The sequence below is a fragment of the Strix uralensis genome, chromosome 3 (assembly GCF_047716275.1).
Source record: "Strix uralensis isolate ZFMK-TIS-50842 chromosome 3, bStrUra1, whole genome shotgun sequence".
Lineage (NCBI taxonomy): Eukaryota > Metazoa > Chordata > Aves > Strigiformes > Strigidae > Strix > Strix uralensis.
This window is the reverse complement of record NC_133974.1, coordinates 98,133,254-98,205,342: the sequence shown is the minus strand read 5'-3', so window position 1 is coordinate 98,205,342 and position 72,089 is coordinate 98,133,254. Positions and strand designations below refer to the sequence as shown.

The 72,089-nt window shown below is 40.7% G+C and overlaps 1 protein-coding gene and 1 long non-coding RNA gene across 4 annotated transcripts; both read left to right on the top strand.

The window, feature by feature from the left end:
- The first annotated feature begins 8,155 nt into the window (after nt 1-8,155).
- On the top strand, nt 8,156-11,390 carry LOC141941857 (uncharacterized). Its single transcript, XR_012628448.1, has 2 exons — nt 8,156-10,285; nt 10,946-11,390. It is a non-coding gene; the product is annotated as an uncharacterized LOC141941857 (long non-coding RNA).
- A 17,367-nt stretch (nt 11,391-28,757) lies between these two features.
- Nucleotides 28,758-64,998, top strand: SOCS5 (suppressor of cytokine signaling 5). Of its 3 annotated transcripts, none has more exons than XM_074863538.1 (3): nt 28,758-28,893; nt 54,286-54,377; nt 56,823-64,998. In XM_074863538.1, the coding sequence occupies exon 3, from the start codon at nt 56,835-56,837 to the stop codon at nt 58,443-58,445; it is 1,611 nt and encodes a 536-aa protein (XP_074719639.1). In that variant the 5' UTR covers nt 28,758-28,893; nt 54,286-54,377; nt 56,823-56,834; the 3' UTR covers nt 58,446-64,998. The 3 variants fall into 3 exon arrangements, with proteins under 3 accessions (XP_074719639.1, XP_074719641.1, XP_074719640.1); XM_074863539.1 differs by lacking the exon at nt 28,758-28,893 and adding an exon at nt 39,779-39,901; XM_074863540.1 differs by lacking the exon at nt 54,286-54,377 and having other exon boundaries at nt 28,770-28,893.
- Nucleotides 64,999-72,089: the final 7,091 nt, after the last annotated feature.

The following is a 72,089-nucleotide window of genomic DNA, read 5'->3' as shown; positions in this document are numbered from 1 at the left end:
CATATTGTGTCTTGAAGGTTGTATGTGCCTATACTCTTTAAATAATGACCTTGTCAGATAAGAGCTGGACAAAGGAGGATAACATAGTAGTTAAGTGTGTAGTTCTTCCAGTCCTGCTGTATGGTATTTTAAATAGTAAGCTGTAATACTTAATAAACCAAATAAACAGGCTTCCAAATTGGCAGGAGAGATAAATAATGGAAGAGCTAAAAGTACATCTGGTAGGATACTTTCTTCTCTTTCTGTCATCTGAAAAGAATGTTCCCAAGACAATAAATTCAGAATTCAGTAGGAAAAATTGTAGTTGTTTGCCACTCCTGTCATCAGAAAACTGAAGTCAGAGCAAAGTACTTAACTCCTGTTATCACAACCACAGATGTCTGTAGCATTCCCTTCACCCCTTATACCACCAGATTGTTTGGAAAGTGTTTGCATTCAGTGAATTTAGAACTTTAGGGTAGCTGTGTGGACTGTACAGGCAACCTGAATGTTCCTGAGTGAAAAAGATTAATACAGAAGTATTACAAAGGGTTGATTGTAGCTGCATGTTACCTTCTATGTGCTTTATTTCAAGTTGTCCACTCAACAAGATCATAGCTACTAAAAATTAATTAGGACAGAGAGGGATGTATTCAAAGTTCAGGAGTAGCTTTCCAGCTTTAATAGGTCAGATTCTGGCCAATTCCATCAATAATTTCAAGAGCACCCACTGCTGAACCACTGAGGTACTGGAGTGTTTTCCAGTTCCTTGGGATAAGAGTTACTCAGGCTGGATATGCAAAGCTGCTCCTTGGTTTCTGCAAGGATGAAACTTTTGTTCTGCTAAGTCAAAAGGAGTGTTACTACTGTTTTGAATAAAGACAGGAATTATTCTCAGCAGGGAGTGACATGGGTAGGAGGCAGTGTTCCCCCCAGCAGTCCCAGAGGAGGAACAGAGCCTGCCTTGTTGGGGAGTGGGGACTACAAGGACTCCTCCTCCATCCTGGATCTGGATGGAGGTGCTTGTAACTCTCAGCTTGGTCTCAAATGCAAGAAATGGAGAGGCTGCAGGTCATCCTGCATGTAACCTTCTCAGTGCTTTCACCCTGAGTATTAGGTTTAAGAAAGATCTTTAAGAAGTTCCAGCTGCTTCTGCAGGGGTAAAGAGGTTCCTCTGTGGTGGATTCTTTAGCTGTTATCCTATAACATCCTGCCATGGTATCCGGACTGGGAAAAGAAGCCTTCTTTGGAGGCATGTGGTAGCTTGATGCAGGAGCCTGACAAAGACTGGCTGAGCAGCTACTTCTCTTTCATCTTCATGACCATACTAAGCACCAGGCCCACTGGCATGGGACATCACAGGGAAGAAATGAGAATCTCATCTAAGGACTTACTACTCCTACATTGCTGCTTGTGTCTCCTAAGTAATCCTGTTCAGCTACATACCAGTTCTGGTGTCTGCTCAGTGGTATGGTATGTGAGTTACCTCAGTCTCTGGCTCCTGTTTGTGCCTTCTATCATCTTTGCAAGATTTCATGAACGATTAATGGGAAAAATGTAAAGGACAGAGAGGCAACTAATCAACACTGGCTCCTGAACAAGGCACAGTCCCTGAAATGTGCATGTGCAAAATCAACAACTCTTCTAAAAACGATTGCTTGCATATACAGAGACAGGAGTTGTTGGGCACCACAGTGTATGGATTTCATCAACTATCCTGTTTAGGTGCAGCTTTGAATGTTAGACATTACGTGATTCAGTTGCCTAATCAGAAGCATCTACTGTCTTCTTAGATCCTGACCAGCCTCCAGCTGCTGTTGCAAAAGGGCTTAGATCTCCTGCAAGTCCTTATCATACCTGCCAGCCCAGTGCAGATGTCTTGGACAACCTAGGCCATCTAAAACGGCATAGATTCCTAGCTCAGATCTGTTCTGAGCACTCCCAAGATGTCTGTGTACCTGGAAAAATGGGATACCTTTGAAGTTTGAAGCTCGTATAGAATAAAAGGGTTTCCTTTGTCTTAGTTAAATGGATCATTAGGAGAACTATAAGCCCTTCATGTTTTTGCACATGAAAGGAAACCCAGAAGGTCATGAGCTGTCACATGCAATGAAAAACTGTAAGTATATAATGTGTCTGTAATCTGTATGTAAACCACAGTGAAAAGTGCCAGTTTTGATGTCCCCTGATTGTTTTCATGCAATCAAAGGCCGTGGGGTCCTTTGATTAAGAATTTGTGAGATTTCAGCGGCATCAAAGACTGTCACTATTTAAACATGAGTAGACTCTTTTGAGAACTCAAGCCATTGTGTGATAAGAAGAATGCACTGGTTATATGACTTGCATACTTCATCGCAGTTTTCTACATTTATGGCTTTCTTTACAGAAATGATTTAAATATGCTTCATGCCATGTGACTCAAGCAATTTCATTAAAGAAGTGAAATGAAATAAAATGGAAATAACCTGAAATCTTAATCATTGCTCTAGAAGCACATAATTTTATTATGTATCTTACACTAGTAGGATGATGGGGAGTTCTTAAACCTAAGGCCTGGAATCATGTCAGGTGTAATGGCAAAGAAAAATGATGAATTCTAAAACCCTGAAAATGTTAGCAAAAAGCCCCCCAACTTAGGATTTTGGGGTGCTGCCTCATGAATTTTGAATACTTGTCATTAGCAATACCAAAATAAGATGTTGGGCTTTCACTTGTCAGGGTCTTCAGGTTGTTACAGCTGTTCAAGCACAGCACACCCCGTGTCTTGCTCCACTGGTCTACACCGGAAACCTCAGTTTTTCCAGTAGCTCAAGGCTGAAGTGAACCTGGTGCACCAGCAATCCCACACACCTCTCTTACTTTGTACTCCAAAACTTCTGTGAGCTCGACAGGAATCCCTTACACCAAGAGTGGATCTGTAAAGGCAAGGCATTGCAAGATTTACTCACCCAGACATCCAGACTGAAGGAAAAGCAGCTGTAGGGAAAGGTTTGTGGATTAGGAGAGGGTGACTGCAGTGCCATGCTCCCACGGGCATGCCCCATGGGCAGCTTGTAGCATTTTGGCAAACAAGTGGGTTTGAGAACAAGCTTCGAAGCGCCATGGATGTATCCAGGAAAAGCTAATTCTGCAACCTTCACTTCTCTGAAAACTTACTCAGTGATCTTAACTGACTTTCACATCCTTATTCACTGATTCATGCAGCAATGCACAGAGGAAAGATAACAGAAGCAGCAAGTCTAGGATCTGTTTACTTCTGCCTCAAGTCACACATGCTACATCAAACTAGTGGGGTTCTCCTCTAACTTGGATTTTGAATCTACGATTAAATTTTGTACATAAATAAGGTATTGAATGGCTTCCTTATGACCAGGCTTGTCTTTTTTAAACACATGTATGCATTTTTTCCCTCTCAAAAAGCTCCTTCTCTTCTGCAGGGAAAGAGGTAAACAGGCCTAGAGAGAGGAGGACCTGTGCAAAATTGCAGGATCTAATGAAGGAACAGAGCGGGAGCAGGAGGAGTGAGGGAACAACAGGTCATGCAGGGCAGGACAATAGGGAAGAGATTTGTAGACAGGCAGAATTGTTTACTTCAGAGGTAGGCAGACTTCTCCAAACTCAGAGCTTTTTTTTGGTCCCTCCTGAATCAGTATGAAAGACTGACTTTGCTGGAATCTATGGAATAAATTTCAAGAAAGTGAGAGCTAGGCCTCTAGTCTCCTTTTTTTCTGGGGCCTTCCTAATGTATCCGTAGCTTTGCTGTAAATCCATATCTCTCCAAGGTGGAATTTGCTCTATGTGACCATAAAGGCCAGATGCTCAAAGAACGCAAATGCACCTGCCGATGTGGGTGCACGCAAAAACTGCCTCCGTGGTTGCTGTTACTGCATGACCAAGAGCCTTCTGTTCATTGTGTGGACAGGCAAGGAGAGGAGGGAAGGAGCACACACTGAATCAGCACATTGCACAAACGGATTGAACAATACATGGGAGGCAAACTTCGGGCATGTGCAACAACAGTGCACTTGAAATGTTGCCACTAAGTCATTCTCAAGGATTTGTACATCTAAAAAGAACTATTAAATTTCATGTCAGTTAAGCAGACATCGTTAGTTCAAACAATGTTTTGGATTTTTTTTTAAATGAAAGGGAAATGATTAAGAACAGACAAGGTAAACAATTATCTAAACAATGAGCTTTATTGCAAAAATATACAGTGGGCTGAGAGACAATTCCATATGATGCCGTTCTAAATCCTAAAAATCATGTTAGAACACTGAAAAGCTGACTGACATTTAACTGTAATGGAACTGTAACACTAAGACAAATCTATTTGAAGAAATATTAAAAGTGCCAGGATAATTAATGTACTTATAATGCTCTCTACTCTCTTGCAAAGCCCCATATTCTTCCCTGCTGATTTTTCCTCTAAAGCAAAATAAATGTTAGCAATAATAGTGGCTCATATCACCTTACAAAGCTGTAAAATCATATATCATAAGAAATGGAAATTCTTTGCCAGTGAAAATAGAAAAAAATTTTCGCGTTCTCAAATGTCTTAGCTTTTGGCATTTGGAGTAAAACCAACTCTTTTTGAAAAATAAAGCATTATTTTATGGAAAACTTATGTTCCTTAAGAGCCTTGAAGCTATAAAAAGAGGCTTTCTTGAAATGATTACAATTTTAAAAAACAGTAATGCAACTCATATGTTTTCTAAAACAGATTTAATTAGTTTTAATAAATATCTCACAAAAAAGAGTAAATCTTTCTAGCAAGCCAACATATCAGACCAGAATCTGCAGTTGTTTTTCAGTGTATCTCTGTTGTAGCATATTGATGAGATCAGTCGATAAGAGTTGAAGAAAATTTCTAAGGTAGAAAAACGTGTTGCAACAGAATGAATGGCACATGGGAATCCCAGAGCCACAGTGTCAGTTCTGTTACAGTACTGTGTCAGTACTACTTGGTCAGGAGCAGAAAGGAATTACTACACAAAAATAATAAAACTTTTCACATTTCTTAAATGTAGCAATAGAGGTGTCAGATGTGTTCAAATTACAGATGAATTCTATGGAAAACCTTTACCTTAAAGAAAGTAGAATGCAAGGTTTGTGGATCTTGGGAAATAATAATTTGAAGGTAATTTAGGCCTCTCTAACTTTGCTTCTTGTGCACATGAACATATTTACTGTTCCTCATGTGCGAGGGGACTCCCCAGGAACACAGACTCTTTCTCTATACTTCTTCACCTCTTCATTTATTCATAAGCCCTGCAGCCAGAAAGTGTCATCGCAGATCATCTTGTCTTACTCGGACATAATAGAGGCAGTTGAATTTCACAAATCAAGCCCACCACTTCCAGTAGAAAGATACCCAGCCTGGATTTTGAAATGGCAAATGCCAAGAGGTCCACAAGCCAGCCTTCTCCAATTTCCCTGCAGCCCTCAAGATAAGCCCAAGAGCTCTGGCCCCACAAAAGAAGGGAGCTTACCTGCGTGGAGTGAGTGACTTGCAAAAACATAGGAAAGTAGAAGGATTCCCTTGGAGTCCTCTTGCTGAAGGAAAGCTCCATTTATTGGGACAGAATTTCCTTAAGTTATGCAGAAGCCCAGAATGAAATCTACAGTGTTGGAAGGGTAGACTATTAAAAATTCAAGGAGAACCAAAACTCCTTTACAAACTTTTCAATTTTGACAATATCTACTGAAGATCACAGATGTCACATCAGCAAACTGAGTATTTTTTTCTGCCAGAGAATCTCAAATCACACAGCAGTGCTAAATGAATAGAAAACAATAATTTCTAAGTCCCTTTCTTGGCTTCCTTCATCATAAACCACATTTCAGTCATATTACAGAAAGCCCTCTGAGCAGACTATGAATATGCCAAAGGAAGGGGAAAAATTTTGAGAGAGATCTACAGATAATCCCTCAGATCAGAGCAAGCCGTATTGCTGCACCAGTAGGTATCAACCTGCTGCAATAGCATCATAATTCTATACTGTGTGAAGGGATGTCCAAGAAAGTCAAAAGATTTTTCAGATGTATTCAAATTTGAAGGGAAAGTGAAAAAATCAGTTATCTTTATTCATAGTGTAATGAATTTCTGCAGTACTTTGTAAAATGCCTTTAATTATCAATTATCAATTGATAGGTATCAAATTATCAATTTCAGAGCATGCTGAAAAAAGATATGACCTTCTTTGTAACCATTCTGAAAACATAGTTTAAACACTAAAAGGAATTAGCATTTTCCTGACAATGAGAGAACTGCACTGCTGCCTACACATTAAAGCAGTAATTTTGGTCTCATTTGAACTGAGATACCTCAACCACAACTCCAGAGCAGAGATCTTTGGTTTTACTCCTCTGAAAAAGAGGACAGAGCCTGGTCCTGAATTAGTTTATTGCTTTGTGCTCTGCATGCCCAGAAATCATAAAGAGAACAAGGATTTAGCTGATTTTAATTGATCACTTTAGTATAAAGAGGCAAGTCTGTTCTAACACACTTCCTGTGTTTGTAGGGATAAAAGGGAAAAGAATAATAGAATTAAACCAATCTTACAGAAAGACAAGTAATGTTATATAGAAGTCCACATTATTGCTATTAAGTAAAAATCATTTTTAGAATTACTGAGACACAAAACTACATAATCATGGGACGGGGTGAAAAAGGCATTCCACTACCAGGAAGGAGTTACAGAGATTTGGGAATGCAACTGAACAGCTATGAAAGCTCATATCTTGATGGTGTCCATCACAAGTATACTGCAAGCTTTAGGAGGACAAAAAAGAAGTTCATTATAAGCATTATTCCTGGTTGCTGAAAAAACTGAAGTCTCTGCTGTGATACAACCTGTTAACTTTTAGCATTTGGTACCTTTAAATTAGAATGAGAAGCTAATGCAATCCACCCAGAAACTCAGCTAACAATCTTTCAGCAACTCACCACCAAAATTTAAAAAAAAATAAAAATTGAAGGCAGAGTTAAACTGAAACTCTGACAGAACTAAATGAGTTCCCAGTAATATGAAAAAAAGAGAGCCAAAGTGATATTCCAGATGGAGATTATTTGAAGTTACAGCAGTGAACTGTGTAAAGCTAAAGGAATGGTAATAAAGAATGAAAATGAATCTGACTATGGAATGGAGGGGATAGGAAATGGTGCCACTGAGAGATGGGTGTGTTAGTCAGCAACGTGAAATGGGATACTCTTTGCAAGAGATTGGCTCCAGAGCTGACAATCCTGCAACACGTCAATTCTTTTCAAAGCAAACCCAGTAACTTATTAAAGATCAGATCACCCGTAGTGAGTTATGAAAGCCGACTTGCCCATGCACTATTACTTGACAACAGGGAACAGAGAAGGGGTAAAATAACTCCATCCATCCTTCCCTTGCTCCATAGGCTGGCCAGCAGAGCTGCTTTGCAGTACTGACTCTGGGAGCCTCCTGCTGTAGTAGTGAAAGCTGATAGAGCACCCCATGCCTCAGGGAAACGGGTGCTGGAGCCCTAAGTCCCTGAAACTTAGTGACACTATCTAGTGAGCATTCATCGATTCCCTCTTCCACTGTTAAAGCTGCTGGGATAAGGGATAAAGATCTCTGGGGTGAGAGAGAGAGCTTGACAGGGGCTGTCTGCTGCCATCAAAACTAGCCATAGTCAAGGTCTCAGGTGCTTAGTAGGGTTTCTGAACTTCTGTGCCCCAGCTGGCTCGACAGTGCAGGTCAGACAGATTCCTTCCCACTGGGGGAGCAGCAGCAGCAGTTGGGGAGAGGATCCCAGGCGCTGATCTGCCATGCTGTAGGTCATCAAAGCAGCTGAATATTTCTTAAGGCTGGAAAAGTTAATTATAAATGTATTTTATTTCAATGTGATGTTAGGCTATAGATGACATTCACACCTACAGGCTTCTGCACAGCTCAGTTTCCAGTTTGCCTTCACCTCTCTTTATCAGACACCACCTCAAACCCACTCTGCTCCAGCTGCATCCTCCACTGCACTCACAGACAGCCTGTGGCCATATTAAATATTGAACCTGAGGAGTGGCAAAATCTTTTCCCTGCTAGGGACTGAAAGCCTTCTAAACACCTTTAACAGGTCACAACTTGACACATGTCTTTATATTACCCAATAGGAACCAGAAAAATAAATAAAATACGTGTTGGCAAGCAGCCTGAAATAAAATCATGTCACATTGAGGCTCAACTCTTATCGCCCTCTCCCTTGTTGTTCCTTTCTCTCTCCCTCAGCAATTTAAAGTCTTATTCTTCCTCAAAGCAGCCATTTAAGGCTGACATCAGGGAGTAAAAGCCATAGCCTTCAAACACCTTCCTTTCTCCCATTGTTTAAAGAGATGAAGAGCGGCAGCTGGGAAGGACCTCGTCCTCCTGGACACAACAATGCCCTGAACTCCAAAATCTGTGTGTCTGCTACTTCTGTACCATTCTCCATTTGTCAGGCCCATTGCTGTTGTTTGCTGCTTCTCCTTCAGTTTATTCACCCACTTTTCACTCTCCCTGCTTGTGGGAGAAAGGCAAGAAAGAAGAACACTCTGACTCGTTATTTTGGTGACCCCGACGTGCAAATCCCAACTCGATTTGGGACAGAGCGAGGACCGTGGAAACTGAGCGGTGGTAGTGGAGCCCAGCTGAACTTTACAATTGGTGGAGGTGAGCCGACTAGTCCAGACAAGTAACTGAAGGCACCTGGAGAGAAGGTGAACAGCTGGGAACTAAGATGGGGGTGAAAATTTCTGCAGAGAAAAAGTCTATTCTACATATTTTGATAAGAATTCTGGAGAAGATGGGAATCAAATATGAGGAAAAGGTGATATGCACTTTCCTAATTTGGTGCGAAAGGAATGGGGTCCCTGCTGCATCATCTTTAACTACATGGCAACTGGTAAATGATTCCCTGAAACAGTTAAAAAGTGATCGGACTGCTGCAGAAGCTGCAGCCGATGCCATGTCATCTAGTGGATCCGATTCTCGGACGGATCCTACAGTTGTGGCTGAGACACCCCCAGAAAAGCTGCAAGCCCCTTCCACATGTCCACTACCTGCCGATGAGGAGTCTGATGGGGACTCTCCCAAGTCGCTGGCATGCCCCAGAGCATTGAGACGTTTACTAATGGATTTATCTGAGGACACAGAGGGCGAGGACACATGTTCTGAACCCCTGCAGCAAGCTTTACAGGCTGGGCCTTTTGACTGTGATAATCCTTTAGACCCGGACCCTGTAAATCCTAAAAGAGAATCTGGCCTGTGTCCCCCCTTACTTGGGGATGATCCGTGGGTAAAAGTGAGGCAAGAAGCCTTGGTGTAAGGGGATATGGACATGGCAAGAAAGATTGTTGCTCCTGTAATTTATGAACTGGGATATCAGCCACGTTGGGAAGGACTGCATTTTTCTGTTACTAAAGAACTACAGAAAAGCATTAATGAGGATGGACTTAAAAACTCATTTACAACAGGTATACTGGAGGCAATTGCTCATGGCTGTACTCAGCATTTGCAACCCCCCCACCTGCAAGTGCAGAGTTGGTGGTGGCGGCCCTGGGCCACCCCGAACCCCCCCCTCCCCACGGAGCAACTGCACCGTGCCCCCAGCGTGTGCTCGTCCATCCCACCTCCCCCGAACACCAAAAGCAGCAGTTTTTACAGAAGGTGCTGACACTGATGTGGTGTCCCTTGTCCATTCTAAAAGGACTAACTTGTACACTAAAGGCCTTGATTTAAAAACAAAGAAGGGGAATTTTCTGGGCACACCACATAATCAACAAGCAATGGCTTTATATAATCTTAATGGTGTTTTGATGTTTGTAGTATTTGTCATTTTATGTTGTGTGAGTAATAAGTGTAAGGAGCCCCTTTGTGTGATTGTTCTGCGTGTGTGAGACGCAGCCCAGCTGCAGCTGCGGTGTGCAGAGTTCTCTATAATTTAGTCGATATCGATCAAGTGTGGATCTGTGGTAAATGATAAACGGCAAATGGTTTATGGTACAGGATTTATGCTTTTGCCTTTGATTTATTAGAAACTCCCTTGGTTTTCCCCCTTGAGTGGTGGCCAGGCTCTGAGTGGAACCCAACAGGAGGATGAAATCAGATGTTCCCGCTCAAAGAAAATTGGCAGTTATTTCAGCCTGTTGATTTAGAGGCTGGACCTGCTTGCAGCGATGTTGGATGCCTCACCTGCAGATGGACGCATTGCATAGATTTACGGTTTGCGAGGAAGGGTACTCTAAATCCTCACTGCAACCAGGGTTCCCCAGCAATTGCAGATCTGAATATTAGTACCCCATTAAGTAAGTGTGCTATTCTGTATCCTCCTTATTTTTGTAGCACTTAGTCGTATGCTTTATGGCAGTGATGAGAGTGCTTGTGTGAAGAAGATGTGTGCTGAATCTGATTTTGTGTGCATCAGTGGTCAGTGTGTGCCTAACAGATGGCAGTGTGATGGAGGTGCAATGCAGCACAGGTGAATGTATCCACAAAAAATGGTGCTGTGATGGAGATCCTGACTGCAAGGATGGAAATGATGAAGTCAACTGCCTTTCTCAGACTTGCAGACCAGACCAGTTCAGATGTGAATATGGGAACTGCATCCATGGGAGTAGGCAGTGTAATGGTGTGAGAGACTGTCTGGGTGACTCTGATGAGGTGAGTTGTGGCAGTGTTGTTCGGTGCTCTGGACCTGGCAAATTCAAATGCAGAAGTGGAGAATGCATAGATGTCCATAAAGTGTGTAACCAGCAGAGAGACTGCAAGGACTGGAGTGATGAGCCCCTCAAGGAGTTATCTTCCTTATTTTGTAATGCTTAGTCATATGCTTTAATTATTAGCAGTGAAGCCAGCTTACTCTTTTCAACTAGGAACTGTAACTGCTGTATTATTTTTAGCCTTTTGCAGAATTATTTTATGTATATTGTGTTTTCTGAAGTTTGTCTAAACCTTAATTGATAAAGCTTTGCAGGTGCAACTGTAAAACAAAGAAGGGGGAGATGTGGGAGAAAGGCAAGTCAACACTGGCCTGTCAGCCCTGCACAGCCTCTGAGAAGCAGCAAGGCTTTGATGAGAAACAGGCCTTGGGAGAAAGATAAGAAACTGCCAAGTTGTGCCAAGGTGGCAGGGGAAAACAATGGACAGCTGCAACACTGAACTGTGGAAAAGTACTGGACTGTGAGAAGTTACCGCCGCGTGAACAGCGCGTGAACAAGAAGCTGATTGGTCTGCACAGCGTGTGTTAGAGTGGTCTTATGCTGGTAGGAGAAAAGGTTGATAGCTGTCTAATTGCTGATTTGCTAATTATGAAGTAAGAGCTTTAGCGAGAGCATATGTGTGTACTATTGTACGAAGAGAAAAAAGAATAAAAAAAAAAGATGGCCCCTGCCCTGCAGAAAGAAAGAAGAACAGTCTGACTCATTATTTTGGCTGCCACACCTGCCCATCCTGGTTTTCACTCTCACTGTCCTCTCTCCAGCCTCCTTCCTACACATTTGCTCCTTCCTTTCTTCAGTTTCTTAAACCTCAGGGCCTCCTTGCATCACCCTCTAACATCCAGCACCAATATCTTCTGTAACAGTATGTTTTGATCTCTCCTTTCACGCACATGCACACACACATTATGTGGCTCTTACATATAAAAAGACATACTTAATACAGAAGTCAACAGTTAGTTATCTTCATTCCTCAGGTTGAGTGGAGAGATGATTTATTCACACAGGTACCTGCTCTGGAAAGGACTCTCATCGGAGCAGTGGTTGGTTCCCTACTCTGTTGCTTGATACCATGTTCAGGATCATCCGGGAAGGAAGGGACAGATTAGGCCAGTTCTGTCCTGAAGGTAAAAGCAGCAAAGAGAAAAAAAAAAAAGAAAATATGCAATAGAAAGCAGAAAAGCAGATGAGACCAAAGCCCTTCTGACAGAAATCAGGCCAGGTCAAAGATTTAGCGGTAGGAACAGTATCACAGAGGAGAACTTTATATGCCAAATATCACATCATATGTGGTAAAAATGTGAAGCCAGATGTCACTGAATCTTCTGAAGTCACATGTGTTGACATCCTCTGTACAGCTCCTAGGGGAAGGAAATAATTATATTTAAAGCCTTCTGTTTCTATATTGTTTCTTAAGTTATATTTATTGCTTGACAGTGAAAAATTCATCTACACCTGTTATATCTAAGTATCTTAACCAGTTTGAAGTATACCAGAGCAAAACATCTATTTGACATTTAAAAGGAGACAGTTGTGTACTGTCTTTATCTGTGACACTGTCACTCAGCTCATTTTTAATACATTGTGCTCATGAAATGTGTGAAATGTTTTCTAGATACGATGGCAATGTAATCCTGACCTTTAAAAAAGAGTAAAATCTAGATAGTTCACTTGCACATTTGGTATATTTTACTGCTAAGACATATTTAGCACAGTCCTAAAATTGAGACTCTTATCAGAGCTAATGTAGAGTGGAAAGTAAAATTCAGTAAGAATGTCCCTAAATTAAAATGTATCAGTCTTTCCCACAGTTCCTGTGATATGTTCCAAATGGGTGGCAGTCAGATGGCAATTATAAATCATTGCTTTCAGTTCTCTAACTTGAGCACTACCCAAGATAGACAGTGAACACCTCTGAAATAGCTTATACAGTCACCTCAAAGACTTCAGGAATACGTTAGGTTTGCTGTCGTTCTGTAGGACTCACATGGCAAAATCTGAAAAGTATCTTCTCACATCAAATTTTTTCACTCCTTTGCAATTTGAGAAGGCGTTGGGCAGCAGCAGAGACTGGAATTATCTTCTGCAGACTCAGGAAGATGGTACTATACTGTGTCATTCTCAAATCACATTTGGATTTTTTTTTTCAGGAGCAACACTAGAAACTTTTTTTTTTAAAATGAAACTTATTGGCATCATTCGTGGGGGGACATCCTTACTCCTGCTGAGTGGATTTTAGACAGTTTGTATTAGACCAAATTCTTCTATCTGTCACTAACTCACATAGATCTATAAATATTGTTCCAAGGATCACGTATTGGACTCTTGATCTGTGAAAAGTATAGACTAGGTAGGTTTCCTACTTGCAGTTTCCTCTTGCACAGTTTACAGGATCTTGTGAAATGTTCCAGCAAATTCAGGCTGGAGTACTACTAGAACAGCTACAGAAATTGTTGGATACACAAAAACTGAACACTGGGCAGTAGGGGCCCTTTCAAAATGAAGGTTAAGAACACATAAATGTATTTCACCTGGAACTCCTAAACCTGGAGAAATTTGTGCAGATGCTTAACATTTTACTTTGTGAGTAGCTCTATTTAAATCAATGAGGCTCTTCACAGCATGCAAAACTTGACACATACACAAGCCTTTGCAGGATGAGGGCCAAATTTTTTTTTAAGAGTGTGACTTGCTTGGAGACATTCCAGAGGAAAAAAAACGTGTGGGGCTTTCTATAAAATTGTTGGCACCATTCTGCTTATTAAACAGACATGAATTCACTCAAATAAGATAAGGTCTAGACATTTATATCAAGTATATGGAAGTTTGTGTCTATTCCTAAGTTTAAAAATAAATAGCAATAACGCTTCTAGATTTGTATGGTAGGTTAAATTCTTGATATATATTTATTTAAAGTTTTATAACATTACCTCTCTTACCTATTTTACTATCTTACCTATAGTTCTTCTCCCAGGGAAAGTTTGCTCTGATAGCTAATAAATTGCTGTAACTTTCAAGCAGACCACATGGAAAACAGTTTCTTTTATTTACCTTATGACCTTAGATGTGACAAAAAGTAATCGTTCCTACCTTACCTCAAGCTTATTCAACACTAAGCATATAAGACAAGAATTTATCATTCAATTTGCTGCTTGCTTATTGAAGAGCAATATATTCATTTCAGGAACAGAGTCTAATTTTAGGTCAGTATTTGAAGGTGTGATGAAAATGTGAATGCTGAGGGTGACAGTAGGACTCTTCAAGAGCAAGCCCAGTATAGTTCTTGAACTACAATGACTGTGAAATCAATGAAAGAAATCATAGAATAGACTTTACTGGTCTAAGTGGAACCTGTTAAGTACCTGAAATTATTCACTCTCCCAGTTGTTACCATGGGCATGGCCTCAAACTACTTCAGATAAATGCTTCGACATTATAGCTCTTCAAGAAAACAGAAATAGTCATTTGGCCCACTGAGAGCTGGACTGCTTGGTGGTACATGTTGCCAGCACTTTAAATAAGCGCCCTAGGGAGACACGTGGAACATCTGGCGATAGCAGCTACTTTTAATCACACAGGTCACATTGTACCACAGCACACAAAATCAGTGTCACATTTAGCAAAGCAAGTTTACTTGAACACAAGGTGTCTTGAGGTCAGATTTAAAAGCTTCTGTAGCTGTAGACAGGAACCCAGCAGGATTTTCACAAGCCCCTAAGTGCTTATTTCCTATAGGTTTCTCACTAGGACTGTCTTTGTAGTAATACTTTAAAAATACTTCCAACATAAGGCGTTAGGTGTCTCAAGGCACACTGCCTTGCTTCAGGCTGCAGAAAGCCAGAAGCTGCCAGCTGGGTAACTGGTTTTCAACTACAGTTACTTTAGGGCAGCTGTCCCATGTCTGTACCAAAATTCTTTAGGGCTCCTAGTATGGGAACGCAGGAGACCTGGGTGAGTTATCAGGGACAATTGCTACATGAACCGGGTACATTTTAGTTAACAGAATTGCATAGAAAGTTTTGGAAGTCTTTTTCATCTCCTGGGGTGTGGTAATAATCCCTATGGAATTTTCAACAGAGATAGCACCCCATATATACAAGGAAAAGAATAGTTTCTTCACCATTTGGGCTAGGCTTGGTGCTTCAAAATCATCTTTGCAAGGATACCTCCCTTCTCCTTGCTGGTGCTCTCCAGCCCTACACACAGACTGGCCATACTGGAAGGCATCAGGCCCTTTCTTTAGGCATACTTTCCTGAGCAACTTCTGCATTCCTATTTTTAAAAGTTGTAGATTTTGAAGATACAGGAACACATGATCTTTGTAAAATAATCTCCAGCTCCTTCCCCATTCCACATAGTCACACTGCTCAGAGCCAATTTTAATGCATTGCTGAAAGGTCTGTTATACAAATGTATATAATCTATATCATGACTTGCCTGAGAAAAAAAAAAAAGGGGGGGGGGGGGTGTGTGGAATGTTCCTGAAGAATTTAATTGCATTTTCAAGATTTCAGAGTGATTAGAGCTAGAAGTAATGAATCCAGAGCAATGGCCTTGGAAATGCTATATAGCGAATGCAAGGATCAGCGGGGTAGCACTAGATGGCACTACAGTAATTTTCACTCAAAAAGCATAGGCCAAGCCCAGGGAAAGATGGACTCGGGTCCAGCTTTGAATGGGCAGCTCAGATTTACCATCTAAAATTTACCTGGGTGGCCTGGGGAGATTCTGAGGAATATGAGACATATCAGTCTTTCCAAGGATTATAATATACAGCCTTGAGGAGGTTGATAAGTGATATAATATATATGATGAAGAAGAGTGTGGAAAGCTACCTGAATGTTTTAATTTCCCAAAGTGAGACCATAAAGACCTGAAAACCTGTTATGTTCTACTGAACCCAAAATAAGGATATCCAGATTCAATACATCTAAAAGCATCTTGCTCAAAAGCACACCACAAATGTTATGTGTCATCTAGGCAACTGGATAGTTCAATGTCTGTCTGCAGGTATAAACTGGCTGTTTATAACTACAGTTTTGTGCCTAAAAACGAAAATCTGACCTAGCGGACCAAAATCAGCTAGATTTTGTGACTAGCCTCACAGCTTGCATTTCCTGTCATACAGAGTTAAATGCTGACTATTGCCAATTTCTTTTAATGTTTCCCACAGGTGGTAGCTAACATCAAAGCTTGATACATATCTTGTTCCTAATAACAGACAATATAGCTTGTTGTCTCTAACAGGTACTGCAATAAGCTGATTTGAGAGACTGCTCTTAGAACTTTGCAGAAGTATAGTCTTTTATAGAAACAACTGAGTGATTCTGTATCTTATATTATCAAATACATACAGGAGAAAATAGAGCCTGTTGAAAAAATCATACTCATTCTTGTAAGTTGAACTGATTTAAAGTAAATTCAGATGGTTGTTGCAATTTAAAGAACATGATCTATCTCAGATTTGAGTTCTAAAACATTGTAGAACCAGCTGTATAAATCTTGTAAATCCTTTTAAAGAAAACATCCAAGTGCAGAATATTCACTACAAAAGCACTACAAGTTATTTTTATAATACCATAATTATTTTTCTATTATGCATTTCTGTGAGTTATATTTTGCCTTCTACTATGCTCCAGGTTCAAATCCTCAAAGGGTAATTAGTATCTATTTCACTGGAATCAGTGGGAGACAGATATTTCAGACATAGGGAACTCTGACATTTAAGTTTTAAGGAGGGATCAGCATGAATGTTTAAGTTTCTTCAAGTAAATCTTTTTCTAGTCATATAGCTGCATACAGTTTAGAGATATTGCCAGTTAAAAGGCCATCTACTTGTCAGTTACAAATAAAAAAAGACTAATAGTATATTCCTTTACTACAAGAATGATCTTTATCAATGGAAATAGCCTGACCGGAGACACTAGGATTGTTTAGAAAAATAAGCACTGGAACTGGTAGTATTATTTGACCATATTGTGCTCCTACCGAGCCAATACATACAGGTTAATCTCAGTGGGCTGTCAACACAAAAAAGAGTGGAGAAGAGGGGTCATAAGAGTCAGAGAATAAAAATCTAGCATTGCACCATTGCTTCAAACTGCCAACGTTTAAACAACATCATTTAATAAGAAATTAAACACCCCTTGTGCTGGAATTGAACTGTTTGCCCATGCAAGGCTAAACCTGTGGTAAAGATGAGAGACATATGATGTCCAAAAGCACTTTAAACTGTCTCTTTTAGTCATAAGCCACTGCTCTTTGAAACAATTCCTGTGTGGTTCTGAGCACATCCTGAGAAAATGTTCTAGCTGTCCTACTTCTTCTAATGTGTACTCTAATAAGGGCTCCTTTAATCTGTGCTTTAAATCTCCTTTAATCTGGTCACCATTTTACACTTTGAGATGTACCCCTGAGGCCTCCTCTTGCCTCAGAAGAGGCTTGAAAACAACCATAACTTGCTGCTTGCTTTCTCAGACATGTCTATGTCTACATTCTTGGAGTCAATGTTGGTCCTGGTAGACATGTCCTAAAAGCAGACTCCATCCTAGATACAAAAGTGGTCTGTGTAGTTGGCAGAGAAGCACGGCACTCACAGAAATACTCACTGGTGAAGTGAACGTCTGATGAAACATGCAGTTTGTTGTTCAGCCCATTTTGCAACCTGAGTGACTTAATCAAAGCTGATCCCAACAACCTGTTTGAAGTCCAGAAGAGCAACTGGAAAAGTTTCCTGAACAGTGTGTTATGCCTGTGGGAAACAACGACAGTGCCCCAAAGCGCACTGTTTTCACCGTCACCCCAACAGTACAGGGTGGCACAGAAGTAAATGAAGCAGTGCCTAGCCTTACCTTGAGCAAGTACAGCCACAGCACTGGTGTACTGCTGCCCAGCTGTGCGGGCTTGGGAAGAGGAATGTGCTTGACAAATGTTCTTGGTTCAGTGCTGATTACATTGCCAAATCACTGCCTCTATGTGTGTGTGTGTGTGTCTGTGAGTATGCGTATGTGGGTGTGTGAGGTAGGAGATCAGGGAGTTGTCTTACCTGGCTCTATTACCTTGAGCACTGGGTATCTTGCCTAAGCTAGTCACCTATGCTCCCTTTGTGTCAATGGCAAGGTAGGTAGGGTAATACATCCTGTTCTAATCTAGGAGATAAAACTTAGAAAACTAATTTAGAAAAAGATTAGCTACTATTTAGTTAGCTGAACATGTGATAAAAGTCCCCCCTCATTTAAAAAATAAGTCAAACTATCATTAAAAATATTCAAAATATAGCACATTTAAGACAACTTAATTCCCTTCTAGGTTTAAAATTCACATCTAAAACTTTCTCAGTTTCTTTAATTTCTCTATTGCAATGAACATTGACTCCTTCTGCTTCCAATCTAGCCTGGTTCACTCCTCCTTAGGCAGCCTGGTGACCCTGAGCTCCCTGGGGATCACCATACTGATGCTGGCCTTGGTGCGGACACCTGCTCGGCATAGCACACTGCAGCCCACCACTCCTGGGCTCAAGCGATCTGGCAAACTCAGCCTCCCAGGTAGCTGGGACTGCAGGCGTGCACCTGACCTCTGAGCCCAGAGGGCAACTGAGCACCACGCAGCCACTCACTCCCCCCTCCCCCCCAGTGCTGAGAAGGAGAAAATAAAGCAAAAGGCTCAGGAATCAAGATAAGGACAGAGAGGGACGACTCACCCATTACAGTCAAAAGACAGACTCATTAGGGGAAGTAAAATAGAACAGAAATTTAATACAGACACTAACAACACCACCACTTAACAGAGTAGGACAGTGAGAAGCGTTACCACATCTTAAGAACACCTTCCCCTCACCCCTCCCTTCTTCCCAGGCTCAGCTTTGCTCCCGATATCACTACCTGCCCCCCACCAGTGGCACAGGGAATGGGGGGTGCTGTCAGTCCTGCTGCTTCTTCCACCTCGGGGCTGGGGGGCAACTTCTGGCATTCTTCCCCTGCTCCAGTGTGGTTCCCCTCTCATGGGAGACAGTCCTTCACAAACCAACTCTGACATGAGTCCCTCCCATGGGCCACAGCGTTTCCCAGGCTGCTCTGGCGTGGGTCACACCGGCATGTTGCAGTCCTTCCAGCACCAAACTACAACAGCGGGGGCTTCTTCCCACAGAGTCCTGGACTTCTTTGGGTGCAGTCACCTGCTCTGGTGTGGGGTCCTCCACAGACTGCAAGTGAGCATCTGCTCCACCATAGACCCCCATAGGTGGCAGGGGGGGCAGCCCTGCCATCTCACCATGGGATACAGGGGGGCTATGATCTAATGTACCTCCTCCCCCTTCTCCTTCCTTCCACTGATCTCAGTGTTCACACAGATGTTCTCCTCGCAACTCCTCCTCACAAACCCAACTCCTCCTCGCAGGTCCCCTTTCTTAAACATATTATCACAGAGGCACAGCTAATTGGCCCAGCCTTGGTGCAGAGGCAGGTCTGACTTGGAGCCGGGGGAGCTTTCGAGAAGCTTCTCACAGGGGGTCACCACTGTAGCCCCCTTCCCTGCTACCAAAAACCCCACCACTCAAACCCAGGACAGCACCACTGCACCCAGAAAACAGCATGTCAACAGCATCCTGGGCTGCATTAGGAGGAACATTGGTCACGGGAGGTGATCCTTCTCCTTTACTCAGCCCTGGTGAGGCCACATCTGGAGTAGTGTCCAGTTCTGGGCTTCCCAGTACAAGAGACACTTCCTGGAGACACTTCAGCCAGCACAGGGCCACAAAGGTGATTAAGGGACTGGAGCCTCTTTTGCAGTAGGAGATGCTGGGAGAGGTGGGACTATTCAGGCTACAGAAAAGGAGGTGCAGGGGGATTTTATCCATGTGTACAAATACCTGATGTGAGGGAATGAAGAAGAGGGAGGCTGACTCTTCTCAGAAGTTCCTAGAGACAGGACAAGAGGCAATGGGCACAAATTGAAACACATAAAATTCCATCTGAACACAAGAAAACACTTTTTTACTGTGAGGGTGATCAAACACTGGCGCAGGTTGTCCAGAGAGGTTGAATATCTCCATCCTTGGAGATATTAAAAACTCAGCTGGATGGAGTCCTGGGCAACCCACACTAGCTGACCCTACTTGAGCAGGGGCTTGGACATGATGACCTCCAGAGCTCCCTCTTCCAACGTCACCCATTCTGTGACTTTCTGATTCTGTGAATTTGCTTCAAGAAAAGAAAGCTTCAAGTTTTTATTGAGTTGGTATTATAAGGACAACATCTTTTAATGTCCAATCTGTAATAAACGCAGACAGCCCTGATACAGGAAATAGGCACTAATTTCAACATAAACCTGGTTTACCCTTATGTAAATGACACTGGATTCACATGAATTGTATGTTTATTAGTATTCCATCCCTTTCACTCTCATTTGCCTATAATTTTCATTTGTGTAGCTCTCTTCAATTATGGCTTTAGTTGTATTTCCCAGTTTGTATTCTCCCCTCAACAAAAAAAACCCTAACCCAAATCCACAGAAATAAATAAACACACTGTGTATTTTCTATGTTTCTTGATGAAGAATTAAGAAAATCTGAGATGTGTTCTCTCTTTTTTTAGTACCTTGTTATCGATTACTAATCTGTATGTATATTTATACATATACACATGTACATACTCAGACACAAGATCATTTAAGTTAAATCATTCAGGTGTTTTGACATTGTATGGACTCCTTCAACACTTTTTTCATTCTTTAAGTTTAGCTGTCAGCCTTCAGAAATCACATTAGTAACAACTACCACTGAACATTAATAATTTATAACCAGATTTTTATGAGAGTAAGAGATCTAAATCCCCAATCCTACATCACTGATCTTCACTGCTCTGAAAACACAGAACAAGTTCAAAACTTCTTTGCTGCAAGTGTGGAAATCTCCAAGTGGAGTGAAGCCACCAACCAGAATGTCTCCCAAACCAACTCCTGGTAGGCACTGCCCCAGAAGAATATAGCCTGCACAGATATTCTTGGGGACTGTTCAGCTGCTTCAATTTATACTCAAATTATGCTGACAGTCAAGTGACCTGGGGAACAAAGAGATGTTTTAAAGCAACTTTGTAGGTTGCTTATACCTATATTCAAAAACCTTGGCCCATGTCTCTTGCAATGATTCCTTAACTGTTTGCACCTAAATTTCATTCTAAAACTCAGAAAGATGAAATAATGCAACCTTGTTCATGCTGGTGTCAAGCATGTAAGTCACACATCGTTTTGCTTTGCCTCTTTCTAACTGTGACTTCTGCAGATGAAAAGTGCTATATCAATGCTGATTGATTGGTCTTCCTTGTTGAATTGCGGAAGGCACGGCCTGCCAGTCTTGCAGCACAGTGCGCAGTCATAGGGACTGAGCACTGAAAATACAAATCTGGAATGTATTTGGGTGGCATTAACTAGGTTTCAACCCAATCTTTTCCTACTGTTGCTGTAGACTGAAGAATTATGCAAATACATTGCTGCTGAAGAAAGGAGGGAAAACTAAACAAGTCCAGACAACAGAACCGTCAGCTCACATTAGTATTCTGCCATGCTGAAGTAAACCAGATTTTTCAGACAAAATAGGCACAAATGAAGGTCTCATCGGGAATATAGCTGCTTGAATAGCAGTGGCTCTAATCTCAGCAGTGCCACAAATCCCCTTTGAGAAAACGAGTTTTGGAACACTCTAAATTTTTAACTGTTTTTCAGTTTCCATGGAATAGCACCATGCCTCAGGCCACTCTAATAACATTCCTGGCCTGCCCTGCTGTAACAATCTGTAAAAACTCATCCAGTCAGATGCTTTGGGTTTTAATATCAAGTTGCTTTGGAGAACATTCATGGTTGGAAGTGCATAATAATATGTTTTATTATTGCTATAAAAAAAAAAGAAGCTAGAAGTGGTTTGCTTTTGCCCATTGGGGAGCTCTGGTTTGTTATTGCATTCTATGCAATGATAATTAATGACTCCACAACCAGCACTAAAAAAGTGTTCCCTGGCTAAAATTTTCAAAAGTAACTAATGATCTGGGGTTTCTTTGCTTTTATGTGTTCAGTCTGCAATACCTTAAAGAGGGACCTGGTTTTCAGAAAATGCTAAGCACTGACTTTCTGCAAATCGTCTACCTTCCTCTTAAAGCCTTCAGTCCCTGTCATTTTAAGGTCATGGTATATGATGTTTACTGGAAACAAAAAAAACAGTATGTCAATTCACAAATTAGTAATAGAGCACCAGAGTAGATCACAAATAAATCCATTTCAAAGGAAAATATTTTAAAATGATACCTTCCTTGCACCTGCAAGAACAGACTTCTAGACTCTTAGGATGATTGGAAGCTACTTAATGAACAAGCATGTAAGCAAAAGAGGGTAGGCTAGGGACCGGTTCTAGCAGTTGTTTTGTATTACTCAGTAAAAGAAAGATCAAGACCAAATCCCACAGTCTTGGGTGCTGCTTGGACATGTCAGAGTTCTTTTGAATGTCACTGTATGTATTGCACCTGCCTGAAGCTGTTCTGGAGCTTGGCTGTCCTTTGCCTGCAAGGAGGAATCACTATTAACACCTGTGCAAAGTGGGGAACTCGCAACTGAATCAGAAAGCTGACATTTCAGCCTTGGTGTCAATGCTCATTCAAGGTATGCAGCAACGGAGAAAGGAGTATCACAGATGTTCTTATTTCATCCATCCAGATGACCCAGCTTCAGAAAAATCCAGAAAGGCTTCTAGGTCTTTTCCCCAGCTCAGCTGCACTGGAGCAGGCAGAAGAAAGCAAAGGACTGAAAGAGAAAGCAAGTAACTGCTTCTGAGCTCTTCCTCCACCACAGTGATTACACCAGGGTATCCTTATTTCACACCTCTCTACTTCTAGTCATGTTCAGTTAGCCCAGATTAAAAACCTTTGGAACCATGTCTCCCCAGTTTAGTAACAGTCATTTAAGCAGCCTTGCCTTTTCTTCAAAGGGCAGTCCCTGGCCAGGGCAGATATGCTGGGTATTCAGGTCAACATTTCAAAAATATTTCTCTTCTGGTACCTGAGGTTCTCACATTTTTAAGTGCAAATTTGCGTTCTATTCATTTGGGCAAGATGCAACTTTTGGTCCTGTAAAATGAACAATGAGAGTGCTTGCAAATAACCAGATCACCGTGCTGCAGCTGATTTAACATGCAAGCAAAACTATCAGAGGTCAGAGAAGGCAAAGCAGGGTAGCACTTGGTAGCTCAAGGTGCCCACATGCATGGAACTGGCTGGCCTTCTGAGGGGGTTCCTCAGTTCTTAATCCTAAAACTGTCCCATGTTGGGATTATTTTTGTTGGATTAGATACCAGGCAAGGCTCCGCACTTGTGTGAACTTGCTGTACCTTCCCCAGGATTGTCCACTTCTGCTTTGTAGAGGTCTCTGTCCCTATTGCAAGTCACTCTTCCCAAATCTTGTGGCTTATCTAGTACATGCTCATCATCCTTTTGCTTCAAGGTGTCCTTTGCTGACAGGATTTATCCACAGACACCAAGACTGCCTCAGCAGGATAATGGAAGTGGTTATTGTTTTACTCCAGCTCTCTTTCATTACTTTATCTTAGATTTTCCATCACTATTTGTTCTCCTCTGCCTGGCTGAACAAGAGAGAGGTGTTCATCTAGTTCTAGTCTGAAGGGAAAGAGCCTGGAAGTAAGGAGGCAGCATCAAATGATCGTGCTGTTGATGACTGCTCTGGCTTTCATGGTCAATCCTCTGGCTGTGTGTCACTATGGCCTAGAAGAAGCACCCTAACACAGGAAAGTCCTACCACTACAGCTGCACCATAGTTGTCACAGACACACAGACATCTGGGCACAGGGCAGGGATGCTGGGTCTGCAGAGAAGGCTGCTTGCTACGCCAGCCAGAATTGAAAGGGGGCTATTTTGCTTTGCTGAATTACAATTCAATTTTACAACTCCTGACACACTAACTGAGGTTTAGTATGTGACTGATGATGCTGCTAGGAGTGAAGGTAGAACATGTGCCTTGACTAACTTCATCAAACTTTATGAAGTTCCATTTGGAATTAGAAAATTTTATTTAAGGTCTGTGCCTGCATTTGCTTTCTCAGAATTGCTGTAGATTGCAGAGAGGATAAACCCTGGAGAAGGGAGCAGGAGAAAGTGCTTGGAGCCAGAGCTGCAGAGCTAGGGTCAGGCAATTTTTCATGTAGAACCAGGATCAGTCAGGGACACATTGAGAAGCAACGATCTGGCAGAGCTGGGCTAGGGTTAGTGTGGCAGCTCAGGGCTAGTGAAGCAACCACAGTGGTTGATAGCACAGAATGTGGGCAGCATCACCCCGGAGTGGCAGGCTGAGGGCACTGTGCACGGCATGCCCAGCAGTGCTGCGCTGCATTGTTGGCAGCACACACGGGAGCCGGCGATATGCCTGGGAAATAAACATCGAAAGATGAAAGCAGGCCAATGTGGGAGGTAGCAGCCTGCTCAGTTTCCAGCCTCTGATCACCTTCTTCCAAGCCCTGTTTCCTCACAGTGTCCCCTTGTCCTCCCACAATGAATGGATCATTGCCCTCCGTCGGGAAAATTAATTGCCTTATGAAAAAAGAGATTGCACAGATGTTTCCCAAGAGAACTGCTTTGCATTCAAGGGTGTGTGCACATCCTGAGAAAGGAGGTGATCTGATTTCTTTTAATAAACTCATTGCAGCCTCATAGTCTGGAGCATCCACAGTTGCCCATGGCTTTCTCATGTCCTTCTCAGAGCCTTACTGATACAGGTCTTTAAGATGACCACACCAACACATTAGTATAGAAACACCACAGCAAGTAACATCATGCTTTGAGGTCTCTCTGTTGGTCCCTTGTACCAATGCTTTCTCCCAAAATCTAAGTAGATCCCACAGCTGTGCGGATCAGGCTGGTGATAACCACCAGTTGCAGAGTTTCCATCCTGCTGGGCTCTGGCTACAGTCTAGCTCTTCTGGTGTTAGGAAATTTTCTTCTTGTTTATAGCAAGTAGCAGCCTATTTTCTTTCTTTTCCTCCATCCTATCATCAGATCCCCAAGATGAAACATATGGTAGTAAGAACAAAGCAGATGATTATCTCCCTCTATTCGGTTACTAGTTCTTTGCCCAAGTAGCAGACCAGAATGGCAGGTGTTTTCATTAGATGGAGACAACCGTTGCTGAACCTTAATCCTGAGAAAAATGGTAACATCAAGAGGATTTGCTCTATAAATAAGAAGAGATACAGCAAATCTGGGGTATTAGGTTACTAAAATTTTATACTTCTGAGAAGTTTGTAAGTATCTAGCATAAAAATATTTACTACATACTAGAAATGAAAATGAATGCTAGTTTGCTGCAGAAGTAATTATAAAGGGAAACAGCCTACAAGTTGAAGTTAAAACTGACTTATGAAACTTTTATACAAGTGGAGTCAGTACTGGGTAACTGCAGAAAAGATTGTTGTGGTTTAACCCCAGCCATCAACTAAGCCCCACATAGCCGCTCACTCATTCCCCACCCCGGTGAGATGGGGGAGAGAATTGGAAGAGTAAAAGTGAGAAAATGCACAGGATGAGATAAAGACAATTTAATAGCTAATGCAAAAGCCACACACACAAGCAAAGCAAAACAAGAAATTAATTCACCACTTCCCATCGGCAGGCAGGTGTTCAGCCATCTCCAGGAAAGCAGGGCTCCATCATGTGTAATGGTTACCTGGGAAGACAAACGTCAGCTGGGGTCAGCTGTCCCAGCTGTGTCCCCTCCCAGCTTCTTGTGCACCCCCAGCCTACCCGCTGGCGGGGTGGTGTGAGAAGCAGAAAAGGCCTTCACTCTGTGTAAGCACTGCTCAGCAGTAACAAAAACATCCCTGTGTTATCAACATTGTTTCCAGCACAAATCCAAAACACAGCCCCATACTAGCTACTGTGAAGAAAATTAACTCTATCTCAGCCAAAACCAGCATAAGTGATAAATGATGCTTTTGAAGCAAAAGCTTTCAGGGGATGTGGTGATACTAAAGGTTACAGAATCACACAATGGTACAGGTTGGAAGGGACCTCTGGCGATCATCTCATCCAACCTCCCTTGATGATGCAGGATCAGCAGGAGCTGGCTGCCCAGGACCATGCCCAGACAGCTTTTGAATATCTCTAAGGATATTCAAGACTCCACAATCTCCCCAGGCAACTTGTTCCAGTGCTTGGTCACTGTCACTGTGAAAAAGTGTTTCCTAATGTACAGGCAGAACATCCGGTGTTTCAGTTTGTGCCCATTGCCTCTGGTCCTGTCACTGGGCACCACTGTAAAGAGTCTGGCCCTGACCTCTTTACATCCTCCCTTCAGATATTTATATACATTGGTGAGATCCCCTGAGCCTTCTCTTCTCCAGCCTAAACAGTCTCAGCTCTTCCAGCCCCTCTTCATAGGAGAGATGCTCCAATCCCCTACTCATTTTAGCGGCCCTCTGTTGGATTCTGTCCAGTAGCTCCATATGTCTCCTGTACTGGGGAGCCCAAAACTGCACAGTACTCCAGGTGTGGCCTCACCAGTGCAGAGGGAAAGCATCACCTCCCTCAACCTGCTGGCAACACTGCTCCTAATGCAGCCCAGGATACTACTACGCTTCTCTGTGGCAAGGGCACATCACTGGCTCACGTTCAACTTGGTGTCCACCAGGACCCTCGTGTCCTTCGCTGCAAGCTGCTTTCTAGCCAGTTGTCCCCCAGCACATATGGGCACCAGGGGCTGTTGCTCCCCTGGTGCAGGACTTTGCATTTCCCCTTGTGAACTGTTAGACTAACTAGATCCTGGCTATCCTAGCTCTATATTTATTTTGTCTGTTGTTACTATTTGTTGGCTCATTCTTTCTCGCACCGTTTACGTAGAACTGCCAAGTGGCAATTTAGCTGCATCTGTGCTGGGTGCACATGAATCCTTCATGAGTGCTACCCTGTTCTAGAAATGTAAATTCACACATTGGCCTCATCAGTATCATTCTGAATGCAACTAACATCAATTATGTATGTTTCATTATATTTTTCATCCTCTTCCGAGGTGCAGAATTGCTTATACAGTGTATTATTTCATCTTTGGGGGTTTTTGCTGGTAATGTATATGCTAGGCTGTGATCTGTATGCAGAAGTATTCCAAAGCTGCCTCTTCTCCAAGCTGAATGAGGCCTGTTACCTCAGCCTCTCCTCACAGTGTAAGTGCTGTAGCTTCCCCTGGACAACTTGGTGGCCTCCACTGAACTTGCTACAGTTTGTTGAGGTTTTTCTTGCACTTGGGAATCAAAAACTGGACACACTGTTCTACTGGCTATGCTCCTGGTGGTACAATCCAGGATGCTCTTTGCCCTCCCTTGCTGCAAGGACACACTGCTGGCTCATGGTCAACTTGCTGTCCACCAAGACCCCATGCCCTTTCCTGCAAAGCTGCTCCCCAGCCCACCAGTCCGCAGCCTGTACTGTTGCAAAGGGCTCTTCCTTCCCAAGCGCTGGACTTGCTGAATTTCATAGACTTCCTGTCAGGCCATTCCTCCGACCAGTCTAGACCCCCTTCAATGGCAGCTCTGTCCTCCAGCATTTCCACTGTCACACTTTGGCATCACCTGCAAACTTTATGAGCATGCACTCCGTCTCCTCTTCAAAAGTCACTGAGAAGGATGTCAGACAGAACTGACGCCTGTGGTACTCTGCTTGCTACTGGCTTCCAATAGAGTAAAACCCATGGACCCCTACCTTCTGGGCCTGATGAAAACCCTCATTTTTTTCCCATCTAACTGTCCACCTTCTGTACTGTAATGTCCCAGTTTGTCTGCTAGATGCTGAAAGATGAGATGTGCCCTGTTACTTGGAATACCAAGTTGTGTTTTTGTACGGGTGCAGCAATGAGTGATTCCTTTGACACGATCCAATGTACTTCATCTGTACTTTAGCCAAGCAATTAATTTACTCCCCATTATACGGAGGAAGAGAAAGGAGAGGAAGCTGTTTTGAACGGGGTATTACTCCCTTCCAACGTTACCCACGTGTCTTCAAGAGTCTCAATTTGTAAGCATTTAGTAGTCCCTTCTGCTTACAAGGAACCGTTTGACTTCCTCAAATACAGTGCTAGGGCAGCTGGAGGCGTTACCTAAACGAGCCGCTGCCCCAGCAACTCTGTCACCCACGGAGCCACCTCTTTAAAAAGGAAAAACATGCACCTCGTTGGGCAGCTGCTCTCAACACTTCCTCAAAGCTCCCAAGGGCGAGCGGAGCCACCGGGGCCTGCGCCGCCGCCGGACCCGGGCGGCCGGACCCGGGCAGCCGGACCCGGGCAGCCCCCAGCTCGCTCGGGGGGGCCCGCGCTGGCGGCGATGTCGGAGGCCGCGCGACGCGCTGCCCGGCTGGGGCCGACCCCGCCCGGGTGCGGGGGGTCTGGTCCGCACGGCCAGGGCGGCCGGACACGTCTTAACCGCCGCCCGCGGGGAGCCCCTCGGCCTCCGCTCCGGGGACAAGCACCTGGGCGGCTCCCGCCGGCCGGCCCCTGGCTGCTACCGCCGTTCCGATTCTGACGCCGAGTGTCACGGGTGAATCACGGCACGGCACGGCACGGCACGGCACGGCACGGCACGGCACGGCACGGCACGGCACGGCACGGCACGGCACGGCACGGCACGGCGGAGGGGGGCCGAGGGGGGCCGAGCTGAGCCCCCTGCCCCCGGCAGCCGGCGGTCGCCCCGCCCCCGCCGCTTCCTCCCGTCGGCCCCCTCCACGTGACCCAGCCCCTCCCCGCGCCCCTCGCCCGAACCCAAAATGGCCGCCGGCCAGCCCCTTCCCAGATTGGGCATCGTGCCCGACTCCAAGATGGTCGTCAATGGAGGCCAGCCGGAGACATCCTAGCGGGTCAGCCCGAACGCTGCGGCCCGGTAGGCTGGGCGACGCCCCGCCTCGGCCAGCCTGCCGCTCCCATTGGCGCCGCAGAGGGCCAGGCCCACTGTCATTGGCTAGCCAGGTGTCGCTCCCGCTCTCTCCGCTCCGGGGCCCGGGGAACTATTTTCCATTCGGCGGAGGGGGGCCGGGGAGGGGGCTCCGCTGGATCGCTCCGTCCGCGCCGAGCGGCAGGCGGCGGGCCCGGGCGGGGCGGCGAAGGATGCTGCGGCCGGTGGGGCCGCCGGGACGGCGCTGAGGCGTCGCTGTCCCGACCGCGGCGCAGCGGTAGGTGCCTCCCGGTCGGGGCTCGGCGGACGGGACCTGCGCCGCTCGCCCCCCGGCGGCGAGAGGCGGCCGCTCCCCGCCGCGGCCCCGGCCCCGCTGCTGCCCGCCGAGGCCGCGGCTCCGTGAGGGAGGCGGGGAGCGGCAGCGGGCAGCCAGCGCCCGAGGGAGCCGGGGGAAGGGACGGGGCCGGGCGAGCGGGAGGGCTGGGCTGCGGACTGTCGCCGCGGGGCTCGGCCGGGCCGGGCGCGGCGGGGTGCCGCGGGGGAGAAGGCCGCCCTGGGGCGGAGAGTGGGGGGGACGCGGGACGACAGCGGGGTGGGGGGGGGAGGGCAGCTCCGCTCGGTGCCGGCCACCCTCCTGCCTCCTGAGGGAGGCGGGTGGAGCCGGGGCTGGTGTTTGCGGCGAAGCCCGGGGGGCTGGGGCTTAAACCTGCCCCGGCCCGAATCCGGTGGCGGCACCCCAAGGCAGTCGGTCGGGGGTGCCCCGTGTCGGGGAGGCAGCGCCGGGCTGCTGCTCCTCTCGGGCTTCCAGCTGGATTTGGAAGCTGGTGCAGGAGCAGGGGGCTTTGGTCGGCGGTCTCCTGTGGTTGTGTTTGCACGCGGGTTTGTCCGTATGGAAATCACCCTTACAAAATTGCCGTTCAGGAGTCTTCAGGGCACACAACCTACTGTTAACCCCTTCTGTGGAGGATGATAGGTAAAACATCAGCTGTTTCCTTCACGAGCGCTCATAAAAGTTTGGAAGTCGTCTTTATATGCATCCAACTCAAAGTTATGAATGGTTTCTTGGAATCGTAGAAGCAGTAAATCATGTTATTTCTGCTGTTGTTAACTTTGTAATTCAGTACTTGCATTGAATCACAATAGCTTAATCTCGTGGAATACATTTATGTCTCCGATATGTTTCTTTCATCAGGTTTGTGTGACATCTGATCATGTATTCTTATGAACACAGCATGTGCGATAGTTACACTTCTATTCTCTGAATACTCACAGAATGCTTCTGTCGTTCTGTTTTTTTCTTTCCTCCTGTCTCCTCTAAAGCTTGTTGAAGTTTTCCGCAACGTTTCTGTGATTATAAACTATAAATCATCATCATGGGGTACCATATCCCATCATGTGAGGTGTGATCCCTGACCATGCCACACAAACCCTCTTACAACAAATACAGTGCTTTCCCACTGAAGCTGATTCTGGTGTGGTTTGTGAGTTTGGTAAAGGTATGACTTTTCTCACATAAATTGCAACAACTTCAGGAGTGCTTTGTTGGTGCAGTATACTCCTATAACAAGAAAATATTTTGGGGATAGATGTGGCCCAAGTGAACTATTTGCAGGGAGATGGTATGAATGGAAAGTCCTCCTAAAGCTTGCATTTATATAACCTTATTTAAAAATAAATATATTCCATAAATTTGCATGGAAGTTGACTGGTTATTGTTTTAAATTGATCTGCCTCCTTCAGAAGGCAGGTGAACTAAGTATGTGCATTGGATAGCAAGATGAGAGTAAAAATCTTGAGAGGTTTTTTCCTGGCTTTAAAATATGATGCAGAAGACTAAACTGCATTTTCATGCCTATCTAAATGCTTCAAATACAGTTGAGTGTTCTGTTTTCTTGAGTTTTTACTTCATCTTAACATCTCTGTGTAATTATTTTTTGAACTTAAAATTCCCTTAGAGATGAGCTTCAGGGCACTTTTTTTTTTTCCCTTCTGTGTGAATGGCAAAAAAGACCCTTCTGTGGTTGCAAGTACCACAGTAAATATTTTTTAAAGTGTGTTATCATTTAAAACATAGCTTTAGAGTAGTTTCACTGTAATAATTTTGTTAATATCATATGAGTTAGGACCCAATACTGGAAGGAGATTGTTCAGTTGCTGGATCCTTTAGTGTGAACTTTGTTACAAAATCAGTGTCTTAAAAGCACTTCTGGAAAGGTACATTATTTTTATTGCAGGATTATACAATGGGGGTGTAATTCCTAATTTCCTTTCATGTAAACCTGGTTAACTTCAGTTTAGGGATATTACTCCAAGATACAGTACTCTTACAAAAAAGACTTTTTAGTCCCATTCCACCCCACAGAGTGTATCTGTGCAACATGGAGACTGTAATTTATGGGCACTAGAAGTTTTGAGTCCAGCGAATTATTGAGGAGCATGGAATGTCCTTTCATAAGTCTATTTCAGGAAGGGAAGTTGGGGTTGTGTCACTAGGTAATGACCACGGGGTATATCATAGCCCCCAAATGCCCTTTGCCTTACTTAGATCTCACAACTTTTCTTCTGAGTTCAAATATCTCATGGGCCACTGTGCACAGAGATGACATTAGGACAATTTTGTAGTTAAATTGTTACATCCATAGAAATCTTGAGGTGTGGTTCACAGACCTCAGGATCTCATGTCATGAAGGTTTGTGCCATTAAAGGCTTCCTGTTGAAGATGTCATGCAGCCTCAGCCTGAACATAACCCTTGCTATCTTGAATATTCCCAGTTGATGAGGTTGCTACAGTGTGACATATTGAAAGAAGGCAAGTTTCCATGTTAACAACCTCCTAATTCATTCAGTTGTCAATCTGTAATGTCAATATTCAAGTGGGCCTGGCATCAAGGCAATAGCCTTAGCAGTAGGGTCTCTGTCAGAACAGATTTAATTCTGTCCTTTTGTGGGCTTTGTACATTAATAGCTATGGCAGAGTGTATTTGCTATACTTTTAGGGTGCATTCTTTGTCAGTCCAAAGCAAACTAGAAAAAAAAGAGAAAACAAAAATTTTGAGACCTGATGGACTGAGCCACTGAAATCTGTTCTGATTTTCCAGTTGGTCTAAATGTCTTGCATCTACTCTGGTTTCAGAGTTGCATTAGTAATACAACCAACTAGTGAGTTGGGACAGCTGGGTAGCATGCAGTAGCTTGACATGACTTCATATGTATGAGAGCATTGGAATAATGGCTGGGTTTGTCCTTGGAGGAATATCTAGGATTTCTCTTCTATTGCTCTTTTAATGATGGCAGGTACATCTAAGAAAGAGAGAGCAGATGGAAGGGATTAGAAATCAACTGTGCTCTGCTAGAAAGGTTTCTTTAATCTTCTTTGAAACATGTGAAACCTGTCACTCTGCGGCAAGGTTCTGGAGAGATGACTGTTCATTGAATTTGTGGCAATTCACGTGTGTGCCTGATGGACTAATAACCCAAGATACTATAACATGCGTTTTTATGGGCACATTTGTTATGTTTAAAGTCAAGTCAGAGATATATTTTAGTCTAATCAAAGGATAGTGATGATTGCTGTTAATAGTTGTTAATCACCTTGTGCCGTGATAGCCCATTGCTAAATAGATACTTTTGGTAGATACTTCATGGGATTCAGGTGACTCCATGTAACTCTCATACAGCAAGCTTATCTATTCTTAAGATTTAGTGAAAGTGGTGATGTTTCATTTACTGCTACAAATAGTGGGGAAAAAAAAAGTAAAATCTAAACAGCATGCCTTTTTCTTCACTAAAATGTACATTCCTGACTTTGTAGAATGACAGAAGGAACTTTTGATGTAAAGGCTTCACCATAAACTCCTAAAATATTGATTCCTATTCCTAAATACTGGAATAGGCTGGCTAGTTAAGTAATTCTTGAGTAGCTGTTTATTTTTGGCTGATTTCCTTCCCTCTTGTTTCCCCAAGAGCTATGCTTGGTAGTTTCTTCAGCCTTAAGGGGAAAGTAGCACTTAGTATTATGTTGTGGTATTTATGCCTAGAGGCTTCATTAAGGCCACAAGGTTTGGTTGTGTTGAACAATATGGAGTGCTTCCCCTCCATCTGGTCATGGCCTGCACTGTATTGAGATGCCTGCTGTCCCCTGAAGATGTCCACCTAGTTTAAAAAAATGCATTTTAATTTATGGGGTTTGGGGTCAGAAGGATTATCAACTTTTCTGATACTGTTAATCTATGCATTAGTTTGAAACAGACATGCAATTGCTCCATTAAATAAGTGCCCTGAAACAAGATGTATTTGTGTGGTTTGGTTGTTGGACAGCTTATTTTAATCTTTGAGCTATATCTAGTTAAAATATTGTATTTAAAGTTTAGTAAATGTATGCTATACCTTCTGGAGCCCTTATACTTTGTCAGCTCTATAAATTAACTCTGACACACTGAATATTTTTCACCAGCTAACGTAGCTGTTAGTTAAGTTAAATAAAGGAGAAAAGCCCACATGCTCTCTCCATGCATACAGCTGGACATCTCTGTTAAATTTTTCAACAAAAAAGAAATTTTGATTGCTTTTTAAAGCTTCATGAATACACTAATTGGTGAATCATCTAATGTGCAGTTTAGTTTCAGGAAATATGAAATGGCTTACTAACTTCATGGTTATAAGATTATGCAGACCTTCTGAAAATCTCAGTAAGAAAATGTGTGCAGTGGTGGTGGTTGATATTTTTGGCTGTGAGAGAGGTTGGCTAAAACTCAATGTAGTTATGCACAGTCTGCACTAGTTTATATGGTAGAAACTCCTTTGAAGAATTATCTGGAAGGAAGAAAGAATAATTTTACAGGTTTATCTGCTCTTGGGACCTTATCCAGATTTTGTTAAAGAAGTTTGCAGTCAGGAACCTCTTCTGGATCTGTAACTGGTCCTGAATTCCTGGATAACGTTGGTAGTTGCTTTTCACCCTGTGCTTTTACACAGCCGTGGTTGTTGAATTCTTCAGCCTTAATGTTGGACAGCTGCAAAACATTTAAAGCCTATCTTTGAAAGATTGGGATAAGAAGGAGGGGGAGATGGAGGCTGCCTAGATAAGTAATACTTCTTGGGGACTCTGAAGTATTTTCTTTATGTAGCCATATATGGTGTGTTTCTGGCTAGCTGGATACTACTTGATTATGTACTGTGTTACCAGCTGAGGTATTTAAACCAGTAGTCCTTCCTTGTGAAAGTGTGGGTCTTTCCAGTAGTTGAAGAATCAGATGTCAGGAATTTGCTTTTCTTTTTGCTGCAGCAGAATAAGAAAAATTTCAGTGCAGTGCGTAAGGTCTCTTTGTAAACTCAAGGTTTTTATAATAAATATTCTCACTGTTGTTGAAGATGCATGGAGCATTCTTAGAATGTTGTTGAGTTGCAGTACGTTGTGCAGTACCAGTTTCTTACAGGTAGAAGCTTTTACAGTGTTTGGAAGTGCTTCAGTGATTTCCAATTGGGGTATATTTACAGAGGTGAAATTTGAAAGATTGTTTAAAAATTTAAGTAGTAGAAGCAATCAAAAATAGTTTTTCTGCAGTACTAAATCTGATAACATTTTTGTTCCTCCTCAGCAGAATGAATTCTGATAGTAATTTAATGGTCAGCCTGGCTCCCAGATGAAATCATTTGGGCCTCATTGCTCAAGGCCCAAATGTCAGTCATAGGATTAAGAATTGTAATTCTGGGATAAAAAGGTCTGGCACTTAGCACCCTTTACATATTTCCATTAGGCTAGTAGAGACTCAAGGACTGCAGCTGAATGAATTAGACTTGATCAAGACTGTGATAAAAACTGATTGAGATAATCTCTTAGAGTATTTGGCCTTTAATAATAACAATTTAGGTTGTAGTGATTGCTTATGCCAGTTTGACTTAATTTTCTTTATGGAACTTGGCTAGCTAAGGATGGACATGTTTAATAGGGCAGACCTGCAAGTACCCTGTTTCTTGAAAAGAACTTGAACACCAGACTTCCATCTTCAAGATGTCTCTAACTTCTGATACCTTGAATTCTGTCTGCTTAGGTACATCTGCTTTTATATCTAACTATATACTCTGCCTCTGTACTTTGGGTTTTTGGTTTTGCAGTAAGGCCAGAGCAGCAGAGTCTGATTTACTGACTTGCTTGTGGAAAAAGTACCCATTACTAAACTTTGGTTTTGGAGAGCTTTTGGATTTGGCCTCTGTGAAGAAGGAAGTATTTTATATTATTTTAAGTATCTTATTCCACTAATGCAATAAGAGGTCTCTTACTCTTTTGAAGTAGCATATGGATAAAGTGAATTAATTTTAGACTGCAAATTATCTTTAATCTTCAGTTGACTGGAATCTTTGTGTGATAGATTTGATTAAACACTTATACTGCTTAGTTGATGCTTTGTTTTCTTGGATCTTTAATTTTCACGTTTCTGTTGGGGAATGGTGAATTACATACCTTTTTTTTTAAACATGTTAAGCCTTGGATAGAAAATGGAATTCAATTAAATATACAAATAACATTTTAAAACTGGTTTGTAGTTTATTACTTCAGATGTGCTGGATGAGTAGTTAAACCAGCTATTTTATCAAAACACATTTTTTTATTTAAAATTTGCTCAGTAAGGTAAAATTTCTATTCACTTGTGTCTTACAGTATTTTAGACTTGGTAGATCTCATTTCTTATTCATTGCTCTTACTCATGGCTTGGAAGAGGAAAATAACATGTATTTTTAAGCTGCCAAACAGTTGCAGTGGTAAAATTTTTAATGCTTAAGATTGAGAGGTCTGGTAAGAGGTTATCTCTACTAAAAGAACATTCCTTTCAACTAAAAGCTATCAATGATGGTTTTCAGCTCCCCACTTGTGAGTTGAGGTAATACTGGGTGTGCCACTCTTATAGGCTCCACCAAGAGCCATCTCTCTGTATTGTCACATTATTTACTGCTTGAGTCTTCCTTAGAATTGTGGCTGTTTAGCAAGGGACTTAAGGAGTCCATCCCTCCCAGGGATGGGTACCTGGCTTTGTTAACACAGAAATGATTGTTTTTCCTCGCCTCTTTCCTTTTTCTGAAATAGTATATAGACTGGGTCTCTGCAATCACTTGGCAGAGAACCAGGAGAGATGCTGTCAATGTTCTCTCACTGTGATTGTAGTTAATAAAGCTTCTGTCTGACCTGTGCTAAGTTGTACGTGCATTATTACGCTCTTGGAGTCCCCAGATTCTCAGACACAGTTTCTCACTTTTTTTGTTCAGCCGGTGCATTAAATCTGTGATGTTCTCCTTTCTTTTCTCTTCTGGGTTAGTTGGTAATGGGTAGTCGAGGGAGACCAACTTGCCAGGGAGAACAACTGAGTGCTGGCTTTGGCCTAGGAGAGTAGGCTGGGGTGTGTGATGGGGCGAGGGGGTGCAGAAGGGTGATGGTGTTGGGTTGTCCCTTCAGACTGGAGTGACTTGTTCTCTCTTAAGTCTGTCTCATCTAGCTGTACCCTTAATGTAAGAGAAATCTCTTGAATCCAGTGAGCAGGGTTTCTACTGCCAAAATTTCACTGGGTATTTCTGCAAGTTCTTGTCAGTGGCTTAACTCATTTGGACATTTGACATTCTTTAAAACATCAGCAACAAATATGATCTACTTTGATTTTTGCTTTGTTTATTTGTTTGTTAATAGTAAGTCAAGGCCTTAATGAGATTGTTACAATGCTGGGTAGATTTGAATATAAATTGGATTTAAAGTTTCAGTATCAGACCAGCTTGATCTTCAAAAATGTATGTGGTTTATCTACTGAAGATGTTCCTCATAATTATTGTACTTAAGATCTGGACGCCTTATTTATGGAAGCAAGACATTTGACAACAGGACCTCTGGTTCTTACAGATGTAAGACAAATTAATAATTTAGAGTAAGATTATGAGATTAAAATTTCTGTGAATAATCTTGGAGAATGCAAAGGTACTACCTTTGGATTTAAGGCCCTGAACTGCAGAGTACTGATTCTGTGAGAGGATATCAGGGATGAGTTAATAAATAGTTCACCTGTTCTTGTATTCCTTGCTGAGCAGCATGTATTGGCCAGACAGGTTTTATACTAGGTGTACCCTTTGGTCTGGCCTGTTCTGATGTTATATCCCATTACTGTATTTCAGGAGTGCTTCATCTGCCTGTTAGTATTTGGTGACATTATTGGCTTATAGCTTGGTTTGGCAATTAACAAAATTCTGTCCCATCTTGGATTATGACGTTGCGATTGTTGGTTTCTTTTGACAATTTAGCTATCTTTAGAAGAGAATGTTTGAAATGGACTTTTGGAGAAATCCACATTTATTCTGGAATCTTAACATATTGTGCACTGGTAAAATTGTATAAATACTGATTTTCTAATTCCTATTCACTTACTCACTTTGAGGATGAAAATTTTTTTTGTTCTTTATAATAAAGATAACTTAGCAATTAGTCCTTCAGTATGACAATTCCAAAATAACTTCTCTTACGGTCTTGTATGGTGCTTTCATGTCTCAATTAAAATGTTTGCAAGTTCAGTAAATCCACATGGTAGTCTTTGTTATAGAGGTATTTTTACTGCCCATTGAATTGTGTTCTAGCAAAATTTATTGAATAAAATACAAGGACTCTTTGAGATTGACCTGCTGATCTACTGTTTCCCTTTACTGGAACTAAAACGAGAAAATCTGGGAATCTGTGAGAAGTATAATTTTTATAATGCTGAAACAGTTGTGCTATAAGTGAGAAAACTGCTTTGCCTCAAGTGTCTGTGATGACCAGTGTCAATTCTCATGTGCGGATGATACGGTTTTGTTCCCTTAAATTCCTTGGGGTCTGAGGCATCTGTTAGAGGATTTAGCATTTTTGTTGGTAGAACTGTTAGTCCTTATATGCATATGACATGGTTTTGTTCTCACAAACTCCTTTGGGAGTGAAGCATCTGTTAAAGGATTTTCAGTGTTTCTGTCAGAAGGAATGTGACTAAAACTAAGCTATCAAGTAATTATACTCATCTATAGCTCAGAGTTGCTTGTGTGGATGACTGGTGACCACTGCATTGAACAAGGTTTCTATTTTGATATTTGTCTAACAATTGTGAACAGAATAAATGAGGTTAGGGGCCTTAAGGTCCAGACCAGTAGAGTAATTAGTGTCTGGAAAAGCAGTAGTCATTTTGTATTTTAGATTAAGGTTTGGACTTAGATTCAGAATGGCATGTGGTTTTGGAAAAACATGTTGTTCTCCTGTTGATCATAGAAATGTATGTAATTCAGGCAAAACTGACTTTTTGTTGATTAAACTTATACTTGTTTCCAGGACTAGGTCTGGAAGCCAGCTTCTAGGGGCTAACTCTTAAGTGGTCTGAAAGTTTGAAATCTCTGTGCTTTTGTGTGTTGTTTGATTTGTCCCTTCCCCACATCTATTGATCAGTGTTGTGTTTTTTTGGTGAGTGCTGTTTGGAATTTTTTGCAGCTAGTTTGAATCAGATTTTAAAAATGGAAAAAATTAGCTTAGTAATGTATCATCAGTCATCTTTTTGAGGCTATCTACATTTAATTGATACTTGGAAATCCTTCTTCGTAGTGAGCTCCAGAGGAACTTTACAACCCTGTTTTCAGTGGTACAGTTGGTTTATTTGGGTAGAAAATATTCTCCCTGAGCATCATAGATGACAATAGATAAGCTGAAGATTTGCAGTTATACCTATTTTGTAAATGGTTCTTAAGATACAAATGACTTTTCTTAGTCCTGTAATTTCTTGCTTATAGGCTTAAAAATTATCATGTTATGAAATCACATTTTGCTTCAGTTATGCAAATAATTCCCTTATTTTGACTGTGTATCAGTAGAAGCAAAGACTGCAAAAAATCTACATAGCTCATGAATACTAGAATATGTTTTAAACTTCAGTCAAATATGAGATGAATCAATTTTCTACCATAAGCCAATCATCTCAATGCTAGTAAAGTTAACGTGACATACAAATACTATATCTATGCATGGTTGAGGTATATGTTGTCCCTGTACTTGCTTTAAAGCCTGTCATAAGTGAAAAGAATCTCAATTTGCCAGTTTCATTGACAGAGGCATGTATAATTTCATACAAGTTTCTTAATGGGACACCTACAATGGCATTTTCTGAGAAATACAGAGGCACTAAGATCTTTTTTTTTTTTTTCCTTGTAATCCCAGAGAGCAGTGAGTAAAGCAAACCTGAAAATTATGGAGAAAAGAGTATTATTGTGTGAGGAGATAAAATGCCATAGAGCTGCAGTTCATAATTTGTTCATTACTAGGAAATCTGATAAAATTATATTCCTCTTTTTTAATGTTTTGTTTGACAAAAGTTTGATACAGCAAAGATGTGCAAAGAAATAGTTTTGCTCTTTTTGTTACCTGAAAGAGGCTAGTCTTGTTCAGGATCCACTCTCAATTTTTTCCTGTAAACTCACTGCTTGTCTTATTTTCTGAGTTCTCACAAATGTTCGGCTTGGTTTCGTCTGTTACTCACAGACTTGCTTTTCTTTGTACCATTAAGTTTTAGCTCTAATGCCAAAAAAATCTACTTTGCAATTTCATTTTGGCTGACTTGGAGAGGGTCAGTAATTATAGTTACTGTTTCCAGCAAGTTGAGTTTTCCAGCAGTCTTTCTATGAAGAATGTGACTGTGGATTAATTGAACATAAAAATGAGTCAAAACTTTATTTTTGCCAAAGGCAAGCATAGGAGTAGGTGCTAGTAAGGTTTTCAAAACTGTTACCTAGGTAATTTGTAGATCTACTGTGAGTTGTTGCTCAAGGAAGTATAAAACTGATTTAATTTAGTGAGAAAATTATTGAGGTACAGCTTACTTGTAAAATAGATAGCAATTTTGTGGAAGTCTTTTAATTTTCACTCCTGGAAAAAGTCAATGTCGAGTCATTTCTAAAGCCTACTTACTGCCTCTAAGCTTCCTGCCAACAGTGAGGTTGTCATCTCTAAAGCATGGTACCCTGTCTTTTTTCAAGTTAATCTGAATTCAGAGAGGACAGTAAGTTAACAGTTGTTGATTTAAGAATATGCTGACATCATGGATGACATACCTAACAGAATTTCTTTTCTTCTGCCTTGCTAGTTTACGCACATTCCTTCGGTGTCCTGGAGGGACTGAGGAGGCAACAGTGGTGCTCTGCGGCAGTAGGATGACGTACTTTAGTCATTGAATAGTGTGTGGATAGTATTCAGCTGATGCCTCTCTTCTGAAGGATATTTTAGTTCTGTGGTTTCATTAATCACTGTAAGTTTTCCTAATGCTCAGCATGCACTTTTATAAAAATGCTATAGTACCGGTATAAGGAATGATCTAGAGGGAAGCACTTTGCAAACAGAGCTGAGTTTGTTATTAGCATGGAAAAGTAGTCTTGATCTTAGCTGTCATTACTGTGCTGTCAGAAACCCTCATGGTTTGCATATAGCAGGAGTTAGGGTGGTGTTACAGATACAGCTACATTGGCAAAAATTCTGGTCTTTGTTTTGGGACCGTGATGGAATCCAAATCAGGAAAAGAATGTCAATGTACAAAGCTACCACTCTTACAAAATCTTACTAGGTAGGCCTACCAATATGGCATTGTTTGCAAATCCCTTAAGCAAAGATGAATCCACTGCTTCTAATCCTTGTTTTCTACTCATTTAGCTTTGCATGTGTATTTTATAATCTTTTTACTAATTTTGGAGTTGAGCCATGTATTTAACTCTAATGGGAAGTGACTGTACTTCAACATTTGGATCCATACATAATGGACTTCATTACAGGAGCTAAGCCTGGGGCTCAAATAAATGCATGTAGAAAATTGCTACTCTAAAGGCTTTGCAAGCATACCTATCCTGTAAGTGCAGAAATTGAATTGATAGGAGTAAACTGTGTGTTCATGTACTTTGGTTGTCATATGGGAGTGCACAGAAAGAAGATAGACTTGAGCCTCCTTGGTGAGGAGCCAGCATCAAGGGAGTGTGTCGTAAAGTGAGGGAGGAGAAGGAGGTGAAATCAAGTTCTCTGTGTGTGGAGTCTGCAGAGCTGAAGCTTGCAGCGTGTCAGTAGCAGCACAACCGCTGGTGGTGGGGATGCCAAACTTGTGTGTGATCCCTGGGCTGTAATGTTGTGCCAACAGGTGAAGCTGTTAAAAGTATTATTGCTGCTTTTTGTGTCTTTCTCCCGTCTCCTCAGGTAGAAAGGACGTATGGCCATGGAAATCTGTTGTGGGGGAAATCTGTTGGGGGAACACATTAAAGTCCTTGAATGCATCTGGAGGAGGGCAACAAAGCTGGTAAAAAGGGCTGGAAGGAATGTCCTGTGAGGAGCAGCTAAGGACTCGTCTAGTTTGGAGAAAAGGAGGCTGAGGGACAACCTCATTGCTCTCTACAGCTTCCTGAGGAGGGGAGGTGGAGAGGGAGGTGCTGAGCTCTTCTCCCTGGTATCCAGTGACAGGATGCATGGAAATGATTCAAAGCTGCACCAAGGGCGGTTTGGACTGGGCATTAGGAAGCATTTCTTTACTGAGAGGGTGTCAAAACACTGGAACAGGCTTCCTAGACAGGTGTTCGATGCCCCAAGCCTGTCAGTGTTGGACAATGCCCTTAATAACATGCTTTAACTTTTGGTGAGCCCTGAAGTGGTCAGGTGGTTGAACTAGATGATTGTTGTAGGTCCCTTCCAACTTAAATAGTCTGTTCTATAAAACAAACAAACAAAAAAACCCCAACAACAAACAACCAGTATTTAGACAAAGGTATAACTTTGGACCAGGGGTAGATATATTCAAAGGTATTCCGGTTTTAGGCTGGCTGCATGTGGTGCTCTTCTTGTGATACTTCAGATATCTTTAAATTGCCCATAGCGGAAGTTGAGCAATAGTAACTGGATGTAAAGAGTTAGTGGCCATGGCTGTTTCTGTTTTTATTTATATATGATTTGAGGTTATAGAATGTCCAGGACTGCTTGGAAGAGACTCAGAAGAGTGGAAAAAACCCTCCATCTGTTTTCAGTAATAAGAAAATATTGCCTTCTGTATATGTCCATGTTGCTTCACTTTCTTGTTCTCTGCCAACACTCAGTACTCTCAGGATGGAGTATACCATTGTACAAGATGAAGGCTTGTGAAGTCTTTTAGTTGAGTAATATCTCTGAGGCTTGCAAACGTCACTCTGATTTTCATTTCATATAATATTTTCTGGAGAAAACAAGATGGCATAGAGTGTTAATGTTACCTCATTTTAATGAGTAAACAAATAGTTGGAGTTCTTAGAGAGGAAGGTAGTTTTGTGGTTTATTTGTGTTTGTGGATCATCCTGCTCTGTCGTGTCACTGAACCTGACATTGGCCATTATGCAAGTAACTCTGAGAGTATCTAGTTGTTCACCCATCAGTTTGCAAACTCTTAATGGACAATTTGAATATTTGTGATTCTGTATCATTGACAAAGTGGCCTATGTGCATTGTTCCGTGAGTGAGAATGGGAGTTCACACAAGTCAGTGTTCCCACTGGTGGTCTTCCTTCATATCTTACTTCCATAGATAATGGGAAGTATTAGAAAATTTTCAAGAGACGCTATATTCAGTTGTTTATAACTTTGCTGAATTCTGATCTCTTGGACTGAAATACTTTATGCCTTTTCTTTGCCTTGAGTTTAATTTTGTTTAAAGCTTTCAGCTGTAATTCTTCATTTGTTTTCAGAAACAAAACTGGAATAATTGTCTGTGCCATTTTTTTATGGCAGTCGCTTTGAAATATTGTAGTGCACCTCTGAACTGGAACATCTACTTGGAATTTGTCAGTGGGTGACGCCTGGCTTGAGCTCTAATGTTTTAATTTTGTATGAAAATCTGCCAAAATTGAGCCAATTCTCTTTTTGAGAATTTGTGATCTGGACGTGGCAACATTTCTTTGTGGAATTCCCTGGAGAGTGTCTGCACTCTGTATGCTCAGCAGGATTTTTCATTCAAGTACACCTCTGGACTTCAGTAAGCTGTGCAGAGGCTGGGAACCAGAATTGTCTCAAGTTAATTAGTGGGTCGAAGGGGGTCTTACGACACAAAGCCTGGTGGGACATCTCTGAGAGGCAGCCCTGGCCCACGTTGGCTCTGGAATCATGAACTCATTCCTCCTCCTTTCCTGTCCCATCAGCTCCCCAATACTTCCAGAGCCCTACCAACACCTGTACTGTTGACTGTGGTTTTGACTGTGTTAAGACCTCCTTTAGAGAAGGTGAGGTATCCATACTGGGCTAAAGCTTGGCTTCTCCTGTATGCAGATACATTACTTCTGAGCATAACAAGGATGCCACTTGTCATACTAATGTGTCACTGTGGGTCGTAGAGAGCGTACTGAAGCGCTTCATACCAGCAGGATATACATGTTTGGTCAGTACTGATTGCTGTGGCACTCATAGAAAAAACTTCAATCAGATTCTTTAGAGACCTTAACAGATAAAATCTGGAAAGACTACTGAAACAATGAACCTAAAATTTTTTTACTTCAGGAGTTCCAAAGTGGATCAGGTTTGGCTGTACTTCTATAAGGATGGTCCATACTTCCTGAATTTATAAGGTGAGGAGGTAGCGTTTTTTAAGACAGCCAAAATGTTGTAGGAAAAATGTCCAAAAAAGTTACAACTTCACCTTTGAAAGAGCTATTTTAGGTAGCTACATGGCCTGTAACATTCAGACCAAATCAGAAAGCTACAGAAAGCCACTGAACGTGGTCTGATAATAGGAAGCATTAGGTGATGGTAATAAATAAATTATTTTAAAAAGGGGAAAAAATGTTTTGAAAGGCATGTCCCTCTTATTGGGAAGAAGACTTTAAGCCCACTAAGTAGGCTGAATTTCTCTGCTGCTTTTGAGGTGGCTAGTTCAAGCTTTAGGAAAGATGGCCTTGCCTGTTGACACTGTACAGCTAAAAGTATCCTTTTAAAATTCATGTCCCCTGTAGCAAAATCCATGTCGATTATGTAGATGCTTGAAGTTGTGTAAGATAGCCTTCACTGAGTTTTAAAGCTTCACAGGAACTTAGTATCCAGTTGAGCAGGAGTTTCTTTTCCGTTTTCATTCAGTATAGGAGAGAACAGACAGATTTTACTGAAAGATGTTCTAGTCTGGCTGCTTATCTTATGAAGGTAAATCATTTTTCTTCAAATCATGATGGATTTTAAGTTACCTACAGGTTAGTCCTGTATGCCTATGTGCCACTGATGACAGTGCTATCGGAAATTTGCAGTCTTAGGTACACTAAACAGTGTTCTCTGGTTTTCCCCTCCTTCCCTCCACCTGACTGGTAGACTCCCTTCAGGTTTGGGGGATGCTCAAGCTGTGGCTAATCATGGGTACCTCAAGAATTTCTTAGTTTTCATCTACAGATGCATGTTTTCCATCAGGAACTCCTGGCCACTATGTGACAGTAGCTAGATGTGGAAACTGCCACGTGTCTCCTATGATAAATTGAGGAACCTTACATTTCTATGTCAAGAATCAAATTATTTTTCATCATGGAGGATGCTTAAGGATCATAACTTCCTGAAATTGTTTATTGAACAGGTTGTCCCTGTCTTCTTGAAAATGTTTATGTAGATTGTCTGGTATTTTAAGTAACAGTTGAATGCCTTTTTGAAAAAATGAAGAGGAATAGTTCTTGTATTTTTATGTTAATAGTTTTTCCTGTTAGTGTTACGGCTCCTAGATCTTCTGAAATGTACAGTGTTTTTCTATGTGAGTCTTCATCTCAAGGCTTCATTTTATCTTTTTGCTGCACAGTTATAACTTTCATTTAATAAAACATGTTTCCTGGTATGAGGAGAATCTGGTTTAGCATTAAGGAGTGGGGTTTCACAGAAATGGCTGAACCAGCATTAACATCTTGCTGTTGCTGGTACAGATGTTTCTTCTCCCTTTCTCTCTTTGCATAAGACCCCCAAGCTACTCCTACTGTCACAGTTGCTTGTCTCTTCTGGCTGTTTTCTCCTAGCTGAAGTGCTGTTTGCCTGTCTGGTGCTTCCATTAATTAGCTTATAGTGAAAATAGAGGCCAGATGAATGTTGGAACTGATGCAGAGGGGTGGAAGGGAAGCAGGAGTATCCCTTTTAATAGCAGCAAAGCAATGGTAGGTTAGTTATCATGGACTATCACCCTTAGGGTGCACTGGCTATGGCTAAATTCTGTTAATGAGAAACAATGTAGACACACCTGTGCTCTTCTGTTTCTTTCATGCAGGGGATAGTAAATTATCACCTCAAGCTGATATGGTGAAATGGCATCAGTCACTCACTATGTCTCCATTGTGTTTTGGGGTTTGTTTGGTTTTATGTGTGGGTTTTTTGGTTTTGGTTTGTTTGTTGTTGGTTTTTTTAAAATACCCACTCTCTGAGAAGTTCATCATCCAGTGATTGTTGTGTGATTTAGGTTTGCTCAGTTTTATGTGGTGCTGCAAACTTCAGTCTCATGCAGGTAGTGCTGTTGTAAAGATTAATTTTTCTAGTCCATTCCATTGCTGTGTCTTCAAGGAGTTCCTGCAGCCTATAACTTAAACTTACCTGTATCAGACAGGAGCTCATAGATACTTGGTGGCTTTCCAGTACTAAACGAGCTGTTGTGTGTGGGTATTACAGTGGTATCACCGGTTAGTGAGATGCCTTTTTCAGATAAGCCATTTTCATCTTGATTAATAGGAATGCATGTTAGCTAACCAGTGGGTTATTGGTCTATGACTAGGTCTTGGTGCAACAATCCTTAGTGAAAGCTGGAGTCAGCTTTAGGATTAGGTAGAAGACATCAAAAGGCAAAGCATTTATGTATTTTATTTTCAGAAGAATTTAGGAACTAGCCAAATGTACATTTTTCTTAGAAAATTCTCATCCTGTGGGAGCTCACTTATTTAACATAGACAGGTGCTTCTTTGCTAGAATAAGCATTTCATTCAAATAGTTTTGATGTAACTGATTGCATTATGTAAGGCCAAGAAGATGTAGCCACATCTTGACAGAAAGTATCACTTCCTTTGCATCTTACTATGTAGTAGGATCCAGCTCCCTGAAGATAAGATAGTAACATAATAATCTAGTTAACACCTCAGTTGTAATGGGCTGAGGCAAGATGCTTTTAAGAGGAAAGACAGACCTGTTTTCTTATCAATGATTGTTCAGTTTCTCTAATGCATAGCCTGTGCATATAGTCGTAGTCTTACATTTTTGACAATTTGAAGAGTTAGATTTTTTTTTTGCTTGAAGCTTTTATGGTACATCCTAATACTGTGTTTTGAATCATGGGCATTCTTGTGTGGCACAAGAAAAGTTGCTTTTTTAAAAAATTTAAAAATATGGAAGTCTCCTTATTCATGAGTAGACAACAATTACTCATTAGTCATCTTTGTGTAAAGGTGCAGAATACAGGAAGAGAGCAGATATTGCAAGGAGCTGGATCCTTTACTGTGCTGTCACTCGTAAGAAACATTTTTTTTTGTTATTGTTAGAGCAGTAACTCTAAATTTAGTAACTTATAATCTCATTGCCCTGAGCTTTTTCTTTTTAAAGATTGCTAATGGATCTTTGTATTAGTACTGTTTAACATCACTATCAGTTAAAGGAATGGTACAATTGTTTATATAATGTGTTCAATTAAAAACAGAGCAGCATACTCCATGGCTCCTAGGGTGATTTTGTTATCGTGATACCAGTGGTTTGACTATCAAGCAGTTCCATTACAATCTCTTGTTTTCACAAACACTGTAATTCTGCATATCTCCAGTTATTTAATTTATGGAAATAGTCATGCTACTGTACGTTGTTGGAATTCTTGACTAGCAAGCTACAAGTAGAACATCTAAAACATGAAACTTGTCAGAGGCATAGATAAAGTCTCTGCTGAGCACTTTGCTTTATAGAAATTCAGTTCTGACTTTTCAATATTTATACTTAAACTGTCTTGCACAAGAAATAAAAATCTGAAGTATATTGATGTCATGTATATATTATATAAATTTTTGTGTGTGTGCATATATAATTAGACACTTGTAGATTCAATAATATAAGACTCTGCTAAGCTAACAAACTGATTTTTTTTTTTCCTTACTCCTAAGAAAAATCTCCCTACTTCAGGGGCTGAACCTCGAACGCTAATGGTTTAATTTTTTTTTTACCCGAGTTTTAATATTGCAAAAAAAACAAAGGGCAGAATTTCAGAAAGCTTCACAGTCACTGAAATCATGATTCCTAGTAGAGGTCAAAATATGTTCTAAGTGTCTTTTCACACTTCTGGAAGTCCGACTTGAAGTCCCTCATGTAGCCTGCTTTTAGCTAATTTCTAGAATGTTGGGGTTTTCTTTACTTGTTTTCCCTTTCTTTAAAGATGCTCTGTAATTTGCTATGTATCATACGCTGTCATTGCCCATGTCAATATTGATGCCATTGTCATATGTCCAACATACAGAATACCCAGGACAGTCTTAGTTTTGATTTTCTGGAATATTAGGCCATAATTTTAAAGTTATAATAGCACCTTTAGTTAATTTTTTGGTGGCATTTGAAACCAAAATTTCAGTTCTGCTGCAATTTAATAATAGTGCTCGGATGTTGCAGTTGGCAGTGCAGCAGCATGACCCTGCACAGCAAGGCTTGGTGGGCGTGCAGTGGCAGAGCTCACAGGTACTGAACTCTAAAGCATGGGTTTCTTTCAGCTGGAAAGTTGCAGAAAGATGTTTCTGATAGCTCTAACTGGGTATAGTCTAGGATAAAGTTGCCTGTGGAACAAAGTGAAAACACGAAACAGGCTAGACCTACTGGCAGCCTTCCAGCTCCTTCTCCTTCTTCTTTGCAGGGTTTATATTCTTTTACCTACCCCGGCCCAGCCTAGGGAACCAGGTGCTTGCTGCCAATTAGTCTTGTCAAGACAGCCCAGAGCTTCTTTTGACAAGCCTGACTGCTGACAGCAGCTGTGGGGTAGTCTTAGGCAGGATTTTAACTCCTTGCTTGCCAAATACTTTGCAGGTTAAATCCCCTGGTCTCACTCTGCAGTTATTCAAATATGCTTCTATTTATGAAAACATGTTTTATACAGAAACTGATCTAAGATTGCTAGTGGTGCTATAGTGATAGAGTTTACTTGTTAAAGTTCTGGCATGACAGAATGTAAGTTGGGAGTTAAGTCATTATGAAGGTCACTTTATAAATTTGTGGATGCTATCAGAACTGTCCATCCCAGGCCACCTTCTACTTCACGTAGAGTGTAGTTGTAGCCAGATAAGACACCCCGCTGGTCCAGCAGTTTTCTCCCCAGTAGCTTGAAGTTTAATCTCTCTTCAGTATTGCAGTGGCACAAGGGAATCTGACCAATTTACATGTCATCTGTTAATGTAGCTGTACTATAAATTGTAATTAAATGTTTATATTTTTAAACATTACAAATAAGTTATGTTGCTGCAAAGAGCAGCTCATTTTTAGTTGTGGAATTTTCCTGAGTTTTCTTGTCTTTTACACGTGCATATGATCTTGCTACTATCGAGTGCTTTGCTCCAGTAATGTTAACAGTGAACAAAGAATACAGATGCTATCCATAAACCTGAATGGGTGTTTTAATTTCATCAAAAATAGTGAATTTATGAACTGAGCGACTCATAGTGCAAGAGACTTTTATTTTTTCAAGTGCATGTGGCAATATTTAGTCTTCAGGTTAACACTAACTTCTTTAATTGCAGTTCCTAAGAAATCACAGCTTAGGCTGTCACTCTTCTCAGTTGTTGTGGTTCTAGAAACTTTTGGGTCCATTTCTCTCAAATTCGAAAGAAGGGTGCCTGTTTTTAATGTCTTGCAAATTGCATGAATAGCAATACTGCATTTTCCTATGCAGTCGCCGTTGTAGATACATCAATTCAATCAATTTTAAGAGGTGTCAGCTAGCTTGTTTGCATTGGAGAATACGATCTTTTGCTTGGTCAGATAGAAGGGAAATGGGAGGTAGCTGCGTGCATGAGAAGAGCTCTCTGTGTAAAGGAGATTCTTGTAAGCTGGTGCGGGACAAGGGTACTATGGCCAGGGAGAGGCATTAGACAGACTTGCGGTTTTGAAAAATGTAGTGAGAAGAAACAAGACTGTTAAAACAGTGTAAGTTGATTTCAGAACAGGAAACTGATAGAGGAACGATCTGTTTACAAAATAGCCAATTTTCAATTGAATGAAATGCTCTGTTTGCAAAATAGCTTAAATTGGATGTTTCTGCTGAGCTAGTGAAGGATGTGGGATATGATTGACCCATCTTTTCAACTTGGCTTCCAATTTTCTTTGCTTTTAGTGAGGCATAGCTATTAAGGTATGCTTTTCCTTAACTCAGAACTCCCAAGAATTACATACAAATAACCATTAGATAACTCTCTATATCAGTGTGAGGCCTGTTTATATTTTAGAACTTGATAGAGAAGGATATGCTTCGTTTAGTGTTCTTAAAAGTAGAAACAAATTCTGCCCTGCTAGGGGAGAGCTTCGTAACTTTTTCTCAGTACTTACAGCTTTTGCAGAGGTCTTCAAGAGGACTGGAACCATTTATTCTACCCACATAATTTTAGAAAAGTATATTGGCAGCTTCTGTTTGAGGAGAGTTAAACATAGCAGTACAGAAAACATTATTTCAGCATAGTCGCCTAGTGTTATCTTCCATAGTGGCTACCTTACTTTGCTATAACTTAATGCTTTTTCTTTTACTTTTTTGAATGATAAGGTGAAGTTAAGAGTTGCCTACTTAGGGTGTGTGGAGATAAGTTAAAGGAAACTGCTTCTGTTTATTGTTGCTTGTGTGGATTTACATGTTGTGATGAGTGGCCATCAGGATACTGCCTAAATGATTTGAGGGTATCTTTACTTGGAATTAATATGCATCATTGTCTTGAATTTGCAGAGCTTCTACCATAGGTATCTACCACTATGTGGAGTTCTCAGTAGATCTGTGTAACATCATTTCTGTATTAATATCTGAAATTTATGTTCGTTTCTGTGATCCTTAGGTAGTTAGAAATACTAGCTTTGTTCATGATGGTTGTATTATTATCCACTAGATTTGTGTAAGTACAAGGAAAAAGAGTACATCAGAAACAACTCTTTATTTTTGGTTCAGTGTTCTTCATGTTCTGTTCTTCCATTGATGGTTTTTCTGTTTCAGGGATTTTAAATTTTCTGAACAGAAAAGAAATGCATGGCAACTGTACAGTATTTTCTAATGTAACACGTGAACACACATAGTCCTGACATTGTCCTTTTTGAACCTCAAAGCTTAGTAAGGGTCTACAGGGATGTATCCCACTGTTCAAAGTATCTTGGAGCGATATTTTTGAACTGACATTACCAATGTGTAGCTGCTTGGAAAGAAAGTGGCAGAACATCAGCTATCCAAGCTAAGACTGCTTTTTTGCTCATTGTGAATCTGCACGGAGGAGGGGGAGGAGATTACTACTTACTTTCAGGTTGGAACAATGGCAAAATATCATTATTTTTCTTTGACTTGACAGTCTGCCAGCTTAAGTCCTTGAAACTTGTTGCTTTCTCTGTGTTTTAGCAGGACACATCAAGCCAACTCAGCATTTTATTTTTGAAGTAAATGTTTTCAGTGGCTAAACTTTCAACATGAATGTTCAAAGCAGCAGCTTAAATAGAATCCTAATCTCTCTCGTCATAGCCAGAGCCCCACAGTTGATTAATATGTAGACTTCAAATTGAGATTTCTCTTCAAAGTAGCCGTCTAAGGTCTTAATATCATGAGCAGAACTAACCAGTGCTGCTGTGGAAGGAAGCAGTCTTGCCCTGGCTGCTGCTTCCTCCCTCCTCATCCGCTCCTCCCTTGTGTTAACATGAATGTTTATACAGGAGTAATAAACCAGATGGAGTAAATGATTGAGACTTTTTCTGAGAATTCATTTTAATCTGGATCAGTTCCTTGAGCTGGTTGACTGAGCAGCCATATGGTGTACAGACCACCTCTGCACCAGCACAGGTGGCCAGGAAGAGGCTGGCGCCATTTCTTTTGGTTGCAGTGCTGACTTAAGCCAATTTTGTGTGTTGTTGGAATTACAGCTCAGTATCCTTTACCTCTTCTTGGCAGGTTTGAGTTTTGATTTGGGGGTTCAGACCTTCAGATTCTTCTCCCTATGCAACAGCACTTCCAAATTATCTGAGCCTGCTAGGAAAAAAACCAGTAGTACTTTGCACTAGTAAGGCTTTCATGGCCACATGAAACATTTGGCCCCTTTACCTTGTCTAGTTAAAAAAATAACAGCCACCTCTATCTTCCAGCCCTACAAATCAGTTCTTCAAGCTGTCTGCAATGAGCAAATTTTTGTGTGTGTGTAGAAGAATGCATGGTTCCACTTAAGCCAACATACTCCTTTTTTTTTTTTTTTTTTTTAAGAAATGTTGTCTCTAGTATTACAGTAGTAATTCATTATTTCTGGAATGTGTATTGGAAGGGAGGAAACTGCTTTGTAATCCTTAGTATTGCCCTTTCTTCCGTCCTCAAGTGGGTTACTTTGAACAGTAGGTGTTTGCCAGCCTTATTCATTTTGACTGAATAAGGTTGCAGAGTGCTGATGTGAGCAGCTTTGTTAGTGCATCCCTAGGAGCAGTAGCCTATAGCAGGCATTTGGCAATGTGCAAATAGGACATTAACCTTTTCAGGAAGCATACTTTAATGGAAGCAAATGTCTTTAATAATGGAGTCTCTCGTCATGGCTAAGTGAATCATTTTAAAGTAAGGAGCAATCCAAATAGAAGTGTAGTCTCCCTCCATTCCTTTTACTTCTACCTCCATGGTCCAAGGTGATGTGCACCAGTGTCGCTGACTGTGTTAGCCTGCTTGCCTGTGTGGGCTCCTGCTAGCGTTGAACTAAACAGTGGGCGAGGAGCAGAGAGACTCTGATTTCTCCCCTCCCTTCCTTTCCCCCCCCTTTCAAGTTACTGTTTTCTTGACTTGGAAGAATTGTCTGGTTTTGTTTTCCTTCAGTGTTTAGTCCTTGTTATCTTTCAATGTTTTGAAGCTATCATCATGTGAAAAATATCAAAACAAAGAATCTTGTAGATTCTTGGTTTTGAAATAAGCATACTATACCTGCTTTGTAAGGTGTCACATGTGATGCAGTGTATCAGCTTTTGTGAAGATGGTACATTTTTAGGAGTCAATATTTTGAATGTAATTTACCTAATTTTTGAATTCAACTAATTTTTGAATTGGGTAACACTGTGAAATGAGTGTATTATCTTTAGGACAGAGTACAGCCTTGGCTTTGAATGTTCCTCCTAGGAGGTCACAGGCAGAAGGCTCCAGCTAGATCTTGTGACCATTCTGTCAAGAGTGGTCTGAGTTTTCACAGTAATTTATTAATATGTGATAGTTCAAGATTACAAAGAGGTTTTAACTGTTGTCTTTATTTAAATCATATTACACAAATGGTTTTCCTATCTCTCTTTGTAGTTTCATCATTTTTACGCTCAAAATACTTGAAGACTACACTCATGCAAACTTCATGGCTTTGAACGTCTCTACATTTACTGCAAATGGGAATATAGCATTAAGATACTACTGTTCATTGCTTCTGTAATCCCTGTAGAGTGCTTACTACCTGTTGTTTTTTTAAGATAACGTATGCCCATTTAAAGTAGATAGAAATATTTTTTAGCTGAAAAAAGATTGGTTTAGGAACATTAGTATAACTTTTCTTTTTCTGAGAAAATCTACAAATTGATGAATTCACTTTGTGGATTTTGGTGGAATCATATTTATTTTCTGTTTAGGCTAAAATAACCACTGGCAGTGCTCCTTTGTAAAACCAGGATGGCTTTAGGGCTAGTTCAGAAGTAATTTGTATTTTGTCAATCTTCACGCTGTCACAAGAAATCTGTGAAACCACACATCTGTTGCACATTGATTTAAACTAATTTAAAATTACTAGATGGAATATTAAATATTTTACCAATGACTTAAGTTTTATTTTAACACAAGGTTGAGAGGTTTAACTGAGACAGTCACCCAAATTCAAGAAACTGTTTTCCATTAGTGAAGGATGGTTCCCAAAGCAACCGCTCCCTCCGGAGCCACTGGGCAGCCTGTCCGACAGGCTGTGTCAGCTGGCTGGCAGTGGGGATGCGATACGTTGACTGTTCATGTTTCTGAGCAGAACTGAGGAATAATAGTGATGTATAAAGTTAAGTACTGTTGTGTATGAAATTTCAAGATAAGCGTCTTTGTCCCTTTTGTATTTTTAATGAGTTAAAATGGTTAGCATGCAGCCCCTTTGCCACCTGTGCCCAGTAAAACAGCATTACTGGTTTTATTCAGAATGCAAGTTATTTCTTCAGAGGCCTGAATGACCTAATGTTTTAAGTAAGGCTTTACTGAAAATTGTAGAGCCCTTACTCTAGCAACTTTACCTTTCGTTTGCTCTGTTAAGGCCTTGCTATGAACCAATTATAGTATGTTCTATTGTCTTGTGTTTGTAGACTTGCTAGGAACCTAATGGGGAAAGAAATGGGTATAAATGTCAAAGTTGCACAAGAACTTTACATTTGCTTTTATCTTCGTTTTCTACTAAGATTTTGTACTTGTAACTCTGTTGCTCTCTGAAAAGGTTACTTTTATGGAATCTTTCAATAGTAGTAGTATGGCCTAACTTTAAAAGTGTTTCAATGATTTTAGTGCTTCCTGTGGTGAATGGAAACTAATAATGTTTAGTACTTTTCTGCCATTACTCTGGAGTTTCTGCCTGGGAATATTAACTTTTAATATTCACCTAGTGATTGCTCAACCCCACAGTTTTTTATTCCAGTAAATATACATCATACTTTAATATTTTTCTTCCTGTTCTGCATGTGAAACGTTAACATAAGTTCTCAATGTTTTCTGTTAACTCTTACTGCTGTCCTGGGCTTGGTTCTAGTGTGGAGAAGCAAATTATTCTCCTCTGTCCTGTTACCATTAGACTTCTGACAGTGGTGCGAGCATACTAAATCCCTCAACTCTTGGATTTCTGAAAAACAATGGTGATTATTTTACAGAAATGCTGACCTACTCTTTTAATAAAGAACTTGTCTTGTATTCCACTTTCCCATTTTTAGAATCATGGTTCATATTCCTCTTGCTTCACAATCATATAACATCCTTGTGGCAAGTGCAGCAGTTGCTTACCTGGAAAAGTAATATTAGAAAAGTGTGTATTTTTAGCTGCCTTTTGATGTGATGTAGCAGCTGGAAACAAGGAGGAGAGGCAGTATGAGGTGATCTGACAACACTGCCAACCACAACTTGGGAACCACCGCTTTGGACTTGAGACTGAATGTGGGAAAACCATTTTTACAGGCCTGAGTATGCCTATTGTGCCTGGCACTTCAGATGCTGTGGCTTTGCTCTTGGTTCTCAAAAGCTTCATTTGAGGGTTCTCTCATGGACTCTATTTGACAAATATTGTTAATGGATGAGAAAGGTTCTCTGAAGCTTTTTGTTTATGTTAATATGCATAAACAAATATATAATGAGCAGGCAGTTTCATGCACAAATTTAAGATACAATTAGTAAAATATCCCTTTGATACCAGTGACTAATTGTAAATATCTAAATTAAAAGATATTCTAACCACTAACAAAAATACTCTTTTTGTCTTTGTAGTAATCATGTCCACAACTCAGAGAAGGAAACTAGCAAGTTCATGTTGAGGTATATGCTCAAGACAAGATACAGTGACTCATATGCTTTTCTGGGTAAGAAGGGTATCTATATTCTCTTGAGTATGACGAAAAGTAGTTAAACCTTTTAAGTTTAACTTTTGAAAAGTACAGTCTGTCAAGCCAGTACGGTGGGGGTTTTGTGGGTTGGGGGTTTGTTGTTTGTTCTTGAAGCTTTCTGGGCAAGTGTAGAGAACTTTCCACCCGTCTAACAGCCTAAAGACATTCTAGACTAATAGTGCAAAGGAAGAGCAATAATGAGCAGTTTAGAATAAAAGACACCACTGAATAGTGTATGACTGTTTGGTTAGAAAGTAATTCCAGTTCATTGTCGAAAGGATGTGTGCTGTTTCTAGCCTGATTTCCCAAGGGAATGGAGGTTATATACTCTCTTCTTTTTCCCTTCCCCAAAATTTTAAACATCTCTGTGACTAGGAAGAGAAAGAAGTGTACAACTCGAGAGAAAAGTGGGTAGAAGTCAACCTTATATACTCTGTGTTGACAGGCTGGCAGCCAGCAAGCGTATGCTGCCTTCTGGTCAGCGTGGATATTCTGAGACACCGCAAACAGCGATGATTATTGCGATGGCGTGATACATGGTTGTATGATTCCTACAAATCTGTATGTGATCTGCCTTTATTAGTTCTGCTGCTCTTAGAACTCCCCCAGTCCCCCAGCTTGGGCCAGACAACTCCAGAAAAAACAAATTTAGGAGGTTTTTTTAGTCAGGAAGACATTCCTTGCTCATTTGCTTACGGACTTTCACTTTTACATATGCACAGAACTCTATAGCATCTTCTATGTATAATATTTATCTGCAAGTGTCTCCCTCCTTAATAACTACTTAGGTGTTGTTCGGATTGTCATTAGCACTGTGTTCTAGGTAATTTATTACCTAATTACCATGGCAACCAGTGATTGCCAGAGACTGTTAAGGCCTGGTTCTCCCACTTCCCTGCATCCACACTAAATTAAGTCTTACGGTTTTATTTTATGCAACTGGATGTAGATACCTAGCTTGCTGGGTTTACTGAAGTATCTGAGGAAGGAGTGGGGAAGAAAGCTTTTGCTTTCTGTTCCTGTAACAGTTAGGTGTTTCACTTTCATTATCATTTCATCATTTTCATGTAAGCTGTGCCTCTGACTCTTCCCCAGTCTCAGTGGATTATGCTATAAAGTCATGGGCTTACAGCTGTGCTTCTATCTTAAGGGACTCCTAGACTGGATCACTAGAGTATTGCTTGCTTGTTTACCATCCACATTATTTCATGAGACCCAGTGCATTTGATCACTGCTTCAGATTCCTTTCTAGCTGTGAACAGAAAAGAACTGCAACAACAGAGGAATGTTGCTTCAAAATAGTGTTTCCAAAGAGCAGAGCAGTTTCCGTTAAGAATTAAATTAGATAAGATAATATGTTTTAGTCCTTTAAGTTTAGCACTTCTCTCAGAACTTAATTAGATCTAATTTAGCTTGGCATTGTCTGACTTTTTTTAGTACAGAATTAGCCTGTTTCTCTCTGTCCTAGGGCAGTCCTGTGTTTTTGGCAGTCTTGTTCCAGTTATCAAACTCTGCTTCTAAAGAAGTAGTTGCAGAATACACACTACTAATGTTTTTATCTTTTTACTGTATCTTCATGATTCACTGTCATCGTGTTTCTGCTGGGGAGCTGCTTTCTTTTTAAGTATTCTTACTAAAGATAGAAAAGCTCCTTAGGCTCTTTCATTCTTTTATAACTTCAGTAATAAAGCCAGAGCGTTTGTTTGGGTTGGTTTTTTTGATGTTTCATATGTATGGCTTTTATTAATATATCAGAGACTTTATAATTCTAAAATTCTGCTGATACCTTACTGCCTTTCCTTGTCTTTTGGAGATTGCCTTATCTAAGAATGCTGAATGTTTTTTTTCCCCCTAAATTCCTATTTTTGCGCTAATTTTTTGAATCTTGTCAGTTACAGATTGGAATTTATCTGACCTACGGCTGGAGCTTTTTCTTTTAGATGGTGTATCTGGACATTTTCAGTGCACTTGTTGGATTTCACTAGCTACACTCATAGTTTAGAGTAACTTGAATAGTTCTTTTTCAGGATTTGTTTTACTACTGCTTATTGGGTATGAGGGAGTCATACCTTACATATGACTCTTCCTAAAATGAAGAATTTTAGACTGCATATTTCCTGTCTGTCAAATACAACTATGCAGACTACCTATGTGCCTACAGAAAAATGGGAGGGCCTGCTTGTAAAGAAAATGTTTCAAATTTCCCAAACATTTTCTTCATGGTGATTTTTCTAAATATTGAGATGGTGTGATGCATGTCACTTCCACGTAACCATACAAACAGTAGGGCAGTTATTCAAAGGTAGTGTGTTCAATTAACTGTCGTCTTGTGTCTGTAACTTGACTGATAACTGAAGATGTATCCTCATTTTTTTTTAAACAATATTTTTATTTTAATATTTCTTCTCCTCTTGAATTTAGATAACGTAATCCATGGATAAAGTGGGAAAGATGTGGAACAATTTCAAATACAGGTGCCAGAATCTCTTCAGTCATGAGGGTGGAAGCCAAAACGAAAATGTAGTTGTGAACTCCAATAGTTGCTCATCTGCTAAAGAGAAAGCTATCCAGATAACTGACTTGGCTCAACAACAACCCAGCAGCCCTTTGAGAGAAAACATTGCTTTGCAATTAGGTTTAAGTCCTTCAAAGAATTCGGCAAGGCGGAACCAAAACTGTGTCACAGAAATTCCTCAGATTGTTGAAATAAGCATTGAGAAAGAGAATGACTCGTGTGTCACCACGGGAGCTAGACTTGCTCGAAGGGACTCTTATTCTCGGCATGCTCCTTGGGGTGGGAAGAAGAAGCATTCCTGCTCTACCAAGACCCAGAGCTCCTTGGATACCGAGAAAAGATTTGGTAGAACACGAAGTGGTTTGCAGAGGAGGGAGAGAAGGTATGGGGTGAGCTCTGTCCATGATATGGATGCGGTATCAAACAGGACAGTAGGTAGCCGTTCTCTGCGACAGCGTCTACAAGATACCGTTGGGCTGTGTTTTCCCATGAGAACTTACAGCAAACAGTCCAAACCTCTGTTTTCTAACAAAAGAAAGATCCATCTCTCTGAACTAATGCTTGAGAAATGCCCTTTTCCTGCAGGCTCAGATCTGGCTCAGAAGTGGCATCTGATTAAACAACACACAGCGCCTGTGAGTCCTCATTCAACATTTTTTGACACGTTTGATCCTTCCTTGGTTTCCACAGAAGATGAAGAAGACAGGCTCAGAGAGAGACGTAGACTTAGTATTGAAGAAGGGGTTGATCCCCCTCCCAATGCCCAAATACATACTTTTGAAGCTACAGCACAGGTTAATCCGTTGTATAAACTGGGACCAAAGTTAGCCCCTGGTATGACTGAGCTGACCGGGGACAAAAGCATAACGCCTCCAGGGAACTGTGACTCTGAGGAGGACACAACAACGCTTTGTCTGCAGTCGCGCAGGCAGAAGCAGCGTCAGATGTCTGGAGAGAGCCACGGCCACATCAGCAGGCAGGGGGCTTGGAAAGTGCACACTCAAATTGATTACATCCATTGCCTTGTGCCAGACTTACTTCAGATCACAGGTAACCCATGTTACTGGGGTGTGATGGACCGCTATGAAGCAGAAGCACTTCTGGAGGGTAAACCCGAAGGCACTTTTTTGCTCAGGGATTCTGCGCAAGAGGACTACCTCTTCTCTGTGAGCTTCCGTCGTTACAACCGCTCGCTACATGCACGCATTGAGCAGTGGAATCACAACTTTAGTTTCGATGCCCATGATCCCTGTGTGTTTCACTCCTCCACTGTTACAGGGCTTCTGGAACACTACAAAGACCCTAGCTCCTGCATGTTCTTTGAACCCTTGCTTACTGTATCTCTGAACAGGACTTTCCCCTTTAGTCTGCAGTATATCTGCCGGGCAGTAATCTGCAGGTGCACTACGTATGATGGAATTGATGACCTTCCTCTACCCTCAATGTTGCAAGACTTTCTAAAGGAGTATCACTATAAACAAAAAGTCAGGGTGCGATGGCTGGAGCGGGAACCTATAAAAACGAAGTAAATGGAAATCAGAATAAGCTTCTAGAATACGCTTTTTTTTGTGTGTTACAGTTTAACTGCAGCAAGCGCACCAACAACGTCTAGCTTTTCGGCAATATCCTATTTAAGCTGAGTGTTAGTATCCTGTCAGATGCTGCCTGCTGTTAATCAAACTAAGTTGTGATGCCTCTTGGAAACAATAAGCAGACACGATTCTGCACGTTTTTCATTAAGGCCTAATGAAAATATTTTTGCTAATTTCTAAATATTTTGTTTCCCTTTTATAGCTGTAGTAATTGGATGAAGAAACTATGAGGCATTTTCCATGGGGCATTCATGTAATGCTAATAAAGAAAGGCTTTATTAGAGGAGCATTTTTGCTAATATTTGAAGTATTTTTTTAAAATGATCTTCTTGAAAACTTTCCACTACTCAAAGTACTAATTTAGCTCACAAACAAGTTTCCAAATACTAGTGAATAAGAGTATTTTCTTTTAATGAAGAGCAGTTCATTAGAAGCAGGCCATTAAGAGTTAATGGTGCTTTGATGCTAACAGATGAATCATGCTTTTCTCAGTATATAAGGTTTCCTAATCATTAAGACTTGAATATGCCTGCTCAGTACTGTAATTCTGTTTTAAACACTTGGAGATTTAAGTGGCATTGTTAGCAAAAGTAATACTGTCTTGGACAACTAAATACCTTCCAGTGTGAATTACTGATTCAGTGGCAGGACACGGGATTAGATTATTGCCATGAAACAAAGGTTGCGTTTTTTTCTAAAACCAGAATTTGGTGACCTGACTGCTAGTAACTTACAATGGAAGGTAATAGTGAAGAGAAAAAATGTTTAATTATTTAAAATCATCTGATATTTTTATGGAGAAAATGACAAGTGGTTGAATTATAATCAGAATACAAAATCTGACATATCTGAAATAAATGTCAGGTTTCAAAGGTACTGTTACACTTTATTTGTAAATATCTTTCCATTTGCGCTTTTAAAAATGTTTTGAAGTAATATGCACTGATTATAGTTTCAACAGATTGCTTGGAAACAGGATTCCAAGTTCTGTTTGCTTATTTAATTGAAGATGGAACTTAAAATAGTTCTGTCTTAGACATTTTTGCACTAAAATTCTGTTGGAATGCCCTGACCCCTGTTTAATGTTTTGTACCAATTATGAGTGCTCCCTAGTTTCTTTACCAGCTGCTACAGTATGTTATTACTTACTTCTCTATGGCAGTGACCTGTGCGAGGTAGGGAACATTTTGGCTGCAAGTACAATAAACGTTATTCTTGTATGCTACACTAACCCTTCTATTGATGTATTTTTCTGCTTGCTGTGCCTTGTTCTGGCTTTTTGTGCTAATAAAGTACAGTATGTTCAGTGTTATACTTGTATATCTGCTCTGTTTTTATATATTCACATAACTTGTAGCAGTTAACTGAATTTTTAATAGGCTTTTCTTAGTACTTAGTATAGGCGATGCACAAATACGATGCAGTTGAATATTGGTTGGTCAGCACACCATATTCCTGGTTTTTGTTACATGCTTGTCAGAAACCGAACAGTGTACACCATTGAATAATGTTTCTGTAGTCACTGCAAAGTAATGGACTTGTCTGCAGGCATAGAGCATTTTCCAGTTTTTGTAACGGATTGTAAAGGATAAATGTTAAGCAAAAAGTATTCTGAAACATCATTGATCCCCTGTAATGGTTGCTGAAGGTGTTTCAGCTTGTTATATAGCAACTGCTAAGCTTAATGTTTTGATACTCCCCACTGAATAAGGAATGGTTATTCCTGTAAATTGACAGTACAGCAGTGGCATTTGTTCACTTTTAGACTATTTTAATAAATAAATGTACACTTAAACTGGCCAAATGTCCTGTTTTTACCAAAGAATACTGTCAATTTATGTTGGGGTATTTTTTTAGTAAAAAACTTAAGAGTGGAGAGGTGCAATTTCTGTTCTATCAAATATTTATCCCAAGCTATGCTAAACCAAAGTATTTGACAACTTCACCTGAACTTATGTATATGTTTATGTTGGTAGAGCCTAAAACTTTTACATCAATGGTGTCGTCATTTTTCTTGAACTCACAGTGCACCTGAAGGGGAATGATTTAAATACTTTTGTAATGACTGGAACAGCACTACTATAGAAGCTCATACTGCAAGGAGTTAATCTGAAGCACCCAGAAAGCACTTTAAAACGTGTGTTTATATGCTTGTGGAAAATTTGTGATCCCTTTATGCATTCTTTGTAGTAGCTTATCTTCTTTCATGTGTTAAAAGACTTCAACTGTTAAAATGGAACTTTGTTTAGAATGTGTAAATAAGTTTATGTAAGTATGTGTACAAATGTGCTAATGGTCACTTAAGTTTTGAATTGTGTGTGTGTCATTGGATATGCAACTCCTGGTTTAAAATCTGCTCTAAGCATAAAAAGAGGAAAAAAAAGTCACCAGCATGAAATTGCACCCAAGTGTACCTTCACTGTGTCGTTTTCACTGTTCCCTCAGTTGGATCTGAATTCCAGATGAGTTTACTCTAAATCTTGCTTTCGATATTAGTATCATACAGTCAACCTGCAACCAAGCTTTGTCCCGATGTAGGGACCTGTTTTTTGTTTACACCTGTTGCAGTTGCTTGTCATAAACTAGCTGATGAGATTCTAGCTGTGACATTATCAATGTGGTCAGGAATACACATTCATTTCGTTTTTTATCATGTGGTGGAATCTTTGGAAAAAAAAAATAAAAACCCCAAACCCTTATCTCAGAAAGTTTGCTCTTGCATTTGTGTAAATAATCTTTATGGAGAGGATTTATTGCTCCCTTAAAACACACAAAAAAGAAATGATCTATTTCTCTACAACTTTTTTAAAGCTTTGCTTCACTGAAATATACAGAATAACTTGCTAGTGTGGTTATGCTAAAAATAATCACTTTTAAAGTTATAGTAGACTTGAGTATTGACTACTCAAGTATCAGAGTATTTCTTAATGAATGCATTTTCAGTTTTAAAGGCACTAAAACATTAGTATGTTGAGAATGCAGGTAGTTGATTCCTCATTTGTGTTTGAGGAGTATGCTTTAACTTTAACCTTCTGATTTTGTTTAGAAAATCTTATACACGTCTTCTTCATAAGATGTGCACAAACCACTGATCTGTTTTTTTAACAACAGGTTTCAATGTATGCTAGCAATTATTTTTAACAATAGGATTCAAAGGTATGCTAGCATGATTCCAAGCTAATTTGGTTACGTGACAGATAGGTATTTGAGCCTCAGTCGTGTAAAGTTCTTTCGAGACAATTCTCATTTCTGCAGAAAGGGCTATAGAAAGGGCTTACTTGGTAGGATTATTTTGCAAAAAATCTTACGAAGATCTTTGACCATATTTGAAAACAACAGGGTGGTGCTGCTGTGTGGGAATTAAGATCTCTGAATACTTAGCACAACTTGGTGGTTTTGTTGCATATACATACACCCATCATTATATTTTAGGAAGTCAGCAACAGCTCCAGTTTACCGAGATATGGAAATTAAAATAATTGTAATTTCCATATAACATGTTATCTAACACTGGAAAATTATTGCATAAATAAAATGTCATTAATACATTGACATATAGTGCATGGAGGTTTTTTTTACCCTAACTGGATCACTATTTGTAGAACAGAATTACAATTTAAAAAATGGGGGCATTAAATGCGAATCTGTTTAGAAATCTATGTCCCCATGGAATTGGAGAAAATTAACTATACTGTATTTTGACTATATATGAGGGTCTATGGGTTGGGGTTTTTAATCAGTTTTAAAGGCATAACTCTTCTGAAAATACCCTGAAGGACATGTAGGCGCTTGTCCAGTTAATTTACTTGTCAGAATGAAACTTAAGAAAATAATTTACAAAGCCATGTTTTGCATTTATGTACTTTTAAATTTTGTGTGTATTTGAAGACTTGTTGCTTACAAAATGATAGTCTTTAAATCAGAAGCATACAGTCTTTGAAAGGCCTGTCAGTGTATCCATAGTGTTTGATAAGATGAATTCAAGCCTCTGCTAGATGTCATCCTGACAGTCACTCACATCCTTAAGTCCATATTTAACTTTAAGGTTCTGCACTACTTAGAAACAAGCAAAGATTCTGAATTTCTGTGATACCAAACTGGTTTGCTTTAGTCTCCGTGTGCAAGCCAAAATATTTGCAGAATGCTTTAAAGCTTGTTTCTGCTGCAATGTTGCGTGTAAGACTGAAGCTGTCAAGTGAGAAGTTTCTTGAGTACCAGAGATGACTCTGCAGGGAGTGTGGGTGTTTTTTATTTTTTTGAAGCTACCTTGAAATACAGTATTTAATGGAGAAATATGAACTGAATCTTCTTTGATTCTAAAATAACTATTTGTCTTTTTAAAACCATTCACATTTAAAATTACGAAAGTGCTTTTTGAGTCTCGTTTTCCTAAAATGTTGTTGTGAAATGATCATCTATGTGCCAAACCTTAGCCTGCAAGGATCTATGTAGCCCATATATATCTGTTAATAAGATGCCTCCAAGCATGTGTACGTTCATGGTCTTTCTTGAAGCTACCTGAAGTACACCAATATGGTGAGCATTAATATATTGGAATTCTAAAAATTCTAACTTCTGTGCATGGCATGCATTGCAAATAAAAGGACTATTTTATTTGTATCTTCAGCTGTATTTATATATTAGAGTGAGTTGGTTGGTGTGTGTTTTCCTGCCATTGCCACACTTGTCTAAACGGTTGTCTCCTGTGACCAAAGGAGATCTTTTTTTTGTTCATAATTGCTTTTAAAAAAAACCTCACAATAGACAGAAATCAAATCAGTTGCCTTTTAAAGTGATAACTCTTACAAAGCATGGTATAACACTGCTAATTGCTCTCCCTTTTTACAATGTTGATGTACAGAGAATCATTTAGTTTGACGTGGGTTGTGTCTACCAAATGCAGTTGACTTTAAATGTCTGGATTTTAAGCTTTTTTCATTTTTAATTGAAATTGTATTGATGAGGCCTTTGAAAAGAAAAAGGCTTGATGTTTTCATAGCAAGATACCTAAAGTCAATGTCTTGCAATGAGGTAAGAATCTCTTAACGACGCTTTTTAAGAAGTTTCCCCCCCCCCTCACTATGTCTTAACTCTTTTAAAAAAAACCAAACCACCTCTGGATGACTTTAACCTTACAAACATTTAAAGACTGGAAAGAAATCTGATGCGTTTACTTAATTTGCTTGCATGTTGCCATACTGATATAAGAGTAGTTGTTTCAAGAAGCAAATTTTAAATCTGTTATTTCAATGAAGCATTGCCATTTCTTATTTTTATAAAATACTGCATTTACAAAATTGTGTATCAATAGGATGTTAGCTTGATACGATCTTTGAATCTATTGTTATCAATATAACTATTGTGTATATGCTTTTCAAGCTGAATAAATGTTCACTTTGTAAATCTGCATTAAAGCTACAGCTGTTATCAGCTAGGTTTCTTAGGGCCAACACAATGTATTTATGAGCTGAAGCTCCTGGTGCTTGACCCTTTGTTTCTTTCTGTCTTCAGTAGAAAAAAGTACATAATTGTGTATATGTGATATAGCTAATGTTGCAAATTTTCTTGTTAAGCACACAGCTACACTGACAAGCAGAAACATATCTGAACTTGCTTGTCTGGAGTAGAGCAACCTCTGATTTCTTGGCAGGAGTTGTAACTTAGTGACATGTTGGCAAAGAGGAAGCAGAATTAGGTTTTGTTTTTCTCTGAGCAGATGTTAAATTGAACATGGTGTGTGCTTCCTGTGCGATAAAGTATATTAACTTTTGAGCCCTGAGAATTTTAATAGCTTTTGGAAGATGCAAAAGTACTCGGCTGCTTTTGTCACTTCTTGCTTTCGTACTTGTAGTTTTGCAAAAGCATAAAGAGATATATTTATTAAAATTGAGTCTATGTAGTCACCAACTGTATAAACACTACTTTGTAATATCTTTACAGAGATAGCAAATTCCTACACGATTATATTTAAACTGTTTTGGGAGAATTAATAATGACACTGTGGGCACAAATTGATTCAGATTGCACTATAAACCTTCTTTCTTACCAGAAGCCTTCATTCTTACAATAAAACTATGCGATCCCTGCACAGAAAAACTGTAGCTTTGGTGATGCACTCTTTGGTAGGTGTCCAAAAAAGCGGCACCCAGACGGTCCCTGGACCTTTTCCCGACATTCCAGTTGAAGGGGCCCTGGCAGGCCCGCCGGGCACTCGAGGAGTTGGCTGGCAAGCGTGCCGTGCCGAGCTGAGCCGAGCGTCGCCCGATGCCAGCACCTTGTATAACTGCGCTGGTTTAGGTCTCCCTAGCTTAGATGGGTTTTAACCTGCTGCAGCTTAAATGTTTCTTCACCCTGCCTAATTTGTCTTTGTTATCTGGTTGCCAAACTGTCTTGCATCCCAATATAGTAAGAAAATAATGTGATTTATGGCTACCCAACCAGTGTATTAAGTAATAGATGGCTCTGTCTTAATAAATGGGGTATAAACTACCATATTGTTTTCTTTTTATATTTGTTTGGGAGCAAAAAGTTGTGGTTTTAATGAGTTTATTTTAAGTCTATACTGTGAATGCGTATTTTCACAAATATTTAGTTGTCATACATGTCAAAGGGATCAGTAGTTAGATCAAAATAATCAGTAGCTCATGTTCATTCCCGTCTGTTTCTGTTGCATCTAAAATACTTGAGTGAAGAGATCCAGAGACTGATAATTATCATCTTTAGGAGTTTTACTCTGAAATCCCAGCAAGCTCTTAATTTAGCAAGTTTTCACTTAAATCTCAAGGGCTTTTCTCCCCAGTTGTGGGCTAAGTACACGTTTTTGTTACATAAACGTGTGCATTCTAGAGCACGGCCCCCACGAGCACAAACTAAGGAACAGATGTAGCTGTCGTCCTGTAAACTGAGAGAGTCTCTCTGTTGTGCCTGATGGGAGCTGCTCCTAAAGCAAATTAGTGCAAACTCTGCAGATGATGAAAGTTGGGCAGAATGCTGCTGGTGGGGAGTTATAGCTGGGCACAACAGCGGCCATGTGACAAGCTGAAAAAGCATTGTGGGCTGCTCTGTGGAACTATTTCAGGCTTCTTAATTTGTTAATTATATATTTTCTAGAGCATTGCTCCTAAAAATACATGTAGTCTAGGCTCCTTTGGAGTCTCTTTATCTCTCATCCCTAGTCAACTAATAGAAAACTCTGAAAACAAAACTATTTTTTTGGCTGTTTCATATAGAGTTTGCCTTTGTTCATTGAAACATGCAGAAGGTTAATTGTCTTCAACTTGACTAAAATAAATCTGAAATTGATTAATAAATGAAAGTTATGGGAATTACCTTACCTATTATAGTGGTGTGTTTGAAATATGAAGCTCTAATTCTGTTAAACTTGTGGCAGAGATCATAATTTGTAATATTATATAATTATTTTGAGTGTTTAGGTAAGGAAGATGTAGGCACAATATTTCAAAAGGGTTTCAAAACACCAGGTGATCTGAAGCTGGGTTTTCTAGAGTCAGTCTCTTCTGTCACTTTCCCTAGAGGAAGGAATTTTAGGAGTCTGTCTCAGAAAGCTGTTTGTGTTGAGACTTTGAAGGATGCCAAAAATGCATAGGTATCTAGAATAGAATATATAGGTATATAGAATAAACATAGGAGAGGCCCTAGAATGAACATGACTGGCTATACTAGTGCAAGTTGTGCGGAAGAGAACATGTACCTGTAGCCGTGTTTCTTGGGCTTCTGATTGTCCACATAAGCATTTATTTGGTTACCCAGATTAAATGCTGAGAAGCAACACGCTTTCTGCACAGTAGAAATTCCTGAAGCAACGTTGCTGCCACCAAACCCAGAAGACCTGGGCAAATGAATCTGTAAGAAGGGTTTGTGTTGTCACTTCACCTCTGCAGCAGGTGGTGGTGTGAGGAGTGTTAGTGTGGTTCCACATCTGAGCTTCCCGATGGTCAATGAGGTTGGTCAGGTGTGGGTGAAACAGCACTGGCATGGCCTGCTTGTGAGACTGTTCTCACTTCACCTTCCCATCAGGTGTCCTGTGGTATCTGGGAAGTCAAGGTTGTAAACTTTCAGTAGGGTTTTCGTAGTCTCTTCTTAAGACTTACCAAAATGAATAAAAATTGCTATTTCTAGGGTCTCTAACTCTTCAGAATAGTGTTAGTTATAGCTCTCATCTGTTATGTTAGGAGAAATTATGTAAATTCATCTCAGTTTTAAGAGTGGGACAGATTTTTTGTAAGCAGCTCACAGAGCTACTTGGAATTGGACTTGCTAGATGTGGGGTAGGTTGGACATGTTGCTTGCTAGCTCAGGTTTCCCTTTAGTGAAAGAAGAATGATACTTGATCAGTTTGTGAAATACTTTGCGCTCTAGTGATGAGCAGCATAATAGAAGAACTAGTCTGTGTTATTTGGGAATGTCTGGCACCCTTCCTTCACCAAGCAGTAGACTTGATCTAGGTATGTGTCCACTCTTAGTGTTTGTAATTAAGTGTGTTTGCTCAAGTAGTAACTGGCTGCTGTGGCCACGATATACACAGATATGTAGGGTACTGAGTGCCATACGCCCTTTATTTACTAACCCAGCCCTTTGTCAAGCCATATTTTCTGTTTTCCCCATGTTTAAAATGCTGTTTTCTCCTTGCAAGCTCTGTTGTGGAGACACTGTTTTTGCCTCCTTGCTTCTGTCATTTTATTTTTTGTATCCAATCTGATAAGACTGATAACCTGCAAGCAGTGTGTGAAGAGAATTTCCTGGCATGAGCCGATGAATTGCTGAGATTGTTATCATTCTGTACTACAGAAGCACCCTGTTTTATTTATACACCGTTTGTCTTCAGTTTCATTATGTGCCAAGAAGAAAAAAGCTAGACTTTTCCTTCAAGTGATTGCTTGTATAATCATTCATACTATGGGTGTGTGGATGCCCAATACTTAAGCCAAGTACTTTTCTGCCCTAGCAATGTTTGTAAGGGTAGTCTCCTTCCCTCCTCCCCAGTCTGATGCATGTGTTGTGTGCTCTTGGTTTTTTTTTTCGAACTGTCCAGTTGAGCCAGAGCTATCAAACTTTTCTTCTTAACTGAAAATTTGCTTTTTTGACTTTGCGGGCATGGCTTTGCATAAAGGCTGTGGCTTTAAGCTGTTCCAGATGTGTTGGAGCCACTGCTGACCATCAGATGACTACTGCCAGTGTTTATGCTGTTCAGGAAAAAAACTGGGAAGCATTCTATGAGCATGTATTTTTAAGCCAAGAATTTGCAAGAAGCATCAACAACTTCAGCTATTTCTTCTGGAAAATTTTAGCTTCATCTTGATTCTATACTTCAAGGAGTCTTAATTTTATGCTGGGTCACCTCAACTAGATTTTTTTTTACATTGGAGGGGAAAGGAAGAAAGGGAAGAGGTACTTGTGAACAATTCCAGCACGAACTTTAAAAGAACCATTTCCAAGACTGGTATCTGTATCACTTTAAGACCTCCTGAATTTCTCAGGTGTCTGGTATCTCTCACAGGAATTTGAGACTGGCACCAGCTCCGGAGATACAGTTGCCCAGAAAAGTTGAGTAGTGCCCTGAAACACTGCTTCGCTGCTGCTCTTGGTAGACGCCTTGGAAGTCACTTTCCAGCAGGTCATCACTTACTGCACTGCATACTTCATAGGCATTGGTGCCCTCCAGAGCTTGCCCTAGGTCCTGGTTTCTGGCAGTTTAGACATTTTAACAAAGGTCCCATTTCTAATCGCTGTGCTCCTCTTGGGACCAATGCCATGTAATGAAACAGCCTAAGATGGTCTGAGGCTCTGAATGTGGCCCAACCTTCCTTTGCTTGGGGAGACCTACTGCAGGTGGAAAGAGAGGTCTAGGCACAGGAGTTGATCCCTATCTCGGACAGGACAGAGAATGGATCTAGTGGCCAATCCTGCTTTCTATTCCCTGTGATTAGAGAGCTTTTACTCTACTCTCCTGTAGCCAGAAGTCTCAGGTTCACAGGAGAAAATCTGGCTTGGCTCCTGCCTGAGTGAGCCTGTGGACCAAATCGCTCTGTCCTAACAGAACCAGTTCTGGCATTCCCCCTTGTCATGTGCAAGATAAGAGATTCTGCCCAGCTGCCTTGGTTAAGGGTGATTGAACAGGGCTGTCCTCAGGCTGCCTTTTCTAGAGCACAGAGATAATGTCTCTGCACTCGTATCATGAGCACTTTGTGCTCTGAGCGGCGAGCTGCCTTCCATTTTGCATAAAGAGAATTTCTGCAGTATTATTGTTCCCTTCAGGTAATTTCAAAGGGTTCCTCTTGGTTTTCTCAAGAGAGTGTCTAGTCTCACCCTGTCCATTGTAACTTGATAAGGTAAATAATAATATTTACATATTATGTAATAGCTTGTAATGTCTTTGTTTTGCTACCACAAGTTTTGTCAAAATTAACAAAGCAATTTACTAATCAGTAACATTGGTCAAGTAGGCACTGATCAACATTCTTTCAGGCTTGCTCACAGATTTTTAAATCAGCATCTCCATTCATCACCCTCAGTCCGTGAGTCTTGTGGTCCTCAGTGTTAAATCACGGCTTTCCTTTTCTGTTGGGAGATACCCTAATTAACAGTAGGAACGGATGCCAAAGCCAAGTAATTAGATTCTCTGCTTGAAGTTTAGTCATCTCTTTTCCCCAGGGATGTGTTCCTCCCCTTTCATTCTGGTGCTGCTTGGTATCTGAGCTTCTTAGTTAAAAGTTTGTCTACAGCCATCTTTGCTGCTCAAACAATATTTTTCTCCTTCATCCTACAACGATTAGAAACCTTAAGGATTTAGAAACACTTCCTTTTACCATCTTATAATTTTCCTATCCCTATGTTATTTTAAAATCTCTTTCCTTAGGGGATACTTAAACTGGTTTAGACATCTATGAAGATCGGATCGCTGAGCCCATGGCAACCATTCTGATGGCTGTCAAATCAATGAAAAGGGTGAGCAATACATGCCCTTACAGCTGGCCTCCCTGTGCTGTTTCTGTCTTGACAAAATTATCTCTTGCACTTGCTTTACTTTTCTATCTGAAGTGAGTTTTGTTTGTGGTAATTACTGTGTTTTTTCCGAACCTGCAGATTCATATCTGAATTGTCCCATTGTATCTTGGATATTGAGGAACATTTTGTATTTGAACACCATGAGACTGGTTAGGAGGACCTTCCACAAATGAAGTCCAGGGTTCAGCTATTTTATCTAAAGGTTGTGGTACCAGAGAGCTGGTTGTAACACCACCTATCATGAAAGTGATAGGATGGAAATATTAAATGTGGTTAAAACACCACCCACTAAATCTTGGACAACTCAGACTGGGTGAGGAAAGCAGCTACCTGGAACTGTGGCTGCATCTTTACTGAGGAGCGTGCTGATGTGGGGGCTTCCAGGTACGGTGTGGTTTCAGCAGAACAGTACCCTGCTCACTGCTCTCCCAAGGACTGCAAAATACTTCACCACGTTGTTTGCTCAGGTTCAGGGGGTAGCAGGGTTGTCTATCAAATTAATAGTCTGTAGAAATGGATGTTGCTCATGGGAAAAATGACACTTCTGTGACGTGTTCTGAAAATACATTTAATCAGAGTGACTTTAATGAGGTGGGAGGGGCATATATACGCTATATCTGCTTCAGACACAGGGTGAGCAAAGTGCATGCCAGTGGGCATTGTGTAAATGGTCACAGGAGTACTCAGATACATTTCAACTGGGATGTAGTGAATATATGCCTTAATAGATAGATTTATACTTTTTTATTAATTAATTTTCTGAAAAACTTCAAGCTTACTGAAATCATACTTGAGAAGATGCTTTTCTGTGCCAAACCAATCTCTTTGTATGGATGAGGAAAAGGCTGGAAAACTTTAAGCAAATGCCTTCACTTAAAGCTTTTTTTAACTAATGAGTAAGTATGCAAAAGGAGTTTAAAACCTTCTTACAATGTTTTCATCTACAGAATGACCTTCCAAAGCTGCATCTTCATTCTACAGCTTACTTAATGTAATGTACTTGTGCATACATATATATACATACATATATATATATCTCCAACTTCCCCCCTCCCAGAATTTACTGTGCGGTTGTTGGTCAGCATACACATTAGGTGAAAGTCAGATGATGTGCTTGGCATGTGCTGGTGGGTCAACAGGTATTAGAACCTGAGGAGAGAATGGCAGGACTGGGGTTCTTTAAGTTGTACAAGATTCTGCAAGTGCCAACCAGACCTGGATTGGCATGTCACCTGCAATTTTCTGTAGATCTAGAAATATGGAATTTAAATCTGCAGGTTTTAATTATTTATGTGTATTGTCTTGATTTAATTGGTTTATTCTACAGTGATTAAATGCTGTTGTTTGAGATGAGAATGAGAAATTACTATGACTTTACAATGGGGACTTAAAGGAAAGCGTTGAGGGGGTGTTTTGATTTATTTTTGGGAACTTTAACTAGACTCAGAAATGGTGGACTGGAGTATGCAGCACAGCCTGTCTGTGTGGGGCTGTGAAGTGTTCATGGGTTATCTTCTGGGGTGCACTCCACAGCCCTAGCTCTCCAATCAGCCAGCCTGTCAAATTCTTGCAGCTTTTGAGCTCTATGTTTGTATGTTGTTTGTATGGAAGCTGTGACATGAGGAAGGTGGCCACGGGTGGTGCATGCTCGCCTCTTTCCTCAAAATTTCCCACAGCACAGACATGCTGTCCCAGACCCTCTCTATGAGGCCACAGTCCTTCAGAAACACAGCTGTGCTTTGTTCCCTGTTAGCATTAGGTCACTCATCCAAATAAGAGATTTCTTGTGCATTTGCTGGAGGAAAGCTTGAGCCTTCATTGCTCCTTGCTTACCACATCTGGCTTGGGACCCAGTGCTATTTGGTGGCCTGTTACACTGCCTGTGTACTCATCCTCTGTCATATTAATCACGTAATGGGATGACTCAGCTCACTCTTTGTCCTCAGGAAGTTGGCTGGGATTGTGCGCCGGCGTTCCCTGTTGCTCCCAGGTCTTCCGTGGGTATTTACAGTCAAAGAAAGTTTTTTTAGGATGACACACAGGGTCAACCTGGAGCATGCGTGTCAAAAGCAGTCATATGTAGCCACAGCATAGACCTCACACTCAACTCATACTGTTATGGTGTTGAGATGGCCAAAGGTTCTAACAAGTGACACCAGCTGCAGGGGACATTGTAGGCAATTGTTCATTGTATAAATTTCTTCCTCAGGGCACACCCCAGAGAGTTTTGATCATGATCCCAGCAATCACTCGTGCAACAGAGGCTCTTCAACCTCACAGAGATTATTAAAACAGATCATGCAAACTCACCTACACGTTATCAATTGAATGAGGTCCTACGTGTCTCTCTGCTTCATGTGTATAATTATGACTAAAAATCTAGACACATTTAAAAATTAACCTTTTTTTTAAGCTGACATGGAGACAGTGTAAGTAATTCTTTCATATCATGATTGCTGAAATTTAAACAGTCTAGACCTGCTGTTCTGGTGATAATGCTTGCTGATTGGGTTTTTTTGTTGTGGGTTTTTTTTTTTGTTTTGGGGTGTGTTTTAC

Coding starts and splice junctions, on each gene's coding strand:
- SOCS5 (XM_074863538.1), top strand. CDS start 56,835: ATGGATAAAGTGGGAAAGATGTGGAACAATTTCAAATACAGGTGCCAG.